Source organism: Bombina bombina, unplaced genomic scaffold, assembly GCF_027579735.1.
Source record: "Bombina bombina isolate aBomBom1 unplaced genomic scaffold, aBomBom1.pri scaffold_703, whole genome shotgun sequence".
In the NCBI taxonomy this organism is placed as follows: domain Eukaryota; kingdom Metazoa; phylum Chordata; class Amphibia; order Anura; family Bombinatoridae; genus Bombina; species Bombina bombina.
In genome coordinates, this window is record NW_026512526.1 from 120679 (window position 1) to 192767 (window position 72089).

The window sequence follows — 72089 nt, forward strand, 5'->3', positions numbered from 1 at the left end:
ATTGAAATACTGGCAAGTAAAATCAGAGCTAATTCGGCGGTGAGAGGGTTTACGGTGGGCAACACTGAGCACAAATTATCCATGTATGCCAACGATGTCCTCCTTACAATATCGGACTCGTCTGATTCATTAAGAGCAGCACTAGCGGAGTTTGCAGCATACAGGAAGGTCTCGAACTTTCTCCTCAACCCCCAAAAATCCGAGATTTTAAATATATCCGAACCAGCAGAGGCCTTTGCCGCCTTCGGATCCAATTGCCCGATACAGATTGCCACGCATAAAATATTTAGGAATCACACTCACGTCCAACATAGCAGAAATACTATGCCTGAATTATAAAAATATCTGCAATGAGATTTGTAAGGATCTATCCAACTGGAAAAAAAAAAAACAATCTCTTGGATGGGCCGCATAGGGGTGGTGAAGATGAATATCTTACCAAGGGTGCTATATATTATGTAAACGATCCCTGCTGCGGCAGCCTCCCACTACATCCAACAAATCCAATCAGCTATGGAGGCATATATCTGGAACGGGATATGACCACGTATCAGAAAACAAACATTATATCTACCTAGAAACAGTGGTGGTCTGGGGATCCCCCTCCTGGGAGAGTACCAAAGAGCTATCTCTCTCCAGAGGATTGTGGAATGGTGCAGGAACTCTAATAACAAGAGGTGGATACAACTGGATAATGAGATCCTCAAACGTGGAAACGTGGGGTCTCTGGCATGGGTCTCGGCGGGGAATCGACCGGAACCAGCTATATCATACTCTATGATAGCTGAAACTTTTAAAGCTTGGGACAAACTAATGGCAGAGGGCAAGTATGTGTCCACCCTTGCATCACCAAATATCCCGATAAGGGAAAACCCAGATCTGGGCATGGAAATTAAACCACATGCTCAGGGGGGCTCTTATAAACTGGCAGACATAACCATTTCCAATATCTTGCAACAAGGCAAACTTAAACCACAGGCTGAGTTGGAGGAATGGGACAGGACCATATTTACATCATGGTTCAGAGTTGCACAGATGGCTCACTACCTTGAAACACACAAGGAACGAGGAGCATTGACCAGAGACAGAACTCTATTTGAAGTGTTGTGCACTCTACAACAAACACCAACTCACCTCATATCGCGACTCTACAAAATTTTACTGACAAAGGGGGGATCTGCGCTCCCATCGTACACCATCGCTTGGCAGACCGAGCTTGGGATAGAGATATCACCCAAAGAATGGACAAAGATCTTTATGAGAGCCAAAAGGGCCTCGATCTCCGCAAAAATGCAAGAAATGCATTATAAATACTTAAGCAGGTGGTAATCTATCCTCACTCAGGTGGGGGGTGCTGGAGGGGCTGTGGAGAGGAGGGATCTCTCCATCATATTTGGTGGACGTGCCCACACATACGACCTTTCTGGGAGGAGGTACTGGGAGTAATGAGCAAAATTCTGAATATCATACTCCCCCCAAAGCCAACATACCTAATTTACCATGAGCTATCTAAGATCACGAGGGAAGATAAATATTTTCTGCTCATTTTGATGCTAAATGGAGCAAAAGCACTCATCCCAACCCATTGGAAGAGCCCGCAAGTTCCCAGTGTCCAGGAGTGGAGAGCTAGAGTGGGGGACTTGCTAAGATTGGAATGCTACCATTACCTAAAAACCGGTAAATTAGCTACACACGAGATGATGGTACTAACATGGGAGGGCAGGGGTCTGTAGTCCTCTAGCCCCCAGAGGTAACCCTCGCTGACTCACATCTTCTGACTGACCCAGTAGACTTCCCCCCCCTTCGCCTCCCCTTCTCCCCCCCCCGAGAGGGAGAGAGAGAGTAGAAACAATTTTTTTTTCTTCCTTTCCCCTCCTTTACACATCCCTTCCCTCTCCCCGTTGCCCCCTTCTTTTCTTTCTCTCACTGTCGTTTCTTCACTCCTGCACACTCATCTGAGTGCAATAATCAGGTATTCAGAAATACCCAGCTCTGTGTAAAATTTATGCTGGGTATCCTCAGTGAAATAAATATAATAATACCTGATGTATAAATTGTTAGCTTATAACTTGTTAGTATCGCTGGACTCTTTCTGCAGCTCACATTAATTATTGAGGGGACAAGCTCAAAATCGATGGACCAATGTAATGCAATCGCTGACAAGAGTAGTGTTTTTTGCAATACTATTCAAAGACTTTTGTCCTTCACCCTAACATCAAGTGATCACAGCATAATGTTATGACCTTAAGATAGGGTTGGGACTCCCACAATCTGTGTTAATTTATGTTTATGTTGTTTTAGCCTTATCACTTTGTTCTGCTCAATACTGTATAACTCTTGTCAATGAATAAAGCTTGTTTGAAAAATCTAAATTATATCACAAACTAGCTATAGTTAAATGACCCTTCAAATGACTCCACTAGAACAGAAAATCAATCAATATGGCATCCAATAACTAGCTTGTGCGAAATATGAAGTTAAATGACTTACCATTTTCATGATTTTTAAAGCTAGATTTATGTAAATAATATTTTTGTATACCTAAGGAAGATACAAGATCTTATAAACCAATTTAAAATTCAACCACACTGTCACTTTAATGTAAGTGAACCACTTCCCCTTCTTAAAAGTGAAAATAACAAAGTTGTTATGTCGAATTCTGACTACATATCCGAAAATATGTTTAAATTGTAACATCTATAAATTACACAATAAAAGCATCGATGGATTTCAATCCAAAATTAATGTATAAAAGCTACTTGACTTTAACATACTCTGAATAAGTGGATTTTCAATAATTAATTCAATACATGATGCCTAATTTGATATTATGCATGTGCTTGTCAAACAGACAACTACCAGTTATGGGAGTCAACAATTTTTTTAATTGACAGATTATATGGATATTTATTATAATCTGTTAAAAAGATGGTCTTTTATAAAAATAATAAAAGGTTTATTATTCGAAAGAAATTCTTTTTTATTTTTTTTATTTTTTTTTTAAATTGTAATTCATCACAGATGAAAATCTGAAAAAAAAATAAAAAAATACATTAGTTATTTAATACACACATGTCGTAAAATATTCATTAAATAAAATAAATTTAAAATCATCTTGTGTCTATGCTCTAACTTTTTAAGAAATTTTATAAATATATTTTGGAATATTAAAAAAAATTAAAAAAAAATCTATACCTATCCATCAGTTAAAATACCATTATATTGTGTAATCAATATTACATTTAAATATCAGCATTTCAAATTATACCAAATAATGCATATAACATTTAAAATATTAAAAATACATATATGTATGCTGAACATAAATGTAATATTTCATGTCCATTCAAATACCTCTATATCAACTATAATATGTATTCCTTTGTCTGATTGTTCATAATTGGATTCTTCTGTATCACAAAGTAGGGGTAATGTATGTAAGCTACAATATTCTAATATAGGACATGTATCTTTTATTTTACATTCTTCTTCCTGTGACTAGCATGCATTGGGCAAACCAACCTGGATTATGCATGGTCTTTGAAAGTCAATTCTCTAGAAAACAGTTTATCTTCAATAGGTGTCTTATTCATCATTTCCAAAATAGAGGACTGTGAAATACCATCTAAAAATAAAAAAATAATCTAAGTGTCTCCAATAGGATGCCTCCACAGCCTTAATCCATCAAATAGTTGCCACTTACCATGTGAACGTGTCTTTGTATGGTTTTCAAGGTCAGCACATTTCAAAGACAATGCCAGACATGATCCCATTCGTATTCTTCACTTTCAATCTTGGATTCTTCACTTTCAGTCTGGGAATTCTTCACTTTCAGTATTCGAATTCTTCACTTTAAGTCTTTAGATGAAGTCCTCTCCCTAATGGCAGAAAAAGTGTTATTAAAAATATTATTACAAGTGTGTGAATCAGTTCTGTACCCCTCTCCCACTCCCCATTTCTGAATCAATTTCTGTCACTAGCTTACTAAGCGTGTGTAGCATCTTGTGTTATGTTCTATCAATCAAGTGTGAAGATGAGTGATATTGAGCATAACGAACCTCTAATGTGTGACTTTGAATCTAACTTTGAACCATAGTCATGCTAGAGGATAGTCATGCTAGAGGATCCCTTTCTGAGTATTTAAATTTTAAGTAATGTGTAAACTAAATACTAGTTTTTTAAAATGTATGCCATATGATGTATTTTTGTGAAAAGTTCCTGCCAGCCACAGTCCATACATTTATACTTACCAGCTGATGTTGTCTTTAAAAACCAGGTGGCAAAGACTCGCTACAGGACCCAATGACCAGAGCATCACCTATATTAATAAATGAAATTTTTTTTATCATTTGATGAACAATCCTAACATGTTTGCACAATTCTCTACTTGTCATTTCCCTAGAGTTCACATCTATTGACAATACTCCAATCTAACTTCTATTATTTACCGTCTGAAGTGGCGGTTGATTATGTCTGCTCTGACATTGAGCCCCTCGTCCCAGAATCTCCCCTCTAGAATAGGATCATCCTCCTCATCTCTGAGGAGGTTTCGGGGCGCCTGGACGGCCTGCAGCATCCCAGCCCGCTGTGCAATATTATGCAGGATGCTCAGGCTATAATGATCTTAGCCACCTTCTGAGGGCTGTACTGGAGGGCTCCTCCCGACCTGTCAAGGCACCGGAATCTCATTTTGAGGAGCCCAAACATCCTCTCGACCACAGCCCTAGTTCTCTTGTACGCCCTATTGTAGCGCTCCTGAGCCTCATCAGTAGGGTTACGTAACGGTGTAATGAGCCAAGGCCGGCTCATGTAACCAGAATCAACTATAAATTATGAACAGAACAAAATTAAAATTTAATCCACAAAAATTTAAGTATATTAAACAAATATTTTTGTGTACACGATAATCCAATAACAAATGTTTAAATAAAAAAAAAATAATCTAGTTCAATCTTATTCTCTATCTGAGCATTTCAGCTAAGACATGCTACATATGCGTATTTCGCATAAACCAGAGCTTTGCTAAAATAAAAAAAAAATGGTTAAATTGCATTTTCAATCTGCACATTTAAGGTAAGACATGCTACATATCTGCTTTGAGCTAAAACTAGACATTTGCGGAAATAGACAATGACATGGTTAAATTGCATTCTCTATCTAAGCATTTAAGGTAAGACATGCTACATATCTGTTTTGAACTAAAACTAGACATTTGCCGAAAGAGAAAGAAATGGTTAAATTGCATCCTATAGCTGCACATTACACTAACAGTTTAAGACTACAGTGGCAATTGTCTAACTAATTAACCATGTTGTGCACAAATACTCACCAACGAGATACCCAGGGGGCATTTGTCTTTCCTCAAACTGCTGCCACACGGAGGACAGAGAGAGGATGCGGGCATCATGACAAGCCACCCCAAAATTCGCACACACCTGCATAATCCTCATCCGTGCGTCACAAACATACTGCACGTTGAGGCTATGAAAATGTTTGTGATTTCGGAAGGGCAAGTCATCAGCTGGAGCACGCAGCGCAATGTGGGTACAATCAATCGCTCCCAAGACATTGGGCAATTCAGCAATAGCAAAGAATTCCCGCTTCAGGCGCCTCCAATCACCATCATTCTGTGGGAATCCTATGTAGTGCTTACTGATACGTACCATGGTGTCCAGAAAGTTATCAAACACCCCAGAGAATGTACCTTGAGACAGGCCATGCATGTACATCTCTCCTGATTGAAAACTCCCGGAGGCCAGGACGTATAGACAACTTAGCATCTTAGTGATGCCAGGGACAGCAGTCCTTATTCGTATACGTGGCTCCAGATGAGGTCTAAGAACATCGTAAAGGCCAATGAGCTGTTCGCGATTGAGCCTATACTTGTCATAAACCTCGAAGTCGCTCATGTTTTCCAAGGTGGGTCTTACCCTGTATACACGAGGACCTCAAACCAGACGAGCCCTTTGTCTCACTTGGAGCCGCCGAGGCTGCCTGATTCTATCAACCGCTACTTGGCCAACAGCACCACCAGCAGCGTCTACCAGATCATCGTCATCCATATTTGCCAAGCTTAGCAGCACGAAGCCAAACAGCAGAGCAAACACAGCGCAAGGAGTAACAAGGTATGCAAAAACACAGAAGCGAATTGATACAATGTTGATCACCATGGACGCTTTGGCCATGTTGTTTGGGGGATTTATAGTGCAATTAATCCAATGGTAGTGAGTTTGTAATGATTGCTGATTGTATTCACTTGTTTGTATGTGAGCGGCGCAAATGCTTTCAAAGTGGGCGGTTTTTTAGGTGTTTGCTGAAATGTTGTTTTCCACCAATGAATCTCAATGTGAAAGTGTAAAATATCACACATACAGTGCATGTTTGTAATGTTTGTTCATATGCGTAAAAATATTTATTAAACGCGATCTTATAGTAAAAAGCACACGTCCACGCTAACGTGAATGAAAGTGCATAGTTGTGTATAATGTGCATCGAATGTGATCGATCAATGTTGCTGCAATATTGTTTGTAAACGATAAAGTAACAGCTGCCACCTGTAGTATTATATATATAAGTGATTAGCGAGATGTCAATATTGTACACGTCCCTTTAAAATCGCAATAATACTGAAGATCTTCCTGCTGCCATCTGTAGTATTGCATATATAAGTGATTGGCGAGATGTCAATATTGTACGCGTCCCTTTAAAATCGGCATAATAATTCTGAACTTCCGGCTGCCATCTGTAGTATTGTACTGTATATATAAGTGATTGGCGAGATGTCAATATTGTATGCGTCCCTTTAAAATCGCACTAATACTGAAGAACTTCCGGCTGTCATCTGTAGTATTGTGTATATAAGTGATTTGCGAGATGTAAATATTGTATGCGTCCCACTAAAATCGGCATAATAATTCTGAACTTCCATCTGTCATCTGTAGTATTGTATATATGTGATTTGCGAGCTGATAATATTTAGTACGCATCCCTTTAAAATCGCCATAATAGAAAATAGCAGAGGGATTGACTAGAGATATTGAGATGTTGGAGAGGAAACATAAACAAACCCTGGCCACCCCCATCTTAAGACAATTAGACCAAAAAAGACAGCAGCTTAATGAGATCCTCAATAGCCAATCGATAAAATATGCCCATAGAATGAAAACACAGTATTTCTTATATGCCAACAAGCCAGACAAATATTTAGCCAAAAAGATTAGAGACAATTATTCGGCCATGTCAATCCCCTCGATATGTAGAGGAGATGGTAGCGAGACAAGTCATCCTCAAGAAATTGTAGATGCCTTTGCTTCCTTTTATCAAGAACTATATGATGGGAACAAAGTGTCTCACAACACCTCCACTAAAGGTTTACTTAAGGATTTTCTCTTTAAGGCAAATCTGAGGAAAATTACAGACTCAGACAGAGACTCGCTAAACTCCAAAATCACCACAACAGAGGTGGCACAGGCCATTAAAGACCTTAAGTCAGGAAAGGCTCCCGGACCTGACGGTCTTCCGGGCGAATACTACAAGATGTTTGCAGGCATGTTAACCCCACACCTCAAACAATTTGCAAATCATGTTCTAGAGGGCAAGATGCTATCTAAAGACCTACTTCAAGCCAAAATAGTGGTCATCCCAAAGCCAGGAAAAAAACCAAAGCAATGCGCCAGCTATAGACCAATTTCCCTCATAAACCAAGATATCAAAATAGTTACAAAAATTATGGCTAACAGACTAAAACACATTCTCCCCAGTATAATCCATCCAGATCAGGTTGGCTTTATTAAAGACAGGGAAGCCCCGGACAACATATGAAGGATGGTGTCAGTGATAGACTACCTTAAAAGTCACGGAGTGCCTTCTCTGCTTCTCTCCCTGGACGCGGAGAAGGCATTCGACAGGGTGGACTGGAGATATATGTTAGAGGTTATGGAGGAGATGGGTTTCAGGGGACCTTTTCTTTCGGCAATTACTACATTATATTCCACCCCCACTGCATTTGTTAGAGCGATTGGTCATCAATCTCGCACTTTTAATATCCTCAACGGCACTCGGCAGGGGTGTCCATTATCTCCCCTGCTCTTTGCAATTTGCATAGAACCCCTTGCGGAGTATATTCGAGGAGAGGAAGAGATTAAGGGGGGTAGTTATCAAGCAGTCAACCTCAAATACGCTGGAATTCCGCAGCGTATTTGTGGCGAGGCTGATTCGCCTTAGTTATCAAAGGCTCGAGACCGGCAAAAGTAGAATTTTGTGACGTAAACTTCGATCCGCCGGACTCAGTCCGACACAGATCGATTCTTACGTCACTCCAGATGTTCCGCACACAAGTGCGGCACAATCTCACTACTTTTGCTAGTTATCAAATGACTAGCAGGTACGCTCGGCACTTTTACGGCCCAGCGTACCTGGTTTTCAAACCGCCACCCCTGGAGGCGGCGGATCCCATAGGAATCAATGGGAGTCTGACCATAGCGAAAGTACAAGTTCCCTGCTGACAGACATCCCATTGATTTCTATGGGAGCTGTCTGCACCTAACACCCTAACATGTACCCCGAGTCTAAACACCCCTAATCTGTCCCCCCTACACCGCCGCAACTAAATAAAGTTATTACCCCCTAAACCGCCACTCCTGGAGCCCACCGCAAGCTACTCTATACATATTAACCCCTAAATCGCCGCTCCCGGAGCCCACCGCAACTATAATAAATGTATTAACCCCTAAACCGCCGCTCCCTGAACCCGCCGCAACCTATATTAAACTTATTAACCCCTAATCTGCCCCCCCCTACACCGTCGCCACCTATAATAAATTTATTAACCCCTATCCTGCCCCCCACTACGCTGCCGCCACTGTAATAAAATTATTAACCCCTAAACCTAAGTCTAACACTAACCCTAACGCCCCCCTAAATTAAATATTAATTAAATAAATCTAAATAATATTTCTATTATTAACTAAATTAATCCTATTTAAAACTAAATACTTACCTTTAAAATAAACCCTAATATAGCTACAATATAAATAATAATTATATTGTAGCTATCTTAGGATTTTTTTTTTATTTTTTTTTATTGTTGTATTTCAACAGACATTACAAGATTTCATATAATTTCAGAGGAAACAACATAAAAGAAGGGCAAAACAAGTAATTAGAAACCAAACAATAATATACATTTCATATCTTGATATGCCCAGTATATAAAACAATGAAAAACAATAACAGAAGAACAAAAGAAAAAACAATAAGAAAAGAATAAACCCCTTCTGTAAAATTTAAGGGCTTTCAACCTCTGTTAATCTTAACATATGGTTTCAACCTAATACTCCTCGAACTTCGTCATTAACTGTTGAGATACATTTTTCCATTTTTTGTATTCCCCCCCTTGACAAAAGACAATTACATTTCGACAAAGCCATTACAACACTCAACAAGACAAAAAAAAAAAAAAAAAAAAGGGGGAAAAGAAAAAAATAATATAACAAAGAAAAAAAAAAAAAAAAAAAAAATTAATATTACCAGAAACCGAGCAAAACCAATTCAGAATTTCTGAATGGGTATATTAAACTGTCAATTTCATTCAAGGGAAGAGATCTAATAAAAACAGACCACTTTCTGAAAAACAGAATAATATCCCCCTCATCTTCCAGATTGGTGTCTATTTGTTCCAGAATACATTGTTTTTTAAGGCAGTTTTTAACCTCTTGGATACTGGGGGCTGCCCTATTCTTCCATTTCTTAAAAATTAAGTATCTTGCTGCTAAAACAGCTAAGTTAACTAATAAATCCTAACCTAAGTTACAATTACACCTAACACTACACTATCATTAAATTAATTATTCCTATTTAAAACTAAATACTTACCTGTAAAATAAACCCTAAGATAGCTACAATATAAATAATAATTATATTGTAGCTATCTTAGGATTTATATTTATTTTACAGGTAACTTTGTATTTATTTTAGCTAGTTAGAATAGTTATTAAATAGTTATTAACTATTTAATAACTACCTAGCTAAAAGAAATACAAAATTACCTGTAAAATAAATCCTAACCTAAGTTACAATTAAACCTAACACTACACTATCATTAAATTAATTAAATAAACTACCTACAAATAACTACAATTAAATACAATTACATAAACTAACTAAAGTACAAAAAAATAAAAAAAGCTAAGTTACAAAAAATAAAAAAATAAGTTACAAACATTTTAAAAATATTACAACAATTTTAAGCTACTTACACCTAATCTAAGCCCCCTAATAAAATAACAAACCCCCCAAAATAAAAAAATGCCCTACCCTATTCTAAATTAAATAAAGTTCAAAGCTCTTTTACCTTACCAGCCCTTAAAAGGGCCATTTGTGGGGGCATGCCCCAAAAAGTTCAGCTCTTTTGCCTGTAAAAGAAAAATACAACCCCCCCAACATTAAAACCCACCACCCACATACCCCTAATCTAACCCAAACCCCCCTTACAAAAACCTAACACTAATCCCCTGAAGATCATCCTACCTTGAGTCGTCTTCACTCAGCCGAGCAGCGATGGAACCGAAGTGGACATCCGGAGCGGAAGAAGTTAATCCTCCAAGCTGCGCTGAAGAAATCTTCCATCCGATGAAGTCATCATCCAGGCGGCGCTGAAGAAGTCTTCGATCCGGGCGATGTCATCTTCCAAGAGGCGCTGAAGAGGTCTTCTATCCGGGCGATGTTATCTTCCAAGCCGGGTCTTGAATCTTCCTCCCGCCGACGCGGAACATCCTTCTTCACCGGACTACGACGAATGAAGGCTCCTTTAAGGGACGTCATCCAAGATGGCGTCCCCTCAATTCTGCCAATCAGAATCAAATCAGCCAATCGGAATTAAGGTAGGAAAAATCTGATTGGCTGATGGAATCAGCCAATCAGATTCAAGTTCAATCCGATTGGCTGATCCAATCAGCCAATCAGATTGAGCTCACATTCTATTGGCTGATCGGAACAGCCAATAGAATGCAAGCTCAATCTGATTGGCTGATTCTATCAGCCAATCAGATTTTTCCTACCTTAATTCCGATTGGCTGATAGAATCCTATCAGCCAATCGGAATTGAGGGGATGCCATCTTGGATGACGTCCCTTAAAGGAGCCTTCATTCGTCGTAGTCCGTCGGTGAAGAAGGATGTTCCGCGTCGGCTGAGTGAAGACGACTCAAGGTAGGATGATCTTCGGGGATTAGTGTTAGGTTTTTGTAAGGGGGGTTTGGGTTAGATTACGGGTATGTGGGTGGTGGGTTTTAATGTTGGGGGGGTTGTATTTTCCTTTTACAGGCAAAAGAGCTGAACTTTTTGGGGCATGCCCCCACAAATGGCCCTTTTAAGGGCTGGTAAGGTAAAAGAGCTTTGAACTTTATTTAATTTAGAATAGGGTAGGGCATTTTTTTTATTTTGGGGGGGTTTGTTATTTTATTAGGGGGCTTAGATTAGGTGTAAGTAGCTTAAAATTGTTGTAATATTTTTAAAATGTTTGTAACTTATTTTTTTATTTTTTGTAACTTAGCTTTTTTATTTTTTGTACTTTAGTTAGTTTATGTAATTGTATTTAATTGTAGTTATTTGTAGGTAATTTATTTAATTTATTTAATGATAGTGTAGTGTTAGGTTTAATTGTAACTTAGGTTAGGATTTATTTTACAGGTAATTTTGTATTTCTTTTAGCTAGGTAGTTATTAAATAGTTAATAACTATTTAATAACTATTCTAACTAGCTAAAATAAATACAAAGTTACCTGTAAAATAAATATAAATCCTAAGATAGCTACAATATAATTATTATTTATATTGTAGCTATATTAGGGTTTATTTTACAGGTAAGTATTTAGTTTTAAATATGAATAATTTATTAAAGTATAGTGTAGTGTTAGGTGTAATTATAACTTAGGTTAGGATTTATTTTACAGGTAAATTTCAGTTTATTTTAGCTAGGTAGCTATTAAATGGTTAATAACTATTTAATAGCTATTGTACCTAGTTAAAATAAATTGAAAGTTACCTGTAAAATAAAAATAAATCCTAAGATAGCTACAATATAATTATTATTTATATTGTAGTTATATTAGGGTTTATTTTAAAGGTAAGTATTTAGTTTTAATAGGATTAATTTAGTTAATAGAAATATTATTTAGATTTATTTAATTAATATTTAAGTTAGGGGGCGTTAGGGTTAGGGTTAGACTTAGGTTTAGGGGTTAATAATTTTATTACAGTGGCGGCGGTGTAGTGGGGGCAGGATAGGGGTTAATAAATTTATTATAGGTGACAACGGTGTAGGGGGGGCAGGATAGGGGTTAATAGGTTTAATATAGGTTGCGGCGAGTTCAGGGAGCGGCGGTTTAGGGGTTAAACTATTTATTTAGTTGCGGCGAGGTGCGGGATCAGCAGGATAGGGGTTAATAATTTTATTATAGAGGGCGACGGTATAGGGGGGGCAGGATAGGGGTTACTAGGTATACTGTAGGTGGCAGCGGTGTCCGGGAGCGACGGTTTAGAGGTTAATACATTTATCAGAGTTGCGGCAGGGTCTAGGAGCGGCGGTTTAGGGGTTAATACATTTATCAGAGTTGCGGCGGGGTCTAGGAGTGGCGGTTTAGGGGTTAATACATTTATAAGAGTTGCGGCGGGGTCTAGGAGTGGCGGTTTAGGGGTAACTTTATTGAGTTGTGGGAGGCTCCGGGGGCGCCGGTATAGGGGGTAGAACAGTGTAGTTTAGTGTGAGTGCTTAGTGACAGGCTAGCAATAAAGCTGGGAAAAAGCCGAAGAGCAGCGAGATCGGATGAGTGATAACTCTCACAGTCCGCTGCTCATTGCCCCGCGGCTTTTTGACAGCTTTTTTTGATAACTTAGGCGAACGTATTCAAGGTCCGCGGCGGCGAAGGTAGGCGAGCTTAGGCGGGCGTATTGGGCCGGCGAAGGCAGAAAAGTAGACGGCTTGATAACTACCCCCCTAAAGGTCTAGAGATAGGGGGTAAGTCCTATAAAATAACATTATTTGCGGATGATGTCCTTTTGACATTGACTAGGCCACTGACTTCACTGCCCATTGTCTACAACATCCTGGACAAATTTTCAACTATCTCAGGTTACAAAATTAACATTGAAAAATGTGAAGCCCTTCCCATTGAAATACCTAGGCCCACTATCAAACTAATTGAGGTCAACTTCGACTTTGCGTGGGTATATGACCACGTGAAGTATTTAGGAGTTAAATTGACGCCAGACTTTAGTAAGCTTTATCAGGCTAACTATCTTCAATTATACAAAATCATAAAACATGACATTGTGAAATGGCAACAATATGGCTTTTCATGGTATGGGAGACTTTCCTAGGTTAAAATGAATATTCTACCTAGACTCCTATACCTTTTTAGGACACTACCGATCGAGGTCCCCAAAGCGGACTTAGATACTATTCAGTCTAAACTAATTACTTATCTGAGGGGAGGGAAGCATGCGAGAATATCTGGTCTTCTACTCACAAGACATAGGCAACTGGGGGGAATAGGCTTGCCAAACCTATGGGATTACTATCAGGCGGCGAGGTTAACTCAGACCTCTACGCTGGGAAGACGGGGTTGCGATATTGTTTGGCCAACTTTGGAAGCGTCCATGGGGGGACTGAGCTCCCCAGACGACACACTTTGGAAGAGGGAGATGTGGAAGACCCCAGGGGGCTTCAAACCACAAGCACTTTTGATCTCTCATAAGCAGTGGAATAAATCAATGTATACACATAAGTTAGTTTCAGAACATACTCTCATAAGACCACTAAAATATCTACTTTCAGGAGATTGCCACATTCACATAGACAAATGGGAGAACAAAGGCCTATACAGGGTAGCAGATTTTTTACAGAGTGGCTCTGTACTCACATTCATACAACTACAAGAAAGGATTAGTCCTTACCCCCTACACTGGTTCATATACTTGCAAGTCTCTGCTGTTATCCGTTCATATACCCTTAAGGGAAAGGAGAACCAGCCAACTACACTTGGGAGGCAATGTAGCGCAACTAATAGGCCCAAACAAGCCATCTCACATATGTATCAAGCTATTCAATCAGCTAACATTAAGGGTAAGTCACCCATAGTTAGCAGATGGGAAAGAGACTTAGGTATTGAGCTTACAGGAGAAGATTGATATAGTATAACATATGAAGCAAGTAGAGGTTTGTTGAGTGCAGACCTTAGAGAGAATAGCCTAAAGTCAGTGTTCCGCTGGTACCTGACTCCTGAGAGACTAGCGCACTCTGCCAAGGGGGACTCCAACTTCTGTTTTAGAGGGTGTAAAATTAAGGGAACCTACATACACATGTGGTGGGAGTGCCCCAAAGTTCAAGCTATTTGGAAGCAGACTTCAAACCTCTTATCCAACTTGTTAGGGGACCACATTGAAGTCACTGCCCCGCAGGTACTACTAAATATTATAAACAAGAACTATAACACTCACATCAATACCTTTTTTAGAATTATCTTCACAATAGTTAGGACCTCAATCGCCAAACACTGGAAGGTGGGGGTCCCAGATTGGTCAGAGATCATTAATAAAATCTCAAATGTGTATGCCATGCATCAGACAGCAGCCCATCTACAAAACAAGATGGACACTTTCAGTAAGCTTTGGTTCTATTGGATTATGGGGGGATCTAGTGGTGATCTTCATTGAACTTCAGGAAGGGGAAGGATTTGGAGATAATTATATATTCGAGCTCTTGACTAGCTTATGACATGGTTTAGGAGTCACAGGAGAGGAGGGGGGAGTTGAGTACACAGTGATCTGATTTGTTATTGTTGTTATCCACTATTGTTCCCTTTTTGTTTTATATATATTTCTTTTTGGGGTTTTTTCCTCAAAAAATAAAGAAAGGGTGCATTAGGTCTGGCCACTGTTGGTCTGCCTGAAGGATGGGACTTTTGTATATGTCAACAAGATTTACTGATATGTAACACCCACTGACGGGTGAGCCGGTAGTGGCTTGTACAATTTTAATGTCTGTTTTTCTTTTTCTCATGTTGTAATGCTCTCAAAAAATTATTTCAACTAAAATCGCCATAATAATGATGTTCCGAACTGTTGTTTACGTATATGTTGTATTGGGTGCTAAATTTCTGAACGGGGCTGTACAGTCGTAAAGCTGTAATGTGTATGGTTGAATCTTCTAATGACGTCATCATATTATTAACCTGCCTGTGTAGTTCTGAAATCATCATTGTGTTGTTGTATTTGACTACATTGTTATTGTGTGCTGATTAAAATATAAATGTGTGCTTTGTGGTTGCGTGATACATGTTATGTACATATACGTATATATTGTGATTGTGTCCCACATATGCTGACTTCTCTAAAGCGGTCTCGCATTGTTGTTCCTTCCCATAAAGTGACAGCTGTAATCTGGTGTAATGATGTTCTTATTGTACATAATTCCTAATGGTATATTGTGATCGAATCATGATGTTAAAAGTACATTAAAATCCCTGTTTTCTGTTTCGTGATTCATAGAGAGAATGTAATGTGTTTTTCCCCCATCATTTGAATGCACATGTATGAGTGTATGGTAAAAGTAATGTATGTGCATCCATGAGTGATCATGTGTTAAGCCTATGTAGATATGCAGTTGCTGCAAGCATATGAGTTGAATAAATGAAATGCAATAATAAAGGTAAACGAGAGGTGTTTCCCATTGTCTACTGTTTGTGAATCCTGAAATGTTGCAATTATTTTTGTGTCCGTTTAAATGTGATGTAATTTTTGAAAATGTTTGTTACTAGTGATGTTGATTTGTAGTTGATGTAATGTAAAAGTATGAAACAATTTAATGTTGTGAATTTCCCATAAGTAAACTCCATAAGTCCACCATAGGGAAATAGCCATTTCTTGATCTATTTGTCATAGCTGGGTCTAACGCAAATTCTAGCGCTGGTATTTAGAGTTTTTATGTCTACGCTTTTTGCGTGCGTTAGGGAAATCTGTCTGTCGCGTGCACGAGCACGTCTTCCCCATAGAAGTCAATGGAGGCTCAAAATTTGTGTGTAAATAATATCCAAGACTGGTTTTGAGTGTAAAGTGAGTGACGTCATAGTCTTCTGTGAAAAAGTAGCTAAATTGTGTTCATTTCGTAATAAATAACTTCTTTGTGTATGTAATGTGGTGTATATTGTTTGTATGCATCGATGAGTGTATGTTTGTGATAATATTATTAGTTAGATGTAGCTATATGAGGGTCTTTTCCCGTCTGTCAATGTAAGTCAATGGAAAAATGGATTTGTGTTGGTTTTTTTTCTAACACCCGAGATCTCGCAACTTTGATCTTTTCTATTTTGATGAAAAAATATTACATATGAAAAATAAATATAATGTAGTGTTTGTATGAGTGTAAGTGTACTTTGTGTAATATTTATTTTGTGATTCGTGGACGTTTATTTTGTCGGTAGATGTTAACTACTGGGTCTGAGCTGTCGGTAGAGATTTGTGCGTTCGGAGATTTTGGAGTGTCGGTAAGTGAACTCTAAATACCAGCGGGCGGTAAAAACCAGCGTTAGAAGCCCTATACGCTGGTTTTGTCGGCTAACGCAAAACTCTAAATCTAGGCGTAAGTTATTATCTAATGTCATGTTAAAATCACCTCCAATAATGGTTTTATATATTTCCCACTGTGATAGTTGTTTATTAATTTTAGTAATGAACTGAGCTTGATGCTCATTAGGTGCGTATATATTGACTATTAATACAGGGGGATTTTTTTTATCAGTCCCTTCACTATAAGGAATCTACCTGTTTTGTCTTTGCTAACTTCTTCTTTAAAATTTAGTGAAAACTCCACATTTCTTCCTATTGCTTATCGCGTGGTGTTGTATTGGATAAAATTTGTCCCAATATTTGGGAGTGCATTTGGAAGTAAAGTGTGTCTCTTGTAGCATAACTATATGGGCTTTCTGATTTTTATATTCTAAAATAGCTTTTTTCTTTTAATATTAGAATTAAGTCCTCTCACATTGTGAGAGATCACATTAGTCTGTGTGCACATTGTGATATCTAGGCTGTGTATAATATTTATCTTTCTTGAGACTGTTATAAGTAACGTACAGTATTAACCTAATCAAGAAGAGCACCAGGGGGCCTATTTATGAATGCCTGTCGGACATGATCTGACATTGCGGATTATGTCCGACAGACCTCGCTGAATGCGGAGAGCAATATGCTCACCGCATTCAGCATTGCACCAGCGGCTCTTGTAAACTGCTGGTGCAACGCCGCGCTCTGCAGATTTGCGGCCAATCATCCGCTAGCAGGGGGTGTCGATCAAAGATCATGTTCATGGTGGTGTCTATGAACTCTATCCATTAATAGCATGGTTATTTCTCTTTCTGCGATCAGTTGACGGAAAAGCTTAGTGACGTCTTCCTGTAGATTTTTATAATCCTCAGGCATATTTCTAATGCGCAAATTTGATTGTCGTGATCTGTTTTCCAAACCTTCAACTTGATCCTCCAGGTTCTTAAAGGGACACTGAACCCATATTTTTTTTTCATTATTTAGATAGAAAGTTGCTTAAAATGGCATATTCTAATTTACTCCTATTATCAATTTTTCTTCGTTCTCTTGGTATATTTATTTGAAAAATCAGGAATGTAAGCTTACGAGCCAGCTCATCGTTTTGTCAGCACCTGGGTTATGCTTGCTTATTGGTTTGCTAAATGTAGCCACCAATCAGCAAGCACTATCCAGAGTGCTGAACCAAAAATGGGTCTGCTCATAAGCTTACATTCCTACTTTTTCAAATAAAGATACCAAGAGAACGAAGAAAAATTGATAATAGGAGTAAATTAGAAAGTTGCTTAAAATGGCTGCTCTATCTGAATTATGAAGGAAAACATTGGGTTCAGTGTCCCTTTAATGTAGGTTGAATGATCTTGTAGAGTGTGCTGTATATGTGGTATTTCTTCTACTCTGTCATTTTTTCCTAATTTTTCCTCTATTTCCGAGGTGCATCCATGATCCTCCAATATCTTTTATGTCTTGCTTAAGGTTAAAGGGACACTCAATCAAAATTAAACTTTCATTATTCAGATAGAGCATGCCATTTTAAACAACTTTCCAATTTACTTCCATTAACAAAATGTGCACAGTCTTTTTATATTTAAACTTTTAGAGTCACTAGCTACTACTGAGCATGTGCAAGAATAAGTGTGTATGCGTTTGTGAATGGCTGATTGCTGTCACATGGTACGTGTATGCATTTGTGATTGGCTGATGGCTGTCACATGGTACAGGGGGAGTGGAAAAAGACATAACTTTTAAAATTGTTAGAAAAAAAAATCTACTACTCATTTGAAGTTCAGACTAAGTGCTATTGCATTGTCTTGTTATCTTGCATTTGTTGATTATGCAAATCTACAGTGTTGACTGGTCCTTTAAAAAGGGCAGTTTTGAGTTGTTCTTGGAAGAGGGTTTTGATCTGCAACAGTTATTCTCTATTAGGTAGATCTGCTGGGCTTGATATACCAACATCTATAGATGGTGTAGGGGAATCATTTATTGTAGAGGCCATGTTTTTTTTCCAGAGAATTTTGTTCAATTGTGATCTTGAAAGACACTTTCACCGATTGATTCTTGTTATTTATATTGCTGAGTCGTTGCTGTATCTCAGGTATGATAGAAATGTTGAGTGAGATGTTGTGGTGCTTTATATCTCCCACGTAGTTGCTGTAGTTATATAACATATAAGATAAAAATGGCTTAGTTATGCAAAATTATCTCCCACCATTGCTGGAAAAAGTTCACTTCATATTTTTAACAAATTCTGAAGTAGCTCAGTTTCATGGCCAGTACATGTTTTAATGTGCTGGTTAGAGTGATGTTCCACTGATGTATTCCAAAGTTCTGGAATCCAAGAAAGGACTATGGTTCAAGTATCTTCATGCATTTGTATATTCTTCTTATCAGCCTCCGAATTGTGTCCCAATCTGTCACACTCAGAGCTTCAGGATTAAGTTAAGTAGGAAAGAGGTGTTTCAATAAGTAGGAAGAGCATGAACCAAAACTCTCAAAGTCCTTCTTGGGCTCTTCTTTAGGGGTTTCTTAATCCATACTATGAATAAGTTATTAGGAGCTTAAAAGTGGGATTTTGTGCTTAGGCAGTATGTTAAACTGTGACACAGTATAACATTTTTGTGCTGCCTTAAAGAGTTGTATACTATCATTTAGCTCAGTCCAGGTATATAATTATCATGTATACCTCAATTGGTAAGCAAACTTGTCGTAGGATCAAATTTCTCTATAAATTTTTTGTGCGGCTATCTGGAGTCAAGAACGTCACTTATGAATATGATAGGCCCGAGAACTGCTAGCTATGAGTCAAGTATAGTGTGGAATGGAGGTTTCCCACCAAACCTTATTAACAGCTTCTGGCTTAAAATATATCTGAGTGTTTCTGTCTGTCTAGATTGTGTTCACTTCACAAGGTGAACAAACCCAGTCTTTTAATCATCTGATATGTAGTGAGCCTTGCTGTTTAATTTTTAGCCATCTGTATATTACCAGTACGGTAATTTTGTATAGGTTTTTAACACTTTTACCTCGATCCTACAGCTAGTCGCCTTGTGTCTTCACCGGAGCGGAGCCTCGACCCTCCGGTTTTTTCTTTCAAGTCTGGTCTCAGCTTCTTCTAGGTTTGTCCCTGCTAAGCTGCACTACTGATGGAGGCCTGTTAGGCCGCTGCTGATCGATCCGGCTGTGATCTCGCTTAACGCAACAGTGGCTCCAAATTTCACTCGAGTCCTTCCACTTCAAAGAGAGAGTATTAAGTGCGGTTTCTATGGTAAGCACCTTTATAAATGTCAGTTTAACCCTCTGAAACAAGATTTTTCTCCGGAGCTCGGCCTCCATGCGTCTTGCTCTGGCTTCCAAGGTTTTTTTTTTTTTTAAAAGACACATCATTACATATACATTTTCATTCCGATTTATGCTATGAATTAAATCAACATATTTATTGCATTATAAGGCCTTAGTTAACAAGGTAGCAACTACTTCTCTTTATACAAAATAAAACTGCCAGATACAGATGGTAAAATACCACAAAGTTATCTATACACACATGGCAAGGTTACCATAGAGTAGTTCTGGGATGCTGCTGTGCAGATAGTATATGTGAAAAGTGTTATAATGTGCTTATAGTACATTGTGCCAACCAGTCTTCTTCTATACACAGTCGTGAGTATATGGAGAAGTCAGAGATATTAAAACAACACAAAGCAATGAAACGTGACAAGATTATAGCAGGACATTTATGATCTGGGATGACTTCCCCTGCAGACTGGCACTGGGTGAGTAAAGGAAAGGATTGGTACCCGGGGCAGCTTCCTGGGTGTAAGAGATGAGTAAGTTAAAGGTTATCATGTTGCCTAGTGAGGAGGTAGATCAGTAGATCAAGGTGTCATCTACCACTTCAAAGTCCAGTGATTAAAAAACGAGAGACACACTCTTAACAGCCAGTGTGCCTCTCATTTTTTAATCTCTTACTCTCTTTGAATATCTATGCTTATAATTGTGTGAATGATAAAGTGGTACAGTGCCATGTAACGTATAAACCGTGATACAAACTAGATAAATGTAAATTCAGCCCCCGCTATAGAAGGGGCTTAGGCAGAGAGATTTTCTGTTATACTGAATGGTAGTGAATGTGCAAGCGGTTTCAGCAGGAAACTTCACAATTTCAGATAGGGGAAATAATAGCATATAGCTATGATCCCTTTATTTTGTATCTATTAGATTTAAAAGTTCATCCTCTGCTACTCCAATGTGAGCACGATAATAACAGTGTATTTTCTACATCTTTAATACGTCTCTTTCTGCTTGATACATAGTATCTGAAATATAATCTTACATCAAGCCTTATACCTATAGAGGAATTGACTCTCACCCATGCATTATTTTAATATTATTTTTCATTCTGTAGAGTTTAAGTGTTTTTAAAGAAGTATGATTGTATAGTGATCCAATAAAGTTACGGTATGAATGTATATTCAGTAAACGTTCCTGTACTATGAACTTTTGTTTCTATTTTGAATCACTTTATATATAAATTAGGGGTAAGCACTTTATTTTGTTGTTACACACTCTGTAACTCATCTACCTATATTTCTATATATATCTGATGGTATATGATTATATATAGGTAGAGATGTATACAGTTATATATATAGCAATATCTATTTATAAATACATAGAACATATTATGCTATGTACAGAACATTGCATGTGAAATATTTACAGTAAATATACAGTCTAACACTTTATTAATATTGTATTGTATAAATATAAATTTTCAAAGGGCTACAATGCGCTTATATATATGTATACATATGTAGAGTAATTTAGACAGTGTTGTTATGAGAGGAACTGTACTTTTTTTAAAAAAATATTTTTTATTGAAGGCAATACATTACTTTGTTACATGAATCGAATACAAACTGTAAAGCTAGACAAGTTAGTATACATTTTTCCATATTACAAACTAAGCAGATTTATAAAAAAATGCAGTTATCTAGTTTTCTAAGTCCTTGAAGATATATGCCTGTTTTTCTTTGAGGAAGCACACATAAGATTCAGTTCTAGTACTTTGGATAATTCAATATGAATTGTACATAATGTCCATAATTTCGGTGCATGAGAAAAACCGAAGTAACCTATGCTTCTCTGTAAACAAAATCTACAAGTACAAGTAGTGTAGCGGAGACAATATACAGAACAATCAATGACCAACCATTTCACACAATAAAACACATTAATTGGAAGGGGGATTGGAGACATAAAGGGGAGAAGGAGGAAGTTGTAACTGTACTTTTAAATGTATTTTTGATGTGTTTTGTGCAACGTTTTTGTCTCAAGTAAAAATAAACCACAGCTCTGAAGTAGCACTATCCCAATGCGTTACACGTAAAGTCAATTGTGTTAGAGCAAATGCGTTTACTTTCAGCTTGTAGTAAGCACACTACTTCCGACACACACAATCACTCTCAATAAACCCCTTGTAATCTAGCCCTTAATGAGCTAACCTTTTATATTACATTACTTGCTATATATTTAATCACTCTCCTGATTAATTTGTATGTGTGTTAACCTGGTTCTTCTGTGCCGGTGCTACCTGTGAAGATTACTAATCATCTGAACAGGGTCTGCTCCATTGTCACTAGGAAAGTCCAAGAGTGGGCTTCTTTAGATAATCCTTCTGTTAAACAGTATATGTTCTACATAAGAGGTCCAAGAGTGGGCTTCTTTAGATAATCCTTCTGTTAGCCAGTATGTTTTCTACATAAGAGGTCCAAGAGTGGGCTTCTTTAGATAATCCTTCTGTTAACCAGTATGTGTTCTACATAAGAGGTCCAAGAGTGGGCTTCTTTAGATAATCCTCCTGTTAACCAGTATATATTCTACATAAGAGGTCCAAGAGTGGGCTTCTTTGGATAATCCTCCTGTTAACCAGTATTTTTTCTACGTAAGAAATCCAAGACTGGCCCTGATTTGCTTTAGGAGGTTACAAAAAATGAGAGCTGTTTTATATAATTGTTATTGCTTTGCTTGTACATTATGGACATTCAGTTTAACTACAGTTATCTTTGTTGGATATTGTCATATATCCTAATAGAAACACAGAATTTGACAGTAGATCAGAACCAAAAAAGACCATCAATTCTACCCATATTACGTTACTGGTTTTTTAGGATAACCTTATGTGTTCCACAGGCAGTTTTGAAATTCTTTACAGTCTTTTTGTTTACCACCTCAATTGGAAGTTTTTTCCATGAATCCACCACCATTGCTGTAAATAAATGTACAAAATTTTTTTTTGCAGCTTTCTACTCCTTGAATTTCAACACACTTTTGAGTGATTTGTCTAGGTTATACACAAAAAGGGATATGTTTCTTAATCCAGATCATGCATTTTCAGAAAATACAATTTACCAATATATTTAAAAAGTTCACCAATGACATAACCTACAATGAATTTTTAATGACATTTCTAACAGTGTATATGGTAACTGAATGTGGGTGTCATCCTAATATACATATGTATAATCAAGGAGGAACAAGTAGTAATTCACAATTGGCGGATAAGGGCTGAATTTTGTGTTTTTATTTATATCATGACTTGTACTGTTGATTTTAGTAATTTGTCAAGTTTATGTAAATTTGTTTTCATATTTCTGTTTGATTTTAGTTGTATGAAAATTAATAAAGACAAATAAATACAAAAAAGTAACAGCAAATCATTTTGTAAATAAAAATTCATAACTTTATTTTTTATAAGAAAGTGACTTTTAATTTGAATGCTGGCAATCCCTTTTTTCAAATAATTTGGTTAATACCTTTCTAAGTGAAGTAGGTTTTTAAACTCTTCTACAAATTAATAAATGCTATCCCTGGTAAGCAGTAGTACAGGCGATCCCTTTTCCTAGAACAACCATCTTATCCCATGGAGGTATTAAACCAGTCATTAGAAAGGTCAGACACCTCCATTTAAAATGGGGTGTCTCAGGGTCAGAGAGTGAAGCCCTCATCCTAAACCTCTATGGTGCCTAGTGATGCAGATGATGACTGTTTTTATGGTGATTTGCACTGTGTAGCAAGCTGTTAAATGAACAGTCACCTATCACTAATGTCTTTGAGTACTTCCCCACTACATGTTACATTAGCCACAGATTCCGATGACACAAATAATGAAGAGTTGATATACCTCCAACCTCAATAAGGTCCTAAGATAATGACTAGCTGAATATACAGTGGCCATAGGGGGTATATCATCTGCACAGCAACTATATATATATATATATATATATATATATATATATATATATATATATCATGGAGGACCGCATTCCAGAGCCCTCTGTAGCAAATTGCTTAATTTTCAAAAAGATTAATATTTTGTAACAAAATATCTGTAACAGTCTTTACACATGAAAAGTTTTACCTTTAGAGATCTGTGTACATTAAGAGATATGTTTTTGTAAAAAGCTTTTCCATACCACCTCGGCTAAGGTCTGACTTTTGGTCCTAACATTTTTTTTAGACTTTGCAAATGTAAAAAGGTTTTACCCTGTGTGAATATTTTAGTGGTTATGGAAAACTGACTTTTAGAACAAAGAATGTGCCACACTGTGGTCATGTGAAGAGCTACTTCCCTCTGTGGGTCTTTTCATGATATATGAGATGACTTTTTTGTGTAAAGCATTTCCCACAATCTAAACATGTGAATGGCTTTTCACCTGTGTGACTCCGTTCATGACATGTGAGATTGCTCTTATGCGTAAAACATTTCCCACACTCTGCACATGTAAAGAGCTTCTCTCCTGTATGAACCCTCTGATGCATTACGAGATTTGGCTTGTATGAATAACGTTTACCACATTCAACACAACTGAATAGTTTCTTCCCTCTGTGTATTCTTTCATGAACAGTAAGACTACCTTTTTGTGTGAAAAATTTCCCACATTCTTTGCATGTAAAAGGCTTCTCCCCGGTGTGGGTCCTTTTATGAGCTGTAAGAGTACTCTCTTGTGTAAAACATTTGCCACATTCTGTACATGTGAATAGTTTTTCACCTGTGTGAGTCCTTTCATGAAATGTGAGAGTACGCTTATCCGTGAAACATTTCCCACACTCTGTACATGTAAACAGCTTCTCTCCTGTATGAATCCTGTGGTGCTTTACGAGATCTGACTTGTATGAATAACGTTTACCACATTCAACACAACTGAATAGTTTCTCCCCTCTGTGGATTCTTTCATGAACTATAAGACTACTTTTTTGTGTGAAACATTTCCCACACTCTTTGCATGCAAAGGGCTTCTCCCCAGTGTGGGTCCTTTTATGAGATGTAAGAGTATCCTCTTGTGTAAAGCATTTCCCACACTCTGAACATTTGAAAGGCTTCTCTCCTGTATGAATTCTTATGTGCTTTAGGAGAACTCTCTTGTATGTAAAACTTTTTCCACATTCTGTACATATGAAAGGTTTTATTCCTTTGTGTATATTTTGGTGGTTAAGAAGATATGACTTGCTTGCAAAACTCTTCCCACACTCTAAACATGTGTAAGGTTTCACCCCTGTATGAGTCATTTGATGTTTTAAGAGAGATGACTTAAATGGCAAACTTATTCCACACTCTGTACACGTGTGGTGTTCAAGTTCCACTTGTTCATGATCATCTTTAAAAGTCTTCTGAGATACATCCAGTGTTTTCTGATACCCACTAGTGCTCAGTTCTTTTGGACTGTGAGCTATCAGTCTAATGTTGAGAGTCCTCTGCTCCATATGTATAATGTTCAATCCGTTATCTACAAAAAGAAGACAAAGAAAATAAAAAGTACATCAACGTGTGATTACAATGTACAAACCAGTGTAAGAAATATTATTTTTTTGTGCTTTATCAGATTTTCAATGTTATACATCCTGAGCTGGCAGTATATACGGTAATATAATAAGCTACAAATCAAAGAATAAAACAGCAGCACAGGTACGTACTTATAATCATTTATTTTAAATAACCATGAATTTGTTTTATATTAGGTTTAGCCATGTGATTTCCCCAGTGCTCCTTTCGCTCTCCATAACTGGTTATGACAATATGTTAGGTGAGTGGAAACTCTGGTGGTGATAGTAAGCTGTGAACCACTTCACCTGCAGAGAGTGATAGTGGTATTTTAAGGGGACGAGATAGTTAGAAAGTAAAACAGAGTGCTGAAATAATGTTGTTAGGTATTTCACTGGACCAAGTGTGATCAACAGACCCAAACAATATTTGTAGGTTATACAAAGGGAGGGTATATTCCACCTATTTATTTAATTTTTATAAGAGAAATTAGTCTTACATGGGGCCCATTAGCTTGATATCAGCAAGCTATTGTGTGTTATGTCAACTTTAATCTTTGAGACTGCCGACTATGGATTGTGTTTAGACCATAGTAGACGGAGAGTTGGGGGCTTATTTAATTCTTGGACCTAAGCACCACAGTGATTTGAGCCAGAATGGTTAAGGGGAGAGGGGGTAACAAGTGCTGAGTTCTGAAAGTATGTTGTAATCAAATTAGACTGCATGACAGTTGAGGGTCAGAAGAGCTAATGTATTTTTTGTAAACCAAAGTGTTGCTTCACATTCTATTTTTTTTTAACAAATCCCTAGCATGAACAACTGTACGTACTGAGCAAACCGGTCAGCAGCAAGCATTCTCTGTCATTTTTATAAACCATTAAATCAAGTTCTGTAAAGCAATATGAAGAACAACATATGGTTAATATAAAGCAAATTTGTGATTAATCCTAAATAAAAACATCTTGAGAAACCCACATAACCTTTCTATTTATCTAGTATAAGACCAAGTAAACCCCGGTTAAACCCACCTAAATTATTTAGAAGAAATCATAGTTTTAGTGAAGGAATCCTTTTTGTTGTAAATGTGTTTTGCAGTACACAAATACCAAAGCAAAGCAACTAAATGCCTATGGTGAAAATGCATCAAAAAAGTCTTTATTATCACAACCTCAACCCCCCAAAAAGTAAATAAAAACGACTTAATTCACAAGGTTAATACATCTTCAATAAGTCCGAAATGAAACCAAATTTACTGTTTTACTTTCCAAATCCTGACACAAAAACATAAAACATAATTTATGTAAGAACTTACCTGATAAATTCATTTCTTTCATATTAGCAAGAGTCCATGAGCTAGTGACGTATGGGATATACATTCCTATCAGGAGGGGCAAAGTTTCCCAAACCTCAAAATGCCTATAAATACACCCCTCACCACACCCACAATTCAGTTTAACGAATAGCCAAGAAGTGGGGTGATAAGAAAAAAGTGCGAAAGCATATAAAATAAGGAATTGGAATAATTGTGCTTTATACAAAAAAATCATAACCACCACAAAAAAGGGCGGGCCTCATGGACTCTTGCTAATATGAAAGAAATGAATTTATCAGGTAAGTTCTTACATAAATTATGTTTTCTTTCATGTAATTAGCAAGAGTCCATGAGCTAGTGAAGTATGGGATAATGATTACCCAAGATGTGGATCTTTCCACACAAGAGTCACTAGAGGGAGGGATAAAATAAAGACAGCCAATTCCTGCTGAAAATAATCCACACCCAAAATAAGTTTAATGAAAAACATAAACAGAAGATTCAAACTGAAACCGCTGCCTGAAGTACTTTTCTACCAAAAACTGCTTCAGAGGAAGAAAATACATAAAAATGGTAGAATTTAGTAAAAGTATGCAAAGAGGACCAAGTTGCTGCTTTGCAAATCTGATCAATCGAAGCTTCATTCCTAAACGCCCAGGAAGTAGAAACTGACCTAGTAGAATGAGCTGTAATCCTTTGAGGCGGAGTTTTACCCGACTCAACATAGGCATGATGAATTAAAGATTTCAACCAAGATGCCAAAGAAATGGCAGAAGCTTTCTGGCCTTTTCTAGAACCGGAAAAGATAACAAATAGACTAGAAGTCTTTCGGAAAGACTTAGTAGCTTCAACATAATATTTCAAAGCTCTAACAACATCCAAAGAATGCAACGATTTCTCCTTAGAATTCTTAGGATTAGGACATAATGAAGGAACCACAATTTCTCTACTAATGTTGTTGGAATTCACAACTTTAGGTAAATATTCAAAAGAAGTTCGCAACACCGCCTTCTCCTGATGAAAAATCAGAAAAGGAGACTCACAAGAAAGAGCAGATAATTCAGAGACTCTTCTGGCAGAAGAGATCGCCAAAAGGAACAAAACTTTCCAAGAAAGTAATTTAATGTCCAATGAATGCATAGGTTCAAACGGAGGGGCTTGAAGAGCCCCCAGAACCAAATTCAAACTCCAAGGAGGAGAAATTGACTTAATGACAGGTTTTATACGAACCAAAGCTTGTACAAAAAAATGAATATCAGGAAGATTAGCAATCTTTCTGTGAAAAAGAACAGAAAGAGCAGAGATTTGTCCTTTCAAAGAACTTGCGGATAAACCTTTATCTAAACCATCCTGAAGAAACTGTAAAATTCTCGGAATTCTAAAAGAATGCCAAGAAAAATGATGAGAAAGACACCAAAAAATATAAGTCTTCCAGACTCTATAATATATCTCTCTAGATACAGATTTACGAGCCTGTAACATAGTATTAATCACAGAGTCAGAGAAACCTCTTTGACCAAGAATCAAGCGTTCAATCTCCATACCTTTAAATTTAAGGATTTGAGATCCTGATGGAAAAAAGGACCTTGCGACAGAAGGTCTGGTCTTAGCGGAAGAGTCCACGGATGGCAAGAGGCCATCCGGACAAGATCCGCATACAAAAACCTGTGAGGCCATGCCGGAGCTACCAACAGAACAAACGAGCATTCCTTCAGAATCTTGGAGATTACTCTTGGAAGAAGAACTAGAGGCGGAAAGATATAGGCAGGATGATACTTCCAAGGAAGTGATAATGCATCCACTGCTTCCGCCTGAGGATCCCGGGATCTGGACAGATACCTGGGAAGTTTCTTGTTTAGATGAGACGCCATCAGATCTATTTCTGGAAGCTCCCACATTTGAACAATCTGAAGAAATACCTCTGGGTGAAGAGACCATTCGCCCGGATGCAACGTTTGGCGACTGAGATAATCCGCTTCCCAATTGTCTATACCTGGGATATGAACCGCAGAGATTAGACAGGAGCTGGATTCCGCCCAAACCAAAATTCGAGATACTTCTTTCATAGCCAGAGGACTGTGAGTCCCTCCTTGATGATTGATGTATGCCACAGTTGTGACATTGTCTGTCTGAAAACAAATGAACGATTCTCTCTTCAGAAGAGGCCAAAACTGAAGAGCTCTGAAAATTGCACAGAGTTCCAAAATATTGATCGGTAATCTCACCTCCTGAGATTCCCAAACTCCTTGTGCCGTCAAAGATCCCCACACAGCTCCCCAACCTGTGAGACTTGCATCTGTTGAAATTACAGTCCAGGTCGGAAGCACAAAAGAAGCCCCCTGAATTAAACGATGGTGATCTGTCCACCACGTTAGAGAGTGTCGTACAATCGGTTTTAAAGATATTAATTGAGATATCTTTGTGTAATCCTTGCACCATTGATTCAGCATACAGAGCTGAAGAGGTCGCATGTGAAAACGAGCAAAGGGGATCGCGTCCGATGCAGCAGTCATAAGACCTAGAATTTCCATGCATAAGGCTACCGAAGGGAATGATTGTGACTGAAGGTTTCGACAAGCTGAGATCAATTTTAGACGTCTCTTGTCTGTCAAAGACAGAGTCATGGACACTGAATCTATCTGGAAACCCAGAAAGGTTACCCTTGTCTGAGGAGTCAATGAACTTTTTGGTGAATTGATCCTCCAACCATGATCTTGAAGAAACAACACAAGTCGATTCGTATGAGATTCTGCTAAATGTAAAGACTGAGCAAGTACCAAGATATCGTCCAAATAAGGAAATACCACAATACCCTGTTCTCTGATTACAGACAGAAGGGCACCGAGAACCTTTGTAAAAATTCTTGGAGCTGTAGCTAGGCCAAACGGCAGAGCCACAAACTGGTAATGCTTGTCCAGAAAAGAGAATCTCAGGAACTGATAATGATCTGGATGAATCGGAATATGCAGATATGCATCCTGTAAATCTATTGTGGACATATAATGCCCTTGCTGAACAAAAGGCAAGATAGTCCTTACAGTTACCATTTTGAACGTTGGTATCCTTACATAACGATTCAATATTTTTAGATCCAGAACTGGTCTGAAGGAATTCTCCTTCTTTGGTACAATGAAGAGATTTGAATAAAACCCCATCCCCTGTTCCAGAACTGGAACTGGCATAATTACTCCAGCCAACTCTAGATCTGAAACACAATTCAGAAATGCTTGAGCTTTCACTGGATTTACTGGGACAGGAGGTCTCATCTTGAAACCAATTCTGTACCCTTCTGAAACAATGTTCTGAATCCAAAGATTGTGAACAGAATTGATCCAAATTTCTTTGAAAAAACGTAACCTGCCCCCTACCAGCTGAGCTGGAATGAGGGCCGCACCTTCATGTGGACTTAGAAGCTGGCTTTGCCTTTCTAGAAGGCTTGGATTTATTCCAGACTGGAGATGGTTTCCAAACTGAAACTGCTCCTGAGGATGAAGGATCAGGCTTTTGTTCTTTGTTGAAACGAAAGGAACGAAAACGATTATTAGCCCTGTTCTTACCCTTAGATTTTTTATCCTGTGGTAAAAAAGTTCCTTTCCCACCAGTAACAGTTGAGATAATAGAATCCAACTGAGAACCAAATAATTTGTTACCCTGGAAAGAAATGGAAAGTAGAGTTGATTTAGAAGCCATATCAGCATTCCAAGTTTTAAGCCATAAAGCTCTTCTAGCTAAAATAGCTAGAGACATAAACCTGACATCAACTCTGATAGTATCAAAAATGGCATCACAGATAAAATTATTAGCATATTGAAGAAGAATAATAATATTATGAGAATCATGATCTGTTACTTGTTGCGCTAAAGTTTCCAACCAAAAAGTTGAAGCTGCAGCAACATCAGCCAATGATATAGCAGGTCTAAGAAGATTACCTGAACACAGATAAGCTTTTCTTAGAAAGGATTCAATTTTCCTATCTAAAGGATCCTTAAACGAAGTACCATCTGACGTAGGAATAGTAGTCCGTTTAGCAGGGGTAGAAATAGCCCCATCAACTCTAGGGATTTTGTCCCAAAATTCTAATCTGTCAGACGGCACAGGATATAATTGCTTAAAACGTTTAGAAGGAGTAAATTAATTACCCAATTTATCCCATTCTCTGGAAATTACTTCAGAAATAGCATTAGGAACAGGAAAAACTTCTGGAATAACCACAGGAGATTTAAAGACCTTATCTAAACGTTTAGAATTAGTATCAAGAGGACCAGAATCCTCAATTTCTAAAGCAATTAGTACTTCTTTAAGTAAAGAACGAATAAATTCCATTTTAAATAAATATGAAGATTTATCAGCATCAATCTCTGAGACAGAATCCTCTGAACCAGAAGAGTCATCAGAATCAGAATGATGATGTTCATTTAAAAATTCATCTGTATAAAGAGAAGTTTTAAAAGATTTTTTATGTTTACTAGAAGGAGGAATAACAGACATAGCCTTCTTGATGGATTCAGAAACAAAATCTCTTATGTTATCAGGAACATTCTGAACCTTAGATGTTGATGGAACTGCAACAGGTAAAGGTACATTACTAAAGGAAATATTATCTGCATTAACAAGTTTGTCATGACAATTAATACAAACAACAGCTGGAGGAATAGCTACCAAAAGTTTACAGCAGATACACTTAGCTTTGGTAGTTCCAGCACTAGGCAGCGATTTTCCTGAAGTATCTTCTGACTCGGATGCAACGTGAGACATCTTGCAATATGTAAGAGAAAAAACAACATATAAAGCAAAATAGATCAAATTCCTTAAATGACAGTTTCAGGAATGGGAAAAAAATGCCAATGAACAAGCTTCTAGCAACCAGAAGCAAAGAAAAAATGAACTTAAATAATGTGGAGACAAAAAGCGACGCCCATATTTTTTGGCGCCAAATAAGACGCCCACATTATTTGGCGCCTAAATGCTTTTTGGCGCCAAATATGACGCCACATCCGGAACGCCGACATCTTTGGCGCAAAAGAACGTCAAAAATGACGCAACTTCCGGCGACACGTATGACGCCGGAAACAGAAAAGATTTTTTGTGCCAAAAAAGTCAGCGCCAAGAATGACGCAATAAAATGAAGCATTTTCAGCCCCCGCAAGCCTAACAGCCCACAGGGAAAAAGTCAAATTTTTTAAGGTAAGAAAAAATAATTGATTCAAGTGCATTATCCCAAATATGAAACTGACTGTCTGAAAATAAGGAATGTTGAACATCCTGAGACAAGGCAAATAAATGTTTGAATAAATATATTTAGAACTTTATAAACAAAGTGCCCAACCATAGCTTAGAGTGTCACAGAAAATAAGACTTACTTACCCCAGGACACTCATCTACATGTTTGTAGAAAGCCAAACCAGTACTGAAACGAAAATCAGCAGAGGTAATGGTACATAAGAGTATATCGTCGATCTGAAAAGGGAGGTAAGAGATGAATCTCTACGACCGATAACAGAGAACCTATGAAATAGACCCCGTAGAAGGAGATCACTGCATTCAAAATAGGCAATACTCTCCTCACATCTCTCTGACATTCACTGCACGCTGAGAGGAAAACCGGGCTCCAACTTGCTGCGGAGCGCATATCAACGTAGAATCTAGCACAAACTTACTTCACCACCTCCATAGGAGGCAAAGTTTGTAAAACTGAATTGTGGGTGTGGTGAGGGGTGTATTTATAGGCATTTTGAGGTTTGGGAAACTTTGCCCCTCCTGGTAGGAATGTATATCCCATACGTCTCTAGCTCATGGACTCTTGCTAATTACATGAAAGAAATTATGCTTACCTGATAATTTAATTTCCTTCTGTATGAGGAGAGTCCACGGCATCATTCCTTACTGTTGGGAAATATTGAACCTGGCCACCAGGAGAAGGCAAAGACACCCCAGCCAAATGCTTAAATACTCCCCCTACTTCCCTCGTATCCCAGTCATTTTGCCAAGGGAACAAGGAACAGCAGGAGAAATATCAGGGTATAAATGGTGCCAGAAGAGAAAAACTAAATTTTGATCCGCCCATCAGAGTATACGGACGGGGCCGTGGACTCTCCTCATACAGAAGGAAATTAAATTATCAGGTAAGCATAATTTATGTTTTCCTTCTTAATATGAGGAGAGTCCACGGCATCATTCCTTACTGTTGGGAAAACTATACCCAAGCTCTAGGACATTGAATGATAACGTGAAGGGTAAAAGAAAAGGTGGATCCTAGTCTGAGGGCAAACATCAAATTTGTAGAATTTTGAAAAAGTATGTATGTAAGGAGGACCAGGTAGCCGCCTTACAAATCTGATCCATAGATGCCTTGTTCTTAAAGGCCCAAGAGGAAGCCACCACTCTAGTGGAATAAGCTGTAATCCTCTGAGGAGGTCTAAGTCCCGCTGACTCGTAAGCTAAGCGTATAACACTCCTCAACCAAAAAGATAAGGAAGTCGAAGAGCTCTTTAAATGACGAACTATCCTCAAGCAGGATAGTAGTGCGCTTAGCAAGTGTGGAGATAGCGCCATCCACCTTGGGGATGGAACCCCATAACTCCAATTGAGAGTCCGGAACCGTGAATAATTTCTTAAAGGAAGAAGAAGGGAAAAATGAAGAACCAAGTCTTTCCCATTCATTCTTAATAATGTTTGCCATCTTTACGGGAACCGGGAAAGTCTGTGGTACAACCCTGTCCTCGTAGACCTTATCTAATTTAGGAATTAAGGGTTCCTCAGGCAATTTAGGCTCCGGGACCTCTAAAGTAGCCAAAACTTCCTTTAGGAGAAAGCGTAAATGTTCAATCCTAAATCTAAAGTCTGGTTCCTCCGCAGCTGGAGGCCTACAGGCAGCATATTCCGACCCAGAAAGAACATCCTCTGAAGTATCAGAGGCGTCCTCAGCGGATAATCTAGTATCAGATAAATCCAACAAGCTAGCAGATGACCCCTGGGAAGGATAGCAATATTTGACCTTTTGCTTGTGCTTAGCAGGGGGATGTAAAGCACTAAAGGCCGCAGACACTGCCATTTGCAACTACTCTGCAAAATCTGGTGGTAAAAGGGCCCCTCCAGATGGAGGATTAGGAGTGCTACGGGAAGCTGCATGTGTATTGGGAGATGACTGTAGGGTGCACACCTCACGGGACGGAGACTCCTCAGAGGTGGACAGCTCAGTAGTACTAAATATATTAACCTTCTTTGATATGATTACATTATCAAGGTATGTGGAACATAATTGAGCAAGCGGGTATACTGGGGCCTCCTCACAATATACAGGTATTAGACTTAGGTAAAGAGGGAGTACCCTCCAACGCGTCAGAATCCTCCATAGCTTACTCTTATAAAGCAGACTGATAATAATAAGATAAAATGGCACCTTTATACCCCCCAATGGCTGACCACTCAACACCTCCTATGACCCAGGCCCAACAGAGAAAAACAGCTTCGTCTTCTGCTATAGTAAAAAGCACGCCAAGCCTTCCCAGGCTGTGCAGCCTACCAAAACAAAAGTAAAACCTGTACGTTCCAACATCTGCCTGAGCCTCATCTCACACATGTCGCAGCATAATCAGAGTAATAAAATTATGAGATTAATTCCCCCCCTGTTCAATAATCCCCTCCGGAGATATTAACCCTTGATTCCACACAGATAAAAGGAGCCACACTGTGACCCTGTCTCCTTGCGTTATCATATGTATATAAAAACTGAAACGATCTTACCGGAATCTATGCTGTGGAACAGGAACACAGCCTCAAACTTTGACATGATCTTATAGTTTGACATAGTCTTGTAACATCGCACCTGACATGGACTTGAGTGATGAAAGCAGGCATTGAAACTTGTCAAAATTGATTGCTTAGGAGCTCGCAGAAAGACTCTCCCTGCATCTCCAGACTCTAATATTCATCAATGCTCTCACTGGGAGGCTGACAATACTACTTAAAACTCCAGTCCCATTTCAAAGGGCAGATACCCTTCATAAGGAACTACGCTGTATCTTCTGACACTTCTCTGCCAACCTCCAGTGAGGAAAGGCAAAGAATAACTGGGATATGAGGGAAGTAGGGGAGTGTTTAAGCCTTTGGCTGGGGTGTCTTTGCCTCTTCCTGGTGGCCAGGTTCAGTATTTCTCAACAGTAAGGAATGATGACATGGACTTTCCTCATATTAAGAAGGAAATAGCACTCGTCAATGGGTAGAGCTCATTAAAAAGAGGGTGGCAGGAAATCTAAAGCCTCATAACCATTCCAGATCATAACCACCATTTCATCTATAAAGCAGAAGCATAAGATGGAAGGAATTTAGTGAATGACAAGTCACACTCATTAATGGGAGACTAAAAAGCAGCTCAGGCTGGGTAGTCAAAGCACATACACAAGGATAACAGCACTATATAGGTAAGGAGGCACCTTGTGAGATGCCCTTATCTATGTTGCAGAGGAGAAGGAACTTAATGGATACAGGAGTACAAGAAGCACAAGCTGGGGAAGCTGAGAACCTTGTGAGATGCCCTTGTCTATGCTGCAGAGGAGAAGGAGCTTAATGGATACAGGAGTACACAAAGCAAAACCGGGGGAAGCAGAGAACCTTGTGAGATGCCGTTATCTATGTTGCTGAGGAGAAGGAGCTTAATGGATACAGGAGTACACGAAGCAGAAACGGGGGAAGCTGAGAACCTTGTGAGATGCCCTTATCTATGTTGCTGAGGAGAAGGAGCTTAATGGACACAGGAGTACACAAAGCAGAAGCAGGGGAAGCTGAGAACCTTGTGAGATGCCATTATCTATGCTGCAGAGAAGGAACTTAATGGATTCAGGAGTACACAAAGTAGAAACGGGGGAAGCTGTTAACCTTGTGAGATGCCCTTATCTATGTTGCTGAGGAGAAGGAGCTTAATGGATACAGGAGTACACGAAGCAGAAACGGGGGAAGCAGAGAACCTTGTGAGTTGCCGTTATCTATGTTACTGAGGAGAAGGAACTTAATGGATATAGGAGTACACGAAGCACAAGCTGAGGAAGCAGAGAACCTTTTGAGAAGCCCTTATCTCTTCCTGGTGGACAGGTTCAGTATTTCTCAACAGTAAGGAATGATGCTGTTGACTCTCCTCATATTAAGAAGGAAATAGCACTCACCAATGGGTAGAGCTCATTAAAGCACAAGCTGAGAAGCTGAGAACCTTGTGAGATGCCCTTATTTATGTTGCCGAGGAGAAGGAGCTTAATGGATACAGGAGTATACGAAGCAGAAACGGGGGAAGCTGAGAACCTTGCGAGATGCCCTTATCTATGTTACTGAGGAGAAGGTAACATAGAGTTTAATGGATACAGGAGTACAAGAATCACAAGCTGGGGAAGCTGAGAACCTTGTGAGATGGAGAAGGAGCTTAATGGATACAGGAGTACACGAAGCACAAGCTGGGAAGCTGAGAACCTTGTGAGATGCCCTTATCTATGTTGCTGAGGAGAAGGAGCTTAATGGATACAGGAGTACACAAAGCACAAGCTGGGGAATCTGAGAACCTTGTGAGATGCCCTTATCTATGCTGCCGAGGAGAAGGAGCTTAATGGATACAGGCGTACACAAAGCAGAAACGGGGGAAGCTGAGAACCTTGTGAGATGACGTTATCTATGTTTAAATAAAAAGAGAGAAACGCTCAACCTGGGAACGAACAATAGCATAATATCTTGTTCTATGGCTAGTTACCACCCTAGAAGCAGCCTCTTTTTGCTCAATATGTGCCTTTCAAAGAGAAGAACTTTCCTGAAGCATATCAGTCTGATCCTGACTTAACAGTACAGTCCAGCCCCGAAATACCAGGCAATCCCTCTCTGAACGAGAGAAACGGCAAAACCCCAGACGTACGTTTCGGCCTATTGTGGGCCTCGTCAGTGAGGTGCAGCCATATCGCTCTAGGCACACTGAGCAACGGGTCCATGTCTGGATTCCCGCATCACACTTAGGGAGACTTCCCTAAGTGTCATAATTTGCATAAATAAAAAGAGAGAAGCGCTCAACCTGGAAACGAACAATAGCCTAATAGCTTGTTCTATGGCTAGTTACCACCCTAGAAGCAGCCTCTTTTTGCTCAATATGTGCCTGTAATGCTCTAACTTACTGCCCCTTTAAGTATGGCCCTCCTCCTTCAGCCTATTTAAGCCAGCACTTCCTCTAACACTCTGCTTAGGTATCTTCAATTGCAGAGAGTTCCCTTCCTGTGCAACTTACTGAAGCCAATCAACTACAGACTGCTGTTGCTCCTCAGTCTGTATCAGCTGCTAACCTACAGGAGCTGCAGCCTTTTTCACTGCTTCTGGATTCACTTTCAGTTTCTCTATAACAGCAGGACACTCCACACTGAAGCTGCATTGTTCCTCTCCTGCTGTCTGGAAAAGCCTTTAACCTTAACTACTGAATTACTGCTGGCAATCACTGCTCTTATGATCTCCTATACAGGACTGCATTCCTTCCATAAGATAAGTTGTTTCCCTTACAATATATGCTTATGTGTGCTGCTCATTAACTCTCACAAAGTCTGTGCTTGCTATAATATGTAATACAACAAATCTTACTAGTTCTTTTTGCTAACAGCACACACACTAATCATCAACTTGTTATAACCTGTTGCTTAAATGGACTGCAATTAACAAACTTTGTCTCTAACTGTTATTGATGAACTACTAATCTAAAACAGAGATTGTTTGTTTATTTTTCCATTAATCTCAAGGCAGCCCCTGTGTTCAGATAATGTTTTCACATCTACCCACAACATTAGTATCAGCTGCTAGCCAGCTAACCCTTAATTAACCAACTATTGCTAGCAGTCTTGTCTGTTCTCTCAGACTCAGACTGCTACTGATAGTTAAATCAAATTGCAGTTTCCTATGGTGTGGCCTCTTGTCAATGATTCCACTCTAACAACAACTGCTAACAAACTCTGATATGACAGAATACCTAAGCACTAAAATAATAAAAAATATATATATATATATATATATATATATTTCTATATATATACATTGTGTAAAAAAAAAAACTTTTGGATTGTGTTTTCTTAATTTATATTTAAGCAACATGGAACCTGCTGAAATGAACACACACATTCTGAATCTGACTCACACAGTTGACATACTTACCCAGGGCCTGCAGGGCCTACAACATGAGTTTCAACATTTAAAAGCAACTCTTACTACATTAACCTCTACTCACAACATCCCAGAGGCCCCTGAACCCTCAATTAGACCCCCAGATACATTCTCTGGGGACAGATCCCAATTTAAAGATTTTAAAATTGCATGTATTCTATTGTTTATGATGAAACTAAAAACTTACCATTCTGAGCACATTAAAGTTTGTACAGTCATATCATACCTACGTGGGGATGCCAGAACCTGGGCTAACGCCTTTATTGAAAACCAAGAGCCAATCCTAAATTCTTTGCAACAATTTTTCTCAGCAATGTCATCATTATACCAGGATATGGATAGTCAATTCACAGCAGAAACTGCTCTAAGGGCAGTCAAACAAGGGAAAAGACCCGTTGAAGATTATGTTATAGAATTTAAAAAATGGGCCCGTGACTCACAGTGGAATGACATTAGTCTGAGAAATCAGTTTAGACTTAACCTCTCTGAGAACCTCAAGGATGAACTCTCAAGGACAGAGCTACCCCCCACTCTTGAAGAACTTATTAAAACAGCTACCATCATCGATAGAAGACTCAGGGAAAGAAGAGCAGAACATTCCCATTTGGAACAGTCCTATAAGAGAAAGAGAAGACCACACCAGGATTCAACCCCTCAAGCCAATCCGCCTGTACCTATGGAAAAAAGTGTTATCCGTGGTCCTCTCACATCTGAAGAAAGGCGTAGGAGAAAGCTCCAAAACCTATGCCTATACTGTGCTGCAAGTGACCATGAAGTCCGCTCATGCCCAGTCCTAAATAAAAAAACTATTGGTACCTGCCTCCATTCAGTATCTTGTTTCTCTACACACTCCCCACATTCTGCTTATTGTACACTTCCCGTGTCTGTACAGTGGGACAAAAAGCTGCTACATCTAGAAGCAATTATTGACTCTGGAGCCTCTGCTAACTTCATAGATTCATCTGTGTTACAAGTTAATGAAATTCCTTCTGTTAAGAAATCTACTCCTGTGTCTCTCAGAATCTTTGATGGCTCCCTTGTCCCTAATGGTCCTATTACACATAACACAATACCATTACAAATGTGCTCTACCTCTGGACATACTGAACATATAACTTTTGATGTTATCTCTTCGCCTTTTTACCCTTTAATTCTTGGTTTACCCTGGTTAAGACTACATTGCCCTTCCATATCTTGGGATAGCCTACATGTGAATTTTAACTCTGACTACTGCAGTAAAACCTGTCTACAGTACCACCTACTACTACAGCCTTCTACTAATGTATTACCTGAACAGTACCAAGATTTCCATGATGTGTTCAGTAAAAAGGAAGCTGAAAGCCTGCCTCCCCATCGTCCTTATGATTGCCCTATCGACCTATTACCCGGCTCTAGTGTTCCTTACGGGCATGTCTACTCCTTGTCCGAACCAGAACTCGCTCAACTCAAGACCTACATACATGATAATCTACGCAAGGGATTTATAAGACCGTCTACCTCTCCAGCTGGGGCTGGTATGTTTTTTGTGAGAAATAAAGATGCCACCATTCGTCCTATTATAGATTACAGGCTTCTGAATAAAATAACTATAAAAAATAGGTACCCTCGGGGCGTGTCCGTGCAGCGTTCTGGTTAGGACGCATCTTCTGAATGCTCCGGCAGAAAAACTAATAATCCGCCGATTATTTTTAACAGCAGCAAGATTAATACCACACTACATTAAGGCATCACATTGTCACTAACTGTGGCTCAGCATTTGACTTCTTGTCTGCTTTTATGACCTCGGAGATCCAGATCGGAAAAAGGAGGCCTAGGGCGGCGGCCCACTGTCAGGCATACACCTCCCCCCCTGAGAAGAAACGGGGTATCAGCGCTGTCGGTATAACCCGGCTTGCTGAAATTTCTTCACTGCATACCAAAAACAGGAAAGTAAGTTGTACTGGGGGACAGCAGTATCAGCGCCTTTTTGTTTTTTATCTTCTCTCTCCTGTTACGCACGAAAGACATCCGATATAATGGACATGGCAGAAGTGAGTCATATACAGCAACCTGATAACCATCTAAGGAAACTTGAGCTACTCATGCAAAAATTAATAGACAGGGCGCCATATGACTATTTGATACAGCGTATGCAAACAAGCCCACACAAACCTTCAGAAGAAGAGAACCTGGTTGATGCAGCACCACCGACCCAAACAGGTACACCTAAGACCCAGAATGGCCACCCGCCATTACAGAGAGCCTGCATGGAGTATAGCATCAAATCTCACAGAGAACGGCATGCTAAACCTTTCACACAGCAATCGGCTTCTCCTGTCGGCATTACAAGAAAGCATAATGATCATGCTGCCCGGCCTCTGGGGATACTTCCAGCGGAGGCCCTGTGTTCTTGGGTAGGCGAGAGGAGGATGATCCACATCACGGCAGAAGGGAAAGCAAAACAACACTACCGCTTAACATCGGCAACGCAGCTGCCAGACGAAATGGCGAGGAGGCACACGGTCATGTCCCATGTTAGTGCCTGGCAAAACATCTTCAGCTCACATAAGGACGTTCATACCCCGAAGAAAGGAGAGGGGTAGTCTGCAGATGCCCCTCTCAGATAGCATGTGGCCGGATTTGCCCTTCATTGCAACAGATGCCTTTAGCTGAAGCCACACAAAATGGGTTCTGGCAACCTCATAACAGTTATGACTATTTTTATGTTAATTGTTGAATTGTTTGACGTCTATACCTAAGTTAAAGATACGCTCTTTATTTAACCTCATTTTCCCCTTCTCTTGTTTGGGGATGCATTAGCATCAGTATTATCATTAAGAAGCTTGTCTGTCTATTAAATGAATAGAGTAAGCCGGCAAAGTTATGGGGACTGATGGTGAACGTCTCTATCTAAAGTCACACTAAACGGACGTTAATAAAACCAAGATGGAGGCGTTCAATTTTACGATGATAGTTTCTGAAATGTATTGAGATTATTTTTGCGCAAGTATTTATCAAGTTGTGTTTGTTTGGTTGTATGAGCTTTAAAATATGAGTTGAATGGTGGGCAAAAATTAATGACTTACATATATAGATATCATATCCCAATTATATTGTGTCACTATGTTGGGGCCCGTGTGCTGTACATCCAAAGCTACTTTTGTATTTAGTTTACTAATGCTCCCTAACTTCATATGCACTCATCTAAGCATAATTCTGCCAGCGAAAGAGAGTCTTTGTTCCATAATAGAATACTGCTCAATAAGAACTAACCTGTGAACATGATATATCATCTTAGCCTCCTGACCTCAGTTCTTATATAATATTTCCATGAATATTTGTTAATAACTCACTTATTCCCTATAACCTATTTTCACTCCATAATAAGCTCCTGCAAATATGGGAATTAGTTTTAAAATGCACAAGCCTGATACAGACTTAAAATACATAAGTCCTATGTTATTCATTATACTATATTTGTTATACTATAATTGTTGGTTTCCCATACCCCTCAGCTTCTCCCCACGCCTCTATATATACCCAATACTGTTCATATAAGTATCTGTTTCGGACCTAAGAGTAGTCCACATAACTAGATACAGGGGAACAATTAAAATATACACTGATTTTAGAAGGTGTCCTCAAGTGATGAAGTGAATGTTCATAAGCATGTCTCACACCTTTTTACAGTTTTTACAATGGTTTATTGTGACAAAGCATTCTACTGTAACAGCTTTGATGTATGATGTGCACATTTAACCTATGAAGTGTATGTATAAAGTATCAAAATTAAGCTCTTTTGAAACTTAAAAAAAAAAAAAAAAAAAAAAAAAAAAATAGGTACCCTCTTCCACTCATTCCTGACCTAGTGGAGAGGTTACAAAAGGCCAGAATTTTCACAAAACTTGATCTACGGGGTGCCTACAACTTAGTGCGAATCAAGAGTGGTGATGAATGGAAAACAGCCTTCCGCACTAGATATGGCCTCTATGAGTACTTGGTGATGCCTTTTGGGCTTTGCAATGCCCCCGCCACTTTTCAGTTTTTTGTTAATGATATCTTTCGAGACCTATTGGATATTTGTGTCGTCATCTATTTAGATGATATCCTCATCTATTCATCTTCAGAAGAAGAACACATTAAACACGTCCGATGGGTCCTTGCCAGGCTTCAAACACACCGTCTGTATGCAAAGCTAGAGAAATGTACATTCCACTGTCAAAATATCAGTTTCCTAGGTTATAAGCTTACACCGGGTGAGATCCGAATGGAGGATGATAAGATTAAATCCATACTCAACTGGCCTACTCCTATCGATAAGAAATCACTACAACGTTTCCTTGGTTTCTCAAATTTCTATAGAAAATTCATAAGGAACTACTCGCACATTGTTAAACCTTTAACAAGACTCACTGGTACCACTACAGGATTCACATGGGACTCTGAAGCCCAACATGCCTTTGACAAACTTAAAAATGCCTTCACCTCTGAGCCTATACTTAAATTACCTGACCCTACTCTACAGTACATATTAGAGGTAGATGCCTCTGATTACGCAATTGGTGCTATACTTTCCCAAAGGACTTCCATCAGTACTCCAGTGCATCCCGTCGCCTATCACTCTAGAACTCTCACATCAGCCGAAATGAACTACCCTATCGCTGAAAAGGAGTTGCTGGCTATTAAGGTCGCTCTTGAGAACTGGAGACACCTATTGGAAGGCACTGACTTGCCCATTTTAATTTACACTGACCATCGTAACCTAGAATACCTCAAAACCACCAAAACTTTGTCATCTAGACAAGTTAGGTGGAGTCTTTTTTTTTGGATAGGTTTAACTATCTAATTACCTACCGTCCAGGTAGTGCCAATGGTAAAGCTGACTCGCTCTCCAGGATGTTTCCCAGGCCTCATTGTGCCACCACAACTACTATAATACCCACAGAACGGATTATAGCTCTCGTAGCTGATTTTCCCTCAAGGATAAAACAAGCTTTGCTCAATGACCACTCCCTTCCGTCTTCACATACTCTTACAAAAGGATCTGATCAGTTACTCTATAAGGAAGATAAATTATATATCCCAACTGAGCTACGTCTTGAAATTCTCCAAACAATACATGACAACCCATTGTCTGGACACCCTGGACATTACAAAACCCTAGAACTCCTAAAAAGGAACTTCTGGTGGCCAAATATGTACAAAACAGTTTATGACTATATCAATACATGTACAGTTTGTGCAACCTCTAAACGACAGAGAGTTCCTCCATATGGACTTCTTATGTCTTTACCTATTGTTGACTTACCCCCTTCTGCAGATTACACCACCATCCTGGTGGTTATTGATCAATTCACTAAGATGGTACACTTTGTTCCTTTAACCGAACTTCCAACTGCTCTAAAAACTGCACACATTTTCATTGAAAATATTGTACGTCTGCACGGTTTACCTAGCACCATCACTTCTGACAGGGGCGTACAATTTACCTCCAAATTTTGGAGAGAGCTATGTAGACTCCTCTCCATCCAGAACAACTTCACTAGTGCTTACCATCCCCAATCAAATGGACTTTCAGAAAGGACTAATCAGTGGTTGGAGCAGTTCTTGCATTGTTACTGTTCTCATTTACAAGATGACTGGTCTACATTCTTGCCTTTGGCGGAGTTCTCCTTCAATAACACTCTCAGTTCCACTACTAAACTTACGCCTTTCTATGCCAACTATGGCTATCATCCAACTTTTAATTTCTTAAAACCTGACTCCAGCTATAGTCCGACTGTCACAGAAACCCTAAATACCATCAAATCCGTATTCGAAGTTATACGCTCAAATATTAAAATAGCACAGTTAAGACAAAAACGATACTTTGACCTACATCAACGCCATCCGCCAACTTTTAAGGTTGGTGACAGGGTTTGGTTATCAACCAAGAACTTAAAACTTGGAACTCCTTCAAAGAAACTCAGCGCCTTATTCATTGGTCCTTACTCCATCGCTAAGGTGATAAACCAAAATGCTGTACGCTTGACACTCCCAGCACATCTCCATATTCATCCAACCTTCCATGTTTCTCTCCTTAAACCATACCTAGAGAACAAGTTTCCTGGGAGATCTCTTCCTCCTCCTGCTCCAGTTGTGATAGATGGTGATTTGGAATATGAGGTTGATCAAATATTGGACTCTAGATTGTGTAGAGGGAGACTCCAATACTTAGTCAGATGGAAGGGTTATGACTCGTCTGAAGATTCTTGGATTCCCGTCTCTGACCTGAGAGCCCCTCGTCTTCGTTCTGACTTCCACAAACGTTACCCTCTCAAGCCCTCGCAGCCCTGAGGTCTGCCTTACTCGGGGGGTCCTGTAATGCTCTAACTTACTGCCCCTTTAAGTATGGCCCTCCTCCTTCAGCCTATTTAAGCCAGCACTTCCTCTAACACTCTGCTTAGGTATCTTCAATTGCAGAGAGTTTCCTTCCTGTGCAACTTACTGAAGCCAATCAACTACAGACTGCTGTTGCTCCTCAGTCTGTATCAGCTGCTAACTTAAAGGAGCTGCAGCCTTTTTCACTGCTTCTGGATTCACTTTCAGTTTCTCTATAACAGCAGGACACTCCACACTGAAGCTGCATTGTTCCTCTCCTGCTGTCTGGAAAAGCCTTTAACCTTAACTACTGAATTACTGCTGGCAATCACTGCTCTTATGATCTCCTATACAGGACTGCATTCCTTCCATAAGATAAGTTGTTTCCCTTACAATATATGCTTATGTGTGCTGCTCATTAACTCTCACAAAGTCTGTGCTTGCTATAATATGCAATACAACAAATCTTACTAGTCCTTTTTGCTAACAGCACACACACTAATCATCAACTTGTTATAACCTGTTGCTTAAATGGACTGCAATTAACAAACTTTGTCTCTAACTGTTATTGATGAACTACTAATCTAAAACAGAGATTGTTTGTTTATTTTTCCATTAATCTCAAGGCAGCCCCTGTGTTCAGATAATGTTTTCACATCTACCCACAACATTAGTATCAGCTGCTAGCCAGCTAACCCTTAATTAACCAACTATTGCTAGCAGTCTTGTCTGTTCTCTCAGACTCAGACTGCTACTGATAGTTAAATCAATTTGCAGTTTCCTATGGTGTGGCCTCTTGTCAATGATTCCACTCTAACAACAACTGCAAACAAACTCTGATATGACAGTGCCTTTCACAGAGATGAACTTTCCTGAAGCATATCAGTCTGATCCTGACTTAACAGTGCAGTCCAGCCCCGAAATACCAGGCAATCCCTCTCTGAACGAGAGAAACGGCAAAACCCCAGACGTAGGTGTCAGCCTATTGTGGGCCTCGTCAGTGAGGTGCAGAAAGAGGTACAAAAAGAGGCTGCTTCTAGGGTGGTAACTAGCCATAGAACAAGCTATTATGCTATTGTTCGTTCCCATGTTGAGCACTTCTCTCTTTTTATTTATGCAAATTATGACACTTGGGGAAGTCTCCATAAGTGTGATGCGGGAATCCAGACGTGGACCCATTGCTCAGTGTGCCTAGAGGGATATGGCTGCACCTCACTGACGAGGCCCACAATAGGCCGAAACGTACGTCTGGGGTTTTGCTGTTTCTCTTGTTCAGAGAGGGATTGCCTGGTATTTCGGGGCTGGACTGTACTGTGAAGTTAGGATCAGACTGATATGCTACAGGATAATTCTTCTCCGTGAAAGGCACATATTGAGCAAAAAGAGGCTGCTTCTAGGGTGGTAACTAGCCATAGAACAAGCTATTATGCTATTGTTTATTCCCATGTTGAGCGCTTCTCTGTTTATTTATGCAAATTATGACACTTGGGGAAGTCTCCCTAAGTGTGATGCGGGAATCCAGACGTGGACCCGTTGCTTAGTGTGCATAGAGGGATATGGCTGCACCTCACTGATGAGGCCCACAATAGGCCGAAACGTACGTCTGGGGTTTTGCTGTTTCTCTTGTTCAGAGAGGGATTGCCTGGTATTTCGGGGCTGGACTGTACTGTGAAGTCAGGATCAGACTGATATGCTACAGGATAGTTCTTCTCTGTGAAAGGCACATATTGAGCAAAAAGAGGCTGCTTCTAGGGTGGTAACTAGCCATAGAACAAGCTATTATGCTATTGTTCGTTCCCATGTTGAGCGCTTCTCTCTTTTTATTTAGACGTTATCTATGTTGCCAAGGAGAAGGAGCTAAAAGGGACAGTCAAGTCCAAGAAAAAACTTTCATGATTCAGATGGGGCATGTAATTTTAAACAACTTCCCTATTTACTTTTATCACCAATTTTGCTTTGCTCTCTTGGTATTCTTAGTTGAAAGCTAAACCTAGGAGGTTCATATGCTAATTTTTTAGACCTTAAAGACTGCCTCTAATCTGAATGCATTTTGACCACTAGAGGGCATTAGTTCATGTGTTTCATATAGATAACATTGAGCTCATGCATGTGAAGTGACCTTGGAGTGAGCACTGATTGGCTAAAATGCAAGTCTGTGAAAAGAACCGAGATAAGGGGGCAGTCAGCAGAATCTTAGATACAGGGTAATCACAGAGGTAAACCGTGTATTATGATAACTGTGTTGGTTATGCTAAACTGGGGAATGGGTAATAAAGGGATTATCTTTCTTTTTAAACAACAAAAATGCTGGTGTTGACTGTCCCTTTAATGGATACAGGAGTACAAGAAGCACAAGCGGCGGAAGCTGAGAACCTTGAGTAGCTTGGCACTGAGATAACTATCACTGACACAAAAGAGCAGCTTTAAACGCAATTACAATTGTTGCCTGAGAAAAAGATAAACTAAAAGTAGCATAAATATAATGTATATACAGTATCACTTGTGCCCTTCCTACAGTTGCTTATTGCCTTGTGGGCACAATCAGCTAATCCTCAAAAACTAAATTTATGCTTACCTGATAAATTACTTTCTTTTACGATATGATGAGTCCACGGATTTCATCCTTACTTGTGGGATATTAACCTCCTGCTAACAGGAAGTGGCAAAGAGCACCACAGCAGAGCTGTATATATAGCCCCTCCCCTCCACCCTCAGTCATTCGGCCGAAGGTATAGGAAGAGAAAAAGGAAAGGCTAAAAAGGTGCAGAGGTGACTGAAGTTTACAAAAAATATAAAGAAAAACTGTCTTAAAAAGAACAGGGTGGGCCGTGGACTCGTCATATCGTAAAAGAAAGTAATTTATCAGGTAAGCATAAATTTAGTTTTCTTTTACAAAGATATGACGAGTCCACGGATTTCATCCTTACTTGTGGGAAACCAATACCAAAGCAGTAGGACACGGATGAAAGGGAGGGACAAGACAGGAACCTAAACGGAAGGCACCACTGCTTGAAGAACCTTTCTCCCAAAAACAGCCTCAGAAGAAGCAAAAGTATCAAATTTGTAAAATTTGGAAAAAGTGTGAAGGGACGACCAAGTCGCAGCCTTACAAATCTGTTCCACAGATGCATTGTTTTTAAAAGCCCATGTGGAAGCCACAGCCCTAGAAGAATGAGCCGTAAGTCTTTCAGGAGGCTGCTGTCCAGCAGTCTCATATGCCAGGCGGATGATACTTCTCAGCCAAAAAGAAAGAGAGGTAGCCGTAGCTTTCTGACCCCTACGCTTTCCAGAATAAACAATGAATAATGAAGATGATTGACGGAAATCCTTAGTTGCCTGTAAGTAAAACTTTAAGGCACGGACCACGTCCAAGTTATGTAACAGACGCTCCTTCTTAGAAGAAGTATTAGGACACAAGGAAGGAACAACAATTTCCTGATTAATATTCTTATTCGAAACAACCTTAGGAAGGAACCCAGGTTTGGAAAGTCTGCCCCCTACTAGATCTGGTCCCGGATTGGGGGCCACCCCTTCATGCTGCTTTGTGGAAGAAGAAGAAGATGCGGGGGGTCCTCCTTTAAAGTTCCAAAAGGAACGAACATTATTCTGTTTACCCCTCATTTTAACCGACCTATCCTGAGGTAGGGCATGGCCCTTACCTCCTGTAATATCAGAAATGATCTCCTTCAATTCTGGCCGAAAAAGGGTCTTACCTTTAAAGAGAATAGCTAAAAGCTTATGTTTTGATGACACATCAGCAGACCAAGATTTGAGCCACAATGCTCTACATGCTAAAATAGCAAATCCTGCATTTTTTGCCGCTAATTTAGCAATTTGAAAAGCGGCATCAGTAATAAAAGAATTAGCTAGCTTAAGAGCCTTAATTCTATCTAGAATGTCATCTAATGGAGTCTCAACCTTAAGAGACTCTTCTAGAGCCTCAAACCAAAAAGCTGCTGCAGTAGTTACTGGAACAATGCAAGCCGTAGGTTGTAAAAGAAATCCCTGATTAACAAATAATTTCTTTAGTAGACCCTCTAATTTCTTATCCATAGGATCCTTGAAAGCACAACTATCCTCAAGGGGTATAGTAGTACACTTAGTTAAGAAAGATATAGCTCTACCTTAGGGACCGCTTGCCATGAGTCCCGAATGGTATCTGATATAGGAAACATTTTCTTAAAATTAGGAGCGGGAGAAAACGGTATACCTGGTCTATCCCATTCCTTACTAATAATTTCCGAAATTCTCTTAGGAACCGGAAAAACATCAGTGTAAGTAGGAACTTCCAAATATTTATCCATTTTACACAATTTCTCTGGAGAATCACAATAGGATCACAATCATCCAGAGTCGCTAAAACCTCCCTAAGCAACAGGCAGAGGTGTTCAAGCTTAAATTTAAATGACATAGCATCCTAGAATCAGAAATTTCCCCCTCAGACAGTAATTCCCTGATCCCCAACTCAGAGCACTGTGAGGGAACATCGGAAATAGCTAACAAAGCATCAGAGGATTCAATATTTACATTAATACCTGACCTACTGTGTTTACCCTGCAACACTGGTAATTTAGACAATACCTCTGTAAGGGTAGTTGACATAACTGCAGCCATCTCCTGTAGAGTAAAGGAATTAGACGCACTAGAAGTACTAGGCGTCGCTTGTGTGGGCATAAAAGGTTGTGACACTTGGGGAGAATTGGATGGCATATCCTGATTCTCTTCAGACTGAGGATCATCCCTAGGCACACTTACTTTATTTAAAATATGCTTTTTACATTGTAAAGCCCTTTCAGTACAAAAGTTACACAATGTTAGAGGGGGTTGCACAATAGCTTCTAAACACATAGAACAATGAGAAACCTCAATGTCAGACATGTTAAACAGACTAGTAATACCACAAAAGTCGTTTAAACACTTATTTATAGCATAAAATAAACATTAGAAAAAAAGTGTACTGTGCCTTTAAGAAAAGAAAAAGTGAACAATTTTTCCAAAATGCACAAAAAAACATAATTTATGTAAGAACTTACCTGATAAATTCATTTCTTTCATATTAGCAAGAGTCCATGAGCTAGTGACGTATGGGATATACATTCCTACCAGGAGGGGCAAAGTTTCCCAAACCTCAAAATGCCTATAAATACACCCCTCACCACACCCACAATTCAGTTTAACGAATAGCCAAGAAGTGGGGTGATAAAGAAAGGAGCGAAAGCATCAACAAGGAATTGCAATAATTGTGCTTTATACAAAAAAATCATAACCACCACAAAAAAAGGGTGGGCCTCATGGACTCTTGCTAATATGAAAGAAATGAATTTATCAGGTAAGTTCTTACATAAATTATGTTTTCTTTCATGTAATTAGCAAGAGTCCATGAGCTAGTGACGTATGGGATAATAAATACCCAAGATGTGGAACTTCCACGCAAGAGTCACTAGAGAGGGAGGGATAAAATAAAGACAGCCAATTCCGCTGAAAAATAATCCACAACCCAAAATAAAAGTTTTAATCTTAATAATGAAAAAAACTGAAATTATAAGCAGAAGAATCAAACTGAAACAGCTGCCTGAAGTACTTTTCTACCAAAAACTGCTTCAGAAGAAGAGAAAACATCAAAATGGTAGAATTTAGTAAAAGTATGCAAAGAAGACCAAGTTTCTGCTTTGCAAATCTGATCAACAGAAGCTTCATTCCTAAACGCCCAGGAAGTAGAAACTGACCTAGTAGAATGAGCCGTAATCCTTTGAGGCGGGGATTTACCCGACTCTACATAAGCATGATGAATCAAAGACTTTAACCAAGACGCCAAAGATATGGCAGAAGCCTTCTGACCTTTCCTAGAACCAGAAAAGATAACAAATAGACTAGAAGTCTTTCTAAAATCTTTAGTAGCTTCAACATAATATTTTAAAGCTCTTACTACATCCAAAGATCCAAATCTTAGGATTAGGACACAATGAAGGAACAACAATTTCTCTACTAATGTTGTTAGAATTCACAACCTTAGGTAAAAATTTAAATGAAGTCCGCAACACCGCCTTATCCTGATGAAAAATCAGAAAAGGAGATTCACAAGGAAGAGCAGATAACTCAGAAACTCTTCTAGCAGAAGAGATGGCCAAAAGGAACAGAACTTTCCAAGAAAGTAATTTAATATCCAGAGAATGCATAGGTTCAAACGGAGGAGCTTGTAAAGCCCTCAGAACCAAATTAAGACTCCAAGGAGGAGAGATTGACTTAACGGCAGTGAGCAAAATGTTATCTATATGACACACATGAACTAGTACTGTCTAACTGTGAAAAGCTGTCAAATGCACTGAAAAAAGAGGCGGACTTCAAGGGAGTAGAAATTAGCATATAAGCTTACCTAGGTTTAGCTTTAAACAAAGAATACCAAGAGTACAAAACAAATTTGATCATAAAAATAAATTAGAAAGTTGTTTAAAATTGCATGCCCTATCTGAATCATTAAAGTTTAATTTTGACTAGACTGTCCCTTTAACAGGGAATGACTTTCAGCCAATGAGCATTAACAGGAAAGAACAACGAAGATATCTGCTAAACTGAATTTAATCTAAACAGTTTTTAGTTCCCAAAAGAAACAAAAAGCTAAACACGTTTAGATGCTGCTCTTGCATAGAGGTGGTAAAACGCTTTTGAATACAATGTCCCTTTAATCTCCAAACCACTGGCCTTTAAAAGAAAAATTCTAAAAGCATAAATATTATACTAAAAGTGCAAACCTACTATATTAACCCCAAAAGTAACTTTTACTATATTTTCTCTGCTTTTTCAGTCATTTAAGTTGTAGTGTTTTGAGGCTGCCAAACCCTTACCGTCATACATGCTGCACAATGATTGGTTGATTTGTAAGATCATCCCTAATTGGCCCTAGCATAAGAAAGTAAGATAAACAACACTAAAAGAGACTTTTTAAAGGGTGTGTACAGGGTCTATAAAACAAATCAGATTTTCCTAACAAAATGTCACTTTAAATGCTGTTAAAACATTTATTTTGTATACATAACTTATACAGAGCTGGCTTTCATTTCTGGTGCACAAATAACAAAATACTTCAGTGTTCATTTAAGGAATCAACAGGTTTTTAGGGCAAAGCTGACCCATATGCGAAAACCTATCAATAATAAAAAGAAAACCAAACCTAACGTGACCTACAGAAACCCTAGTTGGCGCAGGATTGGACAAGTCACACAACAAACACACAATCCATAGATCCAACGAGGTTCATCTGGATTCTCCTTCGTTCCTGCTCTTCCAATGAGCTTCTGTGTGACCAGGAGTGGTAGTGACATCTAAGGGTAATTACACATTCTATAGTCCCCGAAGGATCTCCCATGGGAATACATTTTATTCAATACATAAATGCTACAAAACTCATTTAATGCAGATCATTTTAGTTTTACAGTGTTTACAATTTTATTTCTATTTGCTAACCTAGCACAATACTTTAGGAGAGAACAACATCAGAGTCAAACGAAACAAGTCTCACCGTTAGCTAAGGATCCAACACTTTCTATCTTTAGTACGTGTTCCGCAGTATCCGGTTCCTCTGCCTTCATCGCTATATTCTCTAGTGGGGCCACTGATGAACCTGTCAACAAGGACTAATGTGAGATTCATATTCATTTATCTACTAAAATACTGCTGTAGTCATGGGAAATTGTCAGAGTATTTCTAACTAAAAATTACAAAGTTCTCACTTAATCTCTGGTTAATTTTCTAAATGTGCCCCAATTGCCCCCTTAATTAAGTAGTTTATATATAATAGCAATTTTTTTTTTAAATTAACTACACAAAGCAGTTTTTAAGGTTAAAGTTGGCGGCTGTGGGAGTCTTATAAAAAAATGGCACTAAAAAGTGCCTTTACATTGCAGTCTATGGGGAACTGATATATTCCCTGTAAATATATACAGTATGTATATGCATATATATTTATGTGTCACTATGTGTATATACATATATATTTATGTGTTACTATGTGTATAACAGATATATTTATGTGTTACTATGTGTATATACATATATATTTATGTGTTAGTATGTGTATATACATATTTATGTGTTAGTATGTGTATATACAGATATATTTATGTGTTATTATGTGTATATACATATATATTTATGTGTTAGTATGTGTATATACATATATATTTATGTGTTACTATGTGTATATACATATATATTTATGTGTTACTATGTGTATATACATATATATTTATGTGTTAGTGTGTGTATATACAGATATATTTATGTGTTACTATGTGTATATACATATATATTTATGTGTTACTATGTGTATATGCATATATATTTATGTGTTACTATGTGTATAACAGATATATTTATGTGTTACTATGTGTATATACATATATATTTATGTGTTACTATGTGTATATACCTATATATTTATGTGTTATTATGTGTATATGCATATATATTTATGTGTTAGTATGTGTATATGAATATATATTTATGTGTTAGTATGTGTATATGCATATATATTTATGTGTTACTATGTGTATATACATATATATTTATGTGTTACTATGTGTATATACATATATATATTTATGTGTTATTATGTGTATATGCATATATATTTATGTGTTACTATGTGTATATACATATATATTTATGTGTTACTATATGTATATACATATATATTTATGTGTTACTATGTGTATATACATATATATTTATGTGTTACTATGTGTATAACAGATATATTTATGTGTTACTATGTGTATATACATATATATTTATGTGTTACTATGCGTATATACATATATATTTATGTGTTATTATGTGTATATACATATATATTTATGTGTTACTATGTGTATATACATATATATTTATGTGTTACTATGTGTATATACATATATATTTATGTGTTACTATGTGTATATACATATATATTTATGTGTTACTATGTGTATATACATATATATTTATGTGTTACTATGTGTATATATATATATATATATATATATATATATATATATTTATGTGTTATTATGTGTATATACATATATATTTATGTGTTACTATGTGTATATACATATATATTTATGTGTTATTATGTGTATATACATATATATTTATGTGTTATTATGTGTATATACATATATATTTATGTGTTACTATGTGTATATACATATATATTTATGTGTTATTATGTGTATATACATATATATTTATGTGTTACTATGTGCATATACATATATATTTATGTGTTACTATGTGTATATACATATATATTTATGTGTTACTATGTGTATAACAGATATATTTATGTGTTACTATGTGTATATACATATATATTTATGTGTTATGTATATATACATATATATTTATGTGTTACTATGTGTATATACATATATATTTATGTGTTATTATGTGTATATACATATATATTTATGTGTTACTATGTGTATATACATATATATTTATGTGTTACTATGTGCATATACATATATATTTATGTGTTACTATGTGTATATACATATATATTTATGTGTTATTATGTGTATATACATATATATTTATGTGTTACTATGTGCATATACATATATATTTATGTGTTACTATGTGTATATACATATATATTTATGTGTTACTATGTGTATATACATATATATTTATGTGTTACTATGTGTATATACAGATATATTTATGTGTTACTATGTGTATATACATATATATTTATGTGTTATTATGTGTATATACATATATATTTATGTGTTACTATGTGTATATACATATATATTTATGTGTTACTATGTGTATATACATATATATTTATGTGTTATTATGTGTATATACATATATATTTATGTGTTATTATGTGTATATACAGATATATTTATGTGTTATTATGTGTATATACATATATATTTATGTGTTACTATGTGTATATACAGATATATTTATGTGTTACTATGTGTATATACATATATATTTATGTGTTATTATGTGTATATACATATATATTTATGTGTTAGTATGTGTGTATATACATATATATATTTATGTGTTATTATGTGTATATACATATATATTTATGTGTTATTATGTGTATATACATATATATTTATGTGTTACTATGTGTATATACATATATATTTATGTGTTATTATGTGTATATACATATATATTTATGTGTTACTATGTGTATATACATATATATTTATGTGTTACTATGTGTATATACATATATATTTATGTGTTATTATGTGTATATACAGATATATTTATGTGTTATTATGTGTATATACAGATATATTTATGTGTTATTATGTGTATATACATATATATTTATGTGTTACTATGTGCATATACATATATATTTATGTGTTACTATGTGTATATACATATATATTTATGTGTTACTATGTGCATATACATATATATTTATGTGTTACTATGTGCATATACATATATATTTATGTGTTACTATGTGTATATACATATATATTTATGTGTTACTATGTGTATATACATATATATTTATGTGTTACTATGTGTATATACATATATTTATGTGTTATTATGTGTATATACATATATATTTATGTGTTACTATGTGTATATATATATATATATATATATATATACATATATATTTATGTGTTATGTGTATATACATATATATTTATATGTTACTATGTGCATATACATATATATTTATGTGTTAGTATGTGTATATACATATATATTTATGTGTTATTATGTGTATATACATATATATTTATGTGTTACTATGTGCATATACATATATATTTATGTGTTACTATGTGTATATACATATATATTTATGTGCTACTATGCTTATATACATATATATGTATGTAAATAAAAAGAGAGAAGCGCTCAACCTGGGAACGAACAATAGCCTAATAGCTTGTTCTATGGCTAGTTACAACCCTAGAAGCAGCCTCTTTTTGCTCAACATGTGCCTTTCACAGAGAAGAACTTTCCTGAAGCATATCAGTCTGATCCTGACTTCACAGCACACTCCAGTCCCGAAATACCAGGCAATCCCTCACTGAACGAGAGAAACAGCAAAACCTCAGACGTACGTTTTGGCCTATTGTGGGCCTCGTCAGTGAGGTGCAGCTATATCCCTCTAGGCACACTGAGCAACGGGTCCACGTCTGGATTACCGCATTCCCTAAGAGTCATTATTTGCATAAATAAAAAGAGAAAAGCGCTCAACCTGGGAACAAACAATAGCATAATAGCTTGTTCTATGGCCAGTTACCACCCTAGAAGCAGCCTCTTTTTGCTCAATATGTGCCTTTCACAGAGAAGAACTTTCCTGTAGCATATTAGTCTGATCCTGACTTAACAGTGCAGCCCAGCTCTAAAATTCCAGGCAATCCCACACTAGACTGAAATGTACAATGGGGGTTTTGCCGTTTTCCTTGTTGAGAGAGGGATTGCCTGGTATTTCGGGGCTGGACTGTACTGTGAAGTCAGGATCAGACTGATATGCTTCAGGAAAGTTTTTCTCTGTGAAAGGCATATGTTGAGCAAAAAGAGGCTGCTTCCTGGGTGGTAACTAGCCATAGAACAAGCTATTATGCTATTGTTTGTTCCCAGGTTGAGCGCTTCTCTCTTTTTATTTATGCAAATTATGACCCTTAGGGAAGTTTCACAAAGTGTGATGCGGGAATCCAGGGTGAATAGAATTTTCAAATGACTCTGTTTTTTTCCATTTTCCATACTGTCCTATCTTTTTCAAAATTGAAGTTGTAAAAATAAAATCAGCATCCTCTCACCATCATCAGTAAATGTGTCGTATTCACACTTCATGGTGGTCACATGACCCTCAGTGTGCGGCTCCTCCTCTTTCTCGGATTTCACCTCTGAACTCTCCAGTACAATCACTGGAGAACCTGTAAACAAGGAATGGTAAAGTCATCATGTACAGCCGGTAGTGGTGCTGTATCACCTATAATATTAGTGTAATAAATACAGATCTGATGACTGGAGAACCTGTAAACAAGGAATGGTAAAGTCATCATGTACAGCCGGTAGTGGTGCTGTATCACCCTATAATATTAGTGTAATAAATACAGATCTGATGACTGGAGAACCTGTAAACAAGGAATGGTAAAGTCATCATGTACAGCCGGTAGTGGTGCTGTATCACCTATAATATTAGTGTAATAAATACAGATCTGATGACTGGAGAACCTGTAAACAAGGTAAAGTCATCATGTACAGCCGGTAGTGGTGCTGTATCACCTATAATATTAGTGTAATAAATACAGATCTGATGACTGGAGAACCTGTAAACAAGGAATGGTAAAGTCATCATGTACAGCCGGTAGTGGTGCTGTATCACCTATAATATTAGTGTAATAAATACAGATCTGATGACGGGAGAACCTGTAAACAAGGTATGGTAAAGTCATCATGTACAGCTGGTAGTGGTGCTGTATCACCCTATAATATTAGTGTAATAAATACAGATCTGATGACTGGAGAACCTGTAAACAAGGAATGGTAAAGTCATCATGTACAGCCGGTAGTGGTGCTGTATCACCCTATAATATTAGTGTAATAAATACAGATCTGATGCCTGGAGAACCTGTAAACAAGGAATGGTAAAGTCATCATGTACAGCTGGCAGTGGTGCTGTATCACCTATAATATTAGTGTAATAAATACAGATCTGATGACTGGAGAACCTGTAAACAATGCATGGTAAAGTCATCATGTACAGCCGGTAGTGGTGCTGTATCACCTATAATATTAGTGTAATAAATACAGATCTGATGACTGGAGAACCTGTAAACAATGCATGGTAAAGTCATCATGTACAGCCGGTAGTGGTGCTGTATCACCTATAATATTAGTGTAATAAATACAGATCTGATGACTGGAGAACCTGTAAACAAGGAATGGTAAAGTCATCATGTACAGCCGGTAGTGGTGCTGTATCACCTATAATATTAGTGTAATAAATACAGATCTGATGACTGGAGAACCTGTAAACAAGGAATGGTAAAGTCATCATGTACAGCCGGTAGTGGTGCTGCATCACCCTATAATATTAGTGTAATAAATACAGATCTGATGACTGGAGAACCTGTAAACAAGGTATGGTAAAGTCATCATGTACAGCCGGTAGTAGTGCTGTATCACCTATAATATTAGTGTAATAAATACAGATCTGATGACTGGAGAACCTGTAAACAAGGAATGGTAAAGTCATCATGTACAGCCGGTAGTGGTGCTGTATCACCTATAATATTAGTGTAATAAATACAGATCTGATGACTGGAGAACCTGTAAACAAGGAATGGTAAAGTCATCATGTACAGCCGGTAGTGGTGCTGTATCACCTATAATATTAGTGTAATAAATACAGATCTGATGACTGGAGAACCTGTAAACAAGGAATGGTAAAGTCATCATGTACAGCCGGTAGTGGTGCTGTATTACCCTATAATATTAGTGTAATAAATACAGATCTGATGACTGGAGAACCTGTAAACAAGGAATGGTAAAGTCATCATGTACAGCCGGTAGTGGTGCTGTATCACCTATAATATTAGTGTAATAAATACAGATCTGATGTCTGGAGAACCTGTAAACAAGGAATGGTAAAGTCATCATGTACAGCCGGTAGTGGTGCTGTATCACCCTATAATATTAGTGTAATAAATACAGATCTGATGACTGGAGAACATGTAAACAAGGTATGGTAAAGTCATCATGTACAGCCGGTAGTGGTGCTGTATCACTGTATAATATTAGTGTAATAAATACAGATCTGATGACTGGAGAACCTGTAAACAAGGAATGGTAAAGTCATCATGTACAGCCGGTAGTGGTGCTGTATCACCTATAATATTAGTGTAATAAATACAGATCTGATGACTGGAGAACATGTAAACAAGGAATGGTAAAGTCATCATGTACAGCCGGTAGTGGTGCTGTATCACCTATAATATTAGTGTAATAAATACAGATCTGATGACTGGAGAACCTGTAAACAAGGAATGGTAAAGTCATCATGTACAGCCGGTAGTGGTGCTGTATAACCTATAATATTAGTGTAATAAATACAGATCTACTGACTGGAGAACCTGTAAACAAGGTATGGTAAAGTCATTATGTACAGCCGGTAGTGGTGCTGTATCACCTATAATATTAGTGTAATAAATACAGATCTGATGACTGGAGAACCTGTAAACAAGGAATGGTAAAGTCATCATGTACAGCCGGTAGTGGTGCTGTATCACCTATAATATTAGTGTAATAAATACAGATCTGATGACTGGAGAACCTGTAAACAAGGAATGGTAAAGTCATCATGTACAGCCGGTAGTGGTGCTGCATCACCCTATAATATTAGTGTAATAAATACAGATCTGATGACTGGAGAACCTGTAAACAAGGTATGGTAAAGTCATCATGTACAGCCGGTAGTAGTGCTGTATCACCTATAATATTAGTGTAATAAATACAGATCTGATGACTGGAGAACCTGTAAACAAGGAATGGTAAAGTCATCATGTACAGCCGGTAGTGGTGCTGTATCACCTATAATATTAGTGTAATAAATACAGATCTGATGACTGGAGAACCTGTAAACAAGGTAAAGTCATCATGTACAGCCGGTAGTGGTGCTGTATCACCTATAATATTAGTGTAATAAATACAGATCTGATGACTGGAGAACCTGTAAACAAGGAATGGTAAAGTCATCATGTACAGCCGGTAGTGGTGCTGTATCACCTATAATATTAGTGTAATAAATACAGATCTGATGACTGGAGAACCTGTAAACAAGGTATGGTAAAGTCATCATGTACAGCCGGTAGTGGTGCTGTATCACTGTATAATATTAGTGTAATAAATACAGATCTGATGACTGGAGAACCTGTAAACAAGGAATGGTAAAGTCATCATGTACAGCCGGTAGTGGTGCTGTATCACCCTATAATATTAGTGTAATAAATACAGATCTGATGACTGCAGAACCTGTAAACAAGGAATGGTAAAGTCATCATGTACAGCCGGTAGTGGTGCTGTATCACCTATAATATTAGTGTAATAAATACAGATCTGATGACTGGAGAACCTGTAAACAAGGTATGGTAAAGTCATCATGTACAGCCGGTAGTGGTGCTGTATCACCTATAATATTAGTGTAATAAATACAGATCTGATGACTGGAGAACCTGTAAACAAGGTATGGTAAAGTCATCATGTACAGCCGGTAGTGGTGCTGTATCACCTATAATATTAGTGTAATAAATACAGATCTGATGACTGGAGAACCTGTAAACAAGGTATGGTAAAGTCATCATGTACAGCCGGTAGTGGTGCTGTATCACCTATAATATTAGTGTAATAAATACAGATCTGATGACTGGAGAACCTGTAAACAAGGAATGGTAAAGTCATCATGTACAGCCGGTAGTGGTGCTGCATCACCCTATAATATTAGTATAATAAATACAGATCTGATGACTGGAGAACCTGTAAACAATGTATGGTAAAGTCATCATGTACAGCCGGTAGTGGTGCTGTATCACCTATAATATTAGTGTAATAAATACAGATCTGATGACTGGAGAACCTGTAAACAAGGAATGGTAAAGTCATCATGTACAGCCGGTAGTGGTGCTGTATCACCTATAATATTAGTGTAATAAATACAGATCTGATGACTGGAGAACCTGTAAACAAGGTATGGTAAAGTCATCATGTACAGCCGGTAGTGGTGCTGTATCACCTATAATATTAGTGTAATAAATACAGATCTGATGACTGGAGAACCTGTAAACAAGGAATGGTAAAGTCATCATGTACAGTCGGTAGTGGTGCTGTATCACCTATAATATTAGTGTAATAAATACAGATCTGATGACTGCAGAACCTGTAAACAAGGAATGGTAAAGTCATCATGTACAGCTGGTAGTGGTGCTGTATCACCTATAATATTAGTGTAATAAATACAGATCTGATGACTGGAGAACCTGTAAACAAGGAATGGTAAAGTCATCATGTACAGCTGGTAGTGGTGCTGTATCACCTATAATATTAGTGTAATAAATACAGATCTGATGACTGGAGAACCTGTATACAAGGAATGGTAAAGTCATCATGTACAGCTGGTAGTGGTGCTGTATCACCTATAATATTAGTGTAATAAATACAGATCTGATGACTGCAGAACCTGTAAACAAGGAATGGTAAAGTCATCATGTACAGCTGGTAGTGGTGCTGTATCACCTATAATATTAGTGTAATAAATACAGATCTGATGACTGGAGAACCTGTATACAAGGAATGGTAAAGTCATCATGTACAGCTGGTAGTGGTGCTGTATAACCTATAATATTAGTGTAATAAATACAGATCTACTGACTGGAGAACCTGTAAACAAGGTATGGTAAAGTCATTATGTACAGCCGGTAGTGGTGCTGTATCACCTATAATATTAGTGTAATAAATACAGATCTGATGACTGGAGAACCTGTAAACAAGGAATGGTAAAGTCATCATGTACAGCCGGTAGTGCTGCTGTATCACCCTATAATATTAGTGTAATAAATACAGATCTGATGACTGGAGAACCTGTAAACAAGGAATGGTAAAGTCATCATGTACAGCCGGTAGTGGTGCTGTATCACCTATAATATTAGTGTAATAAATACAGATCTGATGACTGGAGAACCTGTAAACAAGGAATGGTAAAGTCATCATGTACAGCCGGTAGTGGTGCTGCATCACCCTATAATATTAGTGTAATAAATACAGATCTGATGACTGGAGAACCTGTAAACAAGGTATGGTAAAGTCATCATGTACAGCCGGTAGTAGTGCTGTATCACCTATAATATTAGTGTAATAAATACAGATCTGATGACTGGAGAACCTGTAAACAAGGAATGGTAAAGTCATCATGTACAGCCGGTAGTGGTGCTGTATCACCTATAATATTAGTGTAATAAATACAGATCTGATGACTGGAGAACCTGTAAACAAGGAATGGTAAAGTCATCATGTACAGCCGGTAGTGGTGCTGTATCACCTATAATATTAGTGTAATAAATACAGATCTGATGACTGGAGAACCTGTAAACAAGGAATGGTAAAGTCATCATGTACAGCCGGTAGTGGTGCTGTATTACCCTATAATATTAGTGTAATAAATACAGATCTGATGACTGGAGAACCTGTAAACAAGGAATGGTAAAGTCATCATGTACAGCCGGTAGTGGTGCTGTATCACCTATAATATTAGTGTAATAAATACAGATCTGATGTCTGGAGAACCTGTAAACAAGGAATGGTAAAGTCATCATGTACAGCCGGTAGTGGTGCTGTATCACCCTATAATATTAGTGTAATAAATACAGATCTGATGACTGGAGAACATGTAAACAAGGTATGGTAAAGTCATCATGTACAGCCGGTAGTGGTGCTGTATCACTGTATAATATTAGTGTAATAAATACAGATCTGATGACTGGAGAACCTGTAAACAAGGAATGGTAAAGTCATCATGTACAGCCGGTAGTGGTGCTGTATCACCTATAATATTAGTGTAATAAATACAGATCTGATGACTGGATAACATGTAAACAAGGAATGGTAAAGTCATCATGTACAGCCGGTAGTGGTGCTGTATCACCTATAATATTAGTGTAATAAATACAGATCTGATGACTGGAGAACCTGTAAACAAGGAATGGTAAAGTCATCATGTACAGCCGGTAGTGGTGCTGTATCACCTATAATATTAGTGTAATAAATACAGATCTAATGACTGGAGAACCTGTAAACAAGGTATTGTAAAGTCATCATGTACAGCCGGTAGTGGTGCTGTATTACCTATAATATTAGTGTAATAAATACAGATCTGATGACTGGAGAACCTGTAAACAAGGAATGGTAAAGTCATCATGTACAGCCGGTAGTGGTGCTGTATCACCTATAATATTAGTGTAATAAATACAGATCTTATGACTGGAGAACCTGTAAACAAGGAATGGTAAAGTCATCATGTACAGCCGGTAGTGGTGCTGTATCACCTATAATATTAGTGTAATAAATACAGATCTGATGACTGGAGAACCTGTAAACAAGGTAAAGTCATCATGTACAGCCGGTAGTGGTGCTGTATCACCTATAATATTAGTGTAATAAATACAGATCTGATGACTGGAGAACCTGTAAACAAGGAATGGTAAAGTCATCATGTACAGCCGGTAGTGGTGCTGTATCACCTATAATATTAGTGTAATAAATACAGATCTGATGACTGGAGAACCTGTAAACAAGGTATGGTAAAGTCATCATGTACAGCCGGTAGTGGTGCTGTATCACTGTATAATATTAGTGTAATAAATACAGATCTGATGACTGGAGAACCTGTAAACAAGGAATGGTAAAGTCATCATGTACAGCCGGTAGTGGTGCTGTATCACCCTATAATATTAGTGTAATAAATACAGATCTGATGACTGCAGAACCTGTAAACAAGGAATGGTAAAGTCATCATGTACAGCCGGTAGTGGTGCTGTATCACCTATAATATTAGTGTAATAAATACAGATCTGATGACTGGAGAACCTGTAAACAAGGAATGGTAAAGTCATCATGTACAGCCGGTAGTGGTGCTGTATCACCTATAATATTAGTGTAATAAATACAGATCTGATGACTGGAGAACCTGTAAACAAGGTATGGTAAAGTCATCATGTACAGCCGGTAGTGGTGCTGTATCACCTATAATATTAGTGTAATAAATACAGATCTGATGACTGGAGAACCTGTAAACAAGGAATGGTAAAGTCATCATGTACAGCCGGTAGTGGTGCTGTATCACCTATAATATTAGTGTAATAAATACAGATCTGATGACTGGAGAACCTGTAAACAAGGAATGGTAAAGTCATCATGTACAGCCGGTAGTGGTGCTGTATCACCCTATAATATTAGTGTAATAAATACAGATCTGATGACTGGAGAACCTGTAAACAAGGTATGGTAAAGTCATCATGTACAGCCGGTAGTGGTGCTGTATCACCTATAATATTAGTGTAATAAATACAGATCTGATGACTGGAGAACCTGTAAACAAGGAATGGTAAAGTCATCATGTACAGCCGGTAGTGGTGCTGTATCACCTATAATATTAGTGTAATAAATACAGATCTGATGACTGGAGAACCTGTAAACAAGGAATGGTAAAGTCATCATGTACAGCCGGTAGTGGTGCTGTATCACCTATAATATTAGTGTAATAAATACAGATCTGATGACTGGAGAACCTGTAAACAAGGTATGGTAAAGTCATCATGTACAGCCGGTAGTGGTGCTGTATCACCTATAATATTAGTGTAATAAATACAGATCTGATGACTGGAGAACCTGTAAACAAGGAATGGTAAAGTCATCATGTACAAGTAGTAAGAAGTGAATACAGCGCCAACAAGAGTCCAAGGGATAAATATACTCACAGAGAGATAAAAGAAGATTATTTAATGAACCATGTTAAAAAGCATCAGTAATAAAAGACTATATATAAAAAATGTAAAAAGCACATATAAATAAAATTACAAATACAGGAATATCTTACAGAAGCGGCTCAAAGGGCCAAAGCTGATAATTACAATAAAAACAGAGGTAATAACAGGTGATCAGTGTGAGTGGTACACCAGAATAAGAGTGTATACTAATAAAACAGAATTAGCCTAAGTACAACTGTAGCAAGTGCATCAAGCAAAAAACTAATAAACAATAATACAAACAATAGTGTTCAAAATTAGTGTTACAAAAATAGTGTTCCAAAAAATAGAAAAATGCACTGCAGTGCAAAAAAAGGGGGGTAGCAAAATAATTGAGTGAGTGCAAATGGATATAAAAATGCTAGCTACTTAATCCAGTGAGGTTAAGATATAATTAAATAAAATACACAATATGCAATAACATAAAAAATAAAATACACAATATGCAATAACATAAAAAATAAAATATAAAATATAATCCAAAAAAGTGTTCAAAAAGTTGATCAACAAATGTTAGTGAAGAACAAAAATAAGTCAATCAAAACAAAAAAAATGGAAAAAATGGGTGATGAAAAGCAAGGTGAAAGGGAGGAAATTGATTCCTTCCAATGTTAGTTACTTTAACAGATCCAAATTCCTGAGTGTGGTTGCTGAAGTAGCTGATTGGATCCTAGCACCTGTCAGCTGCTCCTATGGTATCCTAAAAAGTGTCCCTGTAAAAAAAGAAATTCACAACATAGTGTATCCAATATGAGAATGAAGTAAAGATTAAAGTAATGCTTACCAATATGTCAACGCGTTTCTGCCCTCAAAAAAGGGCCTTTCTCAAGACTAGAATATTGGTAATGGCAGCTGGCCTTATATACAGTTTAGAAGTAGCCTATATGGTAGTTTAATTGATTAATTGTATTGTTTGGGTGCCAAATCCCTCCACTTCCTGTGTAACATCTAAAAGATTCCCCCATAAAGTGTAGCATCACTTCCTGTGTAACATCTAAAAGATTCCCCTCCACTTCCTGTGTAACATCTAAAAGATTCTCCCATAAAGTGTGGCATCACTTCCTGTGTAACATCTAAAAGATTCCCCTCCACTTCCTGTGTAACATCTAAAAGATTCCCCCATAAAGTGTAGCATCACTTCCTGTGTAACATCTAAAATATTCCCCTTCACTTCCTGTGTAACATCTAAAAGATTCCCCCATAAAGTGTAGTATCACTTCCTGTGTAACATCTAAAAGATTCCCCTCCACTTCCTGTGTAACATCTAAAAGATTCCCCCATAAAGTGTAGCATCACTTCCTGTGTAACATCTAAAAGATTCCCCCATATGGCAAACCGGAAGTATATAAATTTTCCCGGATTAATTTTATACATATCTAAATATATAGGTCATTCAAAAGGCATGTATATGGCCTTAGATTTATCCAGTTGTTTCTTTCTCGATTGCCGGTATCTTTGTTTTGGCTTACCAGTTTCAAGCCCAATATCGGAGCTACCCGGTAGTGACGTAACCGTTGACGTCACTTCCGGTCCGGCGATATTACATAGAAAAGCCGCTAGCAACATTAGCATGCTGTACAATGCTAATATATGCGGCTGTCAGTTACGCCTCCCATCTAGTATATTAACTCCTTAGAGAGCCCTGGGGATAAAGATGTCAGAACAATGCCCACCAATGTGTCAATAAAGGGGATAAGTGTCAAGGCACTATTGGCCCCCAAACGTTATAACGATAGATAAAGGCTATGTAATCACAAACATTGAGATTTACAAAAAACTAACACATATTTTATGTCAGTGGGACAAAGGAAACAATAAAAACAATAACGGCAAGTATTTTTGGAAATTAAATAACGGTTTTGTTATCTATTTCTCTTAAGTCCAAAGGGGTCAGATAATATTTTCTTTCTATAGCCATATTTTATATATCCATCATTATACTAGTAGATGGATTGAATGATCTCAAATATTATAATATGTGTTAACATATTGTCAAAGTGTGTTTAAGATACACTGGTAGTGGATTAAGTGATCTTAAATATTATAATATGTGTTAACATATTATTAAAATATTTTGAGATATGTTTGACATTTCATAAAGAGAAGAGAAGTTGTATATACTTTTATGGATCCTTCAATGTCATTGAGCCATGCTCAGATGGTAAGATCTCGCATATTTATAAGAAATAAAGTTATTTTAATTTATTTTATAAAAGATCAGAATCATAGTGAGAGGAGGAAGAAATTAACCTGTGATGAATTATTTACAGAGGGCAAACTGCTTAGTTATTAAAAAAGTCCTAGAATGTATTTTTATATATATATATATATATATATATATATATATACATATATACATATATATACACATATATATATATATATATATACATATATATATATCTCGTTTGCTCCAAAATTTGAGCATAGAGAATACAAAGTCCCAATAGAAACAATTTGGACTTAGTTGTCCATCTATCTGATATGTAAAATTAGTTGTATGTATATAAAGATATAGATAAAACCAGGACATGGTATCTCATATTTAGCGAGAAATAAAAGGGATATGTACCTGATTCTGGTCGCATAAATATATTAGATTACAACGCCATCATAGTAATTGAATAAGGAAACTAGTGATAGCTGGACAAGTCCAGTGTATAAATTTCTATGTCAGAGAAAGAAACATTCAAGTGTATGCTCATGAATGTAATTAAGGGTATATATATAAAAGGGTATATAAATAGGAAACAGTCTACATTTGCTGTTTAATAGTTGAGAACTTGAACAATAGAGGAAAATAGAGGAAAAAGCCTTCTTCTTATGTTAATAGGATAACTGTATAGATGTCCACACTAATTGCTTTGAAGATTGAATCTGCAAAACCTACTTTTAAATCATTCTAACCCACAATTATATAGTATTGTGGAGCTTAGATTTTAATGGTGATCAGAAGATCAAACAGAAGATGGTAAACAAATATGTGGTAGGGTGAAGGGTAACCTTAAGCAGACAAAAATTGATACGCAATTAATGAGTAAAAATGGATGAACTTCTATATATTTGGGTGGAGGGCTACAATGCCTATATAATGAGACTTTGGATTGGATATATATGATACCAGACCTTCTATAAATTTAGGTCTTTATAAAGGCTAAATTGTGTAATAACCCAGAAGCTTTAAAACAGCGGGTTTATAGAATTCTAAATGATACAGCACTATCTTATAAGTCTAGCTTGTGTCTTTATATAGACTAGTTGTTCAATAGCCCAGATGATTCAAAGGTCTTTTTGTTTTTTTAAAAAGTCTTTGGAGAGGAATTTTATACTGTCCTATGAGGACATTGGCAGATACATATCAATGTCCTCATAGGACAGTATAATATTGTTCAAGTTCTCAACTATTAAACAGCAAATGTAGACTGTTTCCTATTTATATACCCTTTTATATATATACCCTTAATTACATTCATGAGCATACACTTGAATGTTTCTTTCTCTGACATAGAAATTTATACACTGGACTTGTCCAGCTATCACTAGTTTCCTTATTCAATTACTATGATGGCGTTGTAATCTAATATATTTATGCGACCAGAATCAGGTACATATCCCTTTTATTTCTCGCTAAATATGAGATACCATGTCCTGGTTTTATCTATATCTTTATATACATACAACTAATTTTACATATCAGATAGATGGACAACTAAGTCCAAATTGTTTCTATTGGGACTTTGTATTCTCTATGCTCAAATTTTGGAGCAAACGAGATATATATATATGTATATATATATATATATATATATATGTATATATATATATATATATATATATATATATATATATATATATATATATATATATATATATGTGTATATATATGTATATATGTATGTATATATATATATATATATATATATATATATAAAAATACATTCTAGGACTTTTTTAATAACTAAGCAGTTTGCCCTCTGTAAATAATTCATCACATGTTAATTTCTTCCTCCTCTCACTATGATTCTGATCTTTTATAAAATAAATTAAAATAACTTTATTTCTTATAAATATGCGAGATCTTACCATCTGAGCATGGCTCAATGACATTGAAGGATCCATAAAAGTATATACAACTTCTCTTCTCTTTATGAAATGTCAAACATATCTCAAAATATTTTAACAATATGTTAACACATATTATAATATTTGAGATCATTCAATCCATCTACTAGTATAATGATGGATATATAAAATATGGCTATAGAAAGAAAATATTATCTGACCCCTTTGGACTTAAGAGAAATAGATAACAAAACCGTTATTTAATTTCCAAAAATACTTGCCGTTATTGTTTTTATTGTTTCCTTTGTCCCACTGACATAAAATATGTGTTAGTTTTTTGTAAATCTCAATGTTTGTGATTACATAGCCTTTATCTATCGTTATAACGTTTGGGGGCCAATAGTGCCTTGACACTTATCCCCTTTATTGACACATTGGTGGGCATTGTTCTGACATCTTTATCCCCAGGGCTCTCTAAGGAGTTAATATACTAGATGGGAGGCGTAACTGACAGCCGCATATATTAGCATTGTACAGCATGCTAATGTTGCTAGCGGCTTTTCTATGTAATATCGCCGGACCGGAAGTGACGTCAACGGTTACGTCACTACCGGGTAGCTCCGATATTGGGCTTGAAACTGGTAAGCCAAAACAAAGATACCGGCAATCGAGAAAGAAACAACTGGATAAATCTAAGGCCATATACATGCCTTTTGAATGACCTATATATTTAGATATGTATAAAATTAATCCGGGAAAATTTATATACTTCCGGTTTGCCATATGGGGGAATCTTTTAGATGTTACACAGGAAGTGATGCTACACTTTATGGGGGAATCTTTTAGATGTTACACAGGAAGTGGAGGGGAATCTTTTAGATGTTACACAGGAAGTGATACTACACTTTATGGGGGAATCTTTTAGATGTTACACAGGAAGTGAAGGGGAATATTTTAGATGTTACACAGGAAGTGATGCTACACTTTATGGGGGAATCTTTTAGATGTTACACAGGAAGTGAAGGGGAATCTTTTAGATGTTACACAGGAAGTGGAGGGGAATCTTTTAGATGTTACACAGGAAGTGATGCCACACTTTATGGGGGAATCTTTTAGATGTTACACAGGAAGTGGAGGGGAATCTTTTAGATGTTACACAGGAAGTGATGCTACACTTTATGGGGGAATCTTTTAGATGTTACACAGGAAGTGGAGGGATTTGGCACCCAAACAATACAATTAATCAATTAAACTACCATATAGGCTACTTCTAAACTGTATATAAGGCCAGCTGCCATTACCAATATTCTAGTCTTGAGAAAGGCCCTTTTTTGAGGGCAGAAACGCGTTGACATATTGGTAAGCATTACTTTAATCTTTACTTCATTCTCATATTGGATACACTATGTTGTGAATTTCTTTTTTTACAGGGACACTTTTTAGGATACCATAGGAGCAGCTGACAGGTGCTAGGATCCAATCAGCTACTTCAGCAACCACACTCAGGAATTTGGATCTGTTAAAGTAACTAACATTGGAAGGAATCAATTTCCTCCCTTTCACCTTGCTTTTCATCACCCATTTTTTCCATTTTTTTTGTTTTGATTGACTTATTTTTGTTCTTCACTAACATTTGTTGATCAACTTTTTGAACACTTTTTTGGATTATATTTTATATTTTATTTTTTATGTTATTGCATATTGTGTATTTTATTTTTTATGTTATTGCATATTGTGTATTTTATTTAATTATATCTTAACCTCACTGGATTAAGTAGCTAGCATTTTTATATCCATTTGCACTCACTCAATTATTTTGCTACCCCCCTTTTTTTGCACTGCAGTGCATTTTTCTATTTTTTGGAACACTATTTTTGTAACACTAATTTTGAACACTATTGTTTGTATTATTGTTTATTAGTTTTTTGCTTGATGCACTTGCTACAGTTGTACTTAGGCTAATTCTGTTTTATTAGTATACACTCTTATTCTGGTGTACCACTCACACTGATCACCTGTTATTACCTCTGTTTTTATTGTAATTATCAGCTTTGGCCCTTTGAGCCGCTTCTGTAAGATATTCCTGTATTTGTAATTTTATTTATATGTGCTTTTTACATTTTTTATATATAGTCTTTTATTACTGATGCTTTTTAACATGGTTCATTAAATAATCTTCTTTTATCTCTCTGTGAGTATATTTATCCCTTGGACTCTTGTTGGCGCTGTATTCACTTCTTACTACTTGTGCATATTTGTTGGAGGTTGGTTAGGATCTCTGTTTGGATACAGCTTGGAGATTACCTTAGCGCTTGTACACACACCCTTTTTCACTAAAGTCATCATGTACAGCCGGTAGTGGTGCTGTATCACCTATAATATTAGTGTAATAAATACAGATCTGATGTCTGGAGAACGTGTAAACAAGGTAAAGTCATCATGTACAACCGGTAGTGGTGCTGTATAACCCTATAATATTAGTGTAATAAATACAGATCTGATGACTGCAGAACCTGTAAACAAGGTAAAGTCATCATGTACAGCCGGTAGTGGTGCTGTATCACTGTATAATATTAGTGTAATAAATACAGATCTGATGACTGGAGAACCTTTAAACAAGGAATGGTAAAGTCATCATGTACAGCCGGTAGTGGTGCTGTATCACCCTATAATATTAGTGTAATAAATACAGATCTGATGACTGGAGAACCTGTAAACAAGGAATGGTAAAGTCATCATGTACAGCCGGTAGTGGTGCTGTATCACCTATAATATTAGTGTAATAAATACAGATCTGATGACTGCAGAACCTGTAAACAAGGAATGGTAAAGTCATCATGTACAGCCGGTAGTGGTGCTGTATCACACTATAATATTAGTGTAATAAATACAGGGCTGATGACTGGAGAACCTGTAAACAAGGAATGGTAAAGTCATCATGTACAGCTGGTAGTGGTGCTGTATCACCTATAATATTAGTGTAATAAATACAGATCTGATGACTGGAGAACTTGTAAACAAGGAATGGTAAAGTCATCATGTACATCCAGTAGTGGTGCTGTATCACCTATAATATTAGTGTAATAAATACAGATCTGAAAACTGGAGAACCTGTAAACAAGGTTTTTAGAAAAAATAACATCATTTTTATTGGTGTTTTTTCCAATATCCAAACCAACCCACCATTTGCCTTATTTGGAGGAGCCAAGCTGGGCTTTAGTCCCCAGTCAACAAGGCTTGTTGCTGTCATAAAGGAGGTGTAAAATGCATTGGTTTGCAGTTGTTATTAGCTAAAGCCATTTAGTAATATATAGATATATATAGCAGGATTAACCTTAATAAGTCATCAGAGTCTTCCTCCTGTATGACAGGAAAAACAACTGGGATAATGTGGAGTTTATCAACATAACCATCTTAAGAGGGAGGTACCTTATACTAGAGTAAAAACAGAATTTATGTTTACCTGATAAATTTCTTTCTCCTACGGTGTGTCCGGTCCACGGCTTCATCCTTACTTGTGGGATATTCTCATTCCCTACAGGAAGTGGCAAAGAGAGCACAACAGCAGAGCTGTCCATATAGCTCCCCCTCTAGCTCCGCCCCCCAGTCATTCGACCGACGGTCAGGAGAAAAAGGAGAACCATAGGGTGCAGTGGTGACTGTAGTGTACAAAAACAAAAATTTTAAACCTGACTAAAAGCTATGGCGGGCCGTGGACCGGACACACCGTAGGAGAAAGAAATTTATCAGGTAAACATAAATTCTGTTTTCTCCTACATTGGTGTGTCCGGTCCATGGCTTCATCCTTACTTGTGGGAACCAATACCAAAGCTTTAGGACACGGATGAAGGGAGGGAGCAAGTCAGGTAACCTAAACGGAAGGAACCACTGCTTGTAAAACCTTTCTCCCAAAAATAGCCTCCGAAGAAGCATAAGTATCGAATTTGTAAAATTTGGCAAAAGTAAGCAGAGAAGACCACGTCGCTGCCTTACAGATCTGTTCAACAGAAGCCTCATTCTTGAAGGCCCATGTGGAAGCCACAACTCTAGTAGAATGAGCAGTAATTCGTTCAGGAGGCTGCCGTCCGGCAGTCTCATAAGCCAATCGGATGATGCTTTTTAACCAGAAGGAAAAGAGAGGTAGCAGTAGCTTTCTGACCTCTCCTCTTACCAGAATAGACGACAAACAATGAAGATGTCTGTCTGAAATCCTTTGTTGCGTCT

General features: G+C 37.5%; 1 protein-coding gene across 1 annotated transcript; it reads right to left on the bottom strand.

Moving 5' to 3' along the window:
• Positions 1-23875: 23875 nt before the first annotated feature.
• Positions 23876-56162, bottom strand: LOC128644343 (gastrula zinc finger protein XlCGF26.1-like; the record flags this gene model as incomplete). The annotated part of the gene is made up of 3 exons (XM_053696998.1): positions 23876-25380; positions 51752-51853; positions 56046-56162. Coding segments are annotated over 3 exons (1382 nt in total), but the record flags the coding sequence as incomplete, so codon positions are not given.
• Positions 56163-72089: the final 15927 nt, after the last annotated feature.